Raw genomic sequence first — 60,948 nt, 5'->3', positions numbered from 1 at the left:
AATGGAGGAGGTGGCGAGCGAACGCATGGCGGCGGTGGCAATGACGGTGACGTGGGCATGGCGATGCCGCAGCGAAGGGAGATGCACGGCCTCCACGCCACCGCCGACGAAGAAGCTGACGACGGCGACGGCCGGGATGCCGAACCCCCACCCCCACCAGCGTGCCGATGTCGATGGCCGGGATGCTCAACGAGGCAGAGACGAGGTCGTCGAGGTGGAGGACCCGGCGGCGCTTGTAGATGAAGCGGCGGCGGCGGCATCCTCGAGGTCGGGCGGGTGGAGGACCCGACAGTGCTTGTAGACGAAGCCGTCGCAGTTGCAGATCTCCCGCTCCTCGTCGTTGTCGCTGCCGGTGGTGGAGGCATACTACGATCCGTGTGCTCTCTCTCCTCTCTCCTCTCTCTCTTTCTCGCTGAGATTGATTTCGCTTGCCGTGGTGGCTGGGCTCTGATCCGTCGATCCGTGCGCTTGCCGGAGGAGGAGGAGGAGGAGGATTTGGGGTGTGTGTGTCCACGGTGGTGGCGTGCGGCGGGATGATGCCGGCGTGGCACGGGTTCAGGAAAGGGAAGGCGACGGCGGTGGAGGAGGAGGAGGTGAACGGGTTCTTCGTGGAGGAGGAGGTGGGGGCGGTGTCGAACGCGTCGTCGATCGGGGTGGCATCGTCGGACAGCTCGACGGGAGAACTCGTCATCGGAGAAGGAGGGGCATTCTCGTCTCTTCAAGCCACTTTCCAGAGAAAATGATATCCAAAATGGTGAAAATGGAGAAAATGGCAAAGTAGCTGTGATGGCACGCTCCATATTGGTATTTTAGCGAAACATGTTTTCGGGATGGCATTCTAGCGAAACCATGTTTTCAAAGTGGCAAAATGTCCATTTTCTTCCTCCCCCAACCCTCCTCCTCTCCCTCCGCCCCCTCCGCCTCCCTCACCGGCGGCGCTTGCCCCCTCTACCTCTCCCTCTCGCCTTCCTCCCGCGGTGGATTTGGCGGCGGTGGTGACGGTGGCGGCTGCGGGCGGATCCGGCCGGATCCGGGCCGCGGCGGGTACCAGCAGCCGCAGCAAGCAGATGGTGGCGCACGGTAGGGAGAAGAAGAAGAGGAGGAGGAGGAGGAGGAGGAGGAGGAGAAGTGGTGGAGAGGATGAGGCGAAGGGGCGGCCGGCTGTGGTGGTGGCGGAGTAGATGTTGCTGCTCATGATTTGTGATTGTGTTCATGAGGCGATTGTGTTTATGATTTATGATTTTGATTTGTTTTTCATGATTGTGTTCATGGATGATATCTCATGGGTGAAGTGATGATTAATGTGTTCTTGGATGAATGGATGATGGTACGTGAATCTGTGATCTACAATGTATTTGTTTTTGAGAATTTGTGATGTATTTGATCTGCATATTAATATGTGATCTTATCTATGAATTTTTGATTTGAAGAAATCAATATGCAAGCAGTAAAAAATAAAACCTTTAGTCCCAGTTGGTAACTCCAACCAAGACTAAAGATGGTAGAGCTCTTTAGTCCCGATTATTTTAACCGAGACTAAAGATACCCATATTTAGTCCCGGATTCGGAGTCCCAGTTTGCAACCTAACACTAAAGAGGCTTTCCCCAGTAGTGAAATATTTTAAAGAAATACGCAGTAGGAAAACAAGAGGACTCTAATATATACTTCGGATAACTATTTAGAAAAGAACTAGGACTAAATTATGACTTTTTCATATAATTAGGACTAAATAACCACGTTAAGATTTTCTACACGCTAAAAATCTCTCCTATGGAGTCATAGTAACTGTGCTGTCTTTTCTAATACTTCCTTTGTCTTAAAATATATTAAGAGATTTGGATTGGATGGGACACATTCTAGTAGTACGAAACACACATAATACTAGGATGTGCCCTATCCAACCCAAACACTTATATTTTGAGACAAGGGAATATATTAATATAATAGGAATACATATAATGGCGGGAGGTGTAAAAGGAAAAAAACCTTTCTAATGAAAAAATGGTGGTGTATATATAGGGAGATCCGCGAAAGGAAGACATTAGGAGTTTTCATTTCCTACAATTACGATTAGAAAAGGGTCAATGTAGATGGAATTCCTCTAGAAGGGGTTAACATATCCACAAAAGAATAGTCGAATTAAGGATATCTATTAGCATTATTTTAAAGATTTATTGGCCGTAATAGTCTACCTCTAGAATCCCATTAGTCCAGCTCTCACGTGGTGCTAGCTGAATTAATTATTAATTACTCCCTGTTGTGTTTACATGGAGTTAATATATATCCACAACAAAAAGTCGAATTAATGACATCAATTGGTATTATGCTTAATATCAGTCTATGAATAATTGAGGATTATTAATTTGCCCAGAATAACGAAAGAAAACACATGGAAGATTAATATAATATAGTAGTATAATGTTGGTTGAACAGGACAACACGACTTCTTTCTTAAACATGTTTTGTTCTTTATTAATTGCTCTAATAAAGTACGTACATGCATCCGATAAACTACAAAAGTTGACTTCATTATCGTTATTTATTCAGCCCAAGTTCCACAGGAAATTAAGAGTAGGATTTACATAATTAAGAAGCGAGCAGACAAGCCATGCACATCAGCGAAAACTACCAACCACCAAACAGTGATACTGACCATACATGTATGTGTCTTGGGATTAATTAATTAAGCAATCTTCCATGTGCTAAAATATGATTGATTGTTTACGCACATTTTCTTTTCATCTACATATAATTGATTAAGGGTGCTATTTTTTTTTACCCAATATGACCTCTCTAAACTGTGAGAACAAATTAGTACTTTGGTTATTTTTATTACTTCTAATAATTAACTACTGTTTTACCTATAAAATTTAAATTGCTGGGCAAAGCCCTAGCAGTATTCCTGGTAAAAAAATTAATTAATGTTTTACACTCTTCACACGCTAAGAAGAGATCGATTAAGTAATTATTAATGTGTCAGCAATTGCAGTAGACTGCAATAGGAAAAAAAAAGAGAAAAGTCTAGTTAACTTCCTGATGAAATATGAAAACCACGTATATTACTTTCATTAATTAAGTATGAAAACAAGTTCAAACAAATGGTTGTGGAGGTGGTTTAATTTTCCACATTATGGCTTATTATCTTTGCTTCAAACCTTAATTACCGTACATCTTTCTTTGTATATTTAGTGGTATGCCTCTTGATTGACATTATAGTTAGTTTGTCTTTAAAATTTGTATAAGTTCATTGAATTTAACTTTTTTTTTTAGGAAATCAACAAGTTAGAATATTCTACGCCCAATCTTTATCCATCGTGATGGAAACAACACAAGACAACGATAGATAGATGCTGGGTCAAGATTCAAAGGCTCGAAAACTCTCCAAAGAGTGACGTAATTAATTTCATCCAAATAGCTAGCTGGAAGGCATTTTGGCTGCGGATTATAAGCTGAATTGAAGTCCGAAGGCACAGTACCGATGCATCGGAAAACAATTATATAGAAAAACTTACTCTTAGCAGTAAAAACTTCCTTAAATTAATTATAAAATCTAGTTGTAAAATACAAGATCCCAATAACCAACACTACATAACATAACTCTGCATCCAAATTCATCACACAAATGTGGCTTTCAACTTTAATTGCCCTTCTAATTAAGTAGCATAATTAGTACTACACAACAATAATGTAATTAACATCTCTCTCTTGTCCATCGATCTAGCTAAGAAAAAAAAAATATTCCAAGTGTGAAAGCAAAGGATATGATGGGGCAGGTGTATATATATTCAGCACGTGGTGTGGCAACACATGGAATTTCTTTTTCTCCTCCTCTTCACTTCAACCATACTCCATACACACACATAAATATATGCATATATTCTAGTCTCAGTTTTACCAAATCTTTATTTTTTTCTCTCTCTCTCTCTCTTTGATATATATATTTCCACAACGTTTAATTCCCCTCTATGCAACTGTGATAGGCACCTGCACTTGGGCTCATCCCTTCACCTAACCCCATTAGAGCAAAATCCCCACATGCTCTTTTATCATTCAACATGTCTGTCTGTCTGTTTGTTTGTCTACGCATATGCATTGCTAGTACTAGTAGTGGTCATATAACTAGAAACTGAACCCATGAACTTTCCAATTGATTGATGATGGAAATGGAGCTCACATCAGAGAGAGGCTGACTGCAATATTTCAGGCAGCAAAAAGCTAAGCATCAAATCCCACCTAACGGTGTGTGTAGTGGGGTGTGTGCGTTAAAAGGTGATGCCAACTTTGATTTTCAGTAAATCGGTGAACATCTCTATCCGTTCATGATTTAACCGTCCGGAATGTGTGTGAATTCCAGTTAATGTAGTATGTGTATGATGTGTTTTTCGTGATTAGTTTCAAGCAGGTGATAACAATGCATATGTATGCGAGTCGAGATGAGGCATTATAGTACAATTTGATAATAAGATGAATCGGGCGTAAAAATGCCGAAAGAGCCGCATAAAGGGGTTTATAAGTTGGCATAGGGGTAGAGCAGCACGACCGGTGTGGTGTCGCTAACATGGTTTCGGATCATAGTTACAGTGATCAACCAGACACTTATTTAACAAGCTACGGCATCTCGTCTGACAATTAATTGATGTGCGGCAAACCGTAGCCGCAAACAAACCAAACAGATCCTTAATTGAAAAAAAAAAGAAAAGAAAAAAAACGTGGCCGGATCGGCACAACAAACGAAGCTGCTTGTGCAGCAGGGAAGATACCTTGAAAAGCACCACCCAATGTTTACCTTGGATCTATCAAGGATCTCAATGAAACATGGTGTGTGTATCTCTTTAATTTCATATGATGGTCATATGATACAGAGTGTGTACAGTGCTTAGCTGTAAGCTGCAGTGTAAGCTTAGCACAGTTGTATAGTATATTAATTAATTAATTAATTAATTAATCCTTTGTTTTGTTGTACTTACACGTGGGTTAACTACTGGTCAATTCCCCTCCTGTGCCATTGGCCGCCGTCGACGTCGCCGGCGCCGGCGTTCTCCGCCGCACCGTCACGTTGAGGCCGCCGGCCATGTGAGCCGTCATGAGCGGCACGAACGCCGGCGTGCGGCCCTCGTCGACGGGGCGGAGCTCGAAGCGGCGGAGCACGGCGCTGGCGACGAACTTCATCTGGACGAACGCCATCTCCTTGCCGAGGCACGTCCTCGGCCCGCCCTGGAACACCGGGTACTTGAACGGCGACACGCCGGCGAACGCAGCGGCGGCTGGCGAGGCGGCGGCGGCGCCGTCGCCGCCGCCGCGCGGGAGGGAGAGCCACCTGTCGAGGCTGAAGTCGGCGGCGTCGGCGCCCCAGATGGCCTCCATCCTCCCCATCCCGTACTGGAAGTAGGTGACGCGGTCGCCGCGCCCCACCGCCGTGCCGTCGGGGAGCACGTCGTCCGCCGCCGCATGCTTCGAGTCCCACGCCACCGGCGGGTACAGCCGCATCGTCTCGCACAGCGCCGCGTGGAGGACGCGCATCCTCCGGTAGTCGTCGAGGTCGAGCCCCTCGCCCTCGCCGTCGTCTCCGCCTTCTTCCCCCGCGCCGCGGGCGCGGCGCGTCGCGGCGATCTCGTCGAGCACCTGGGCCTCGACGCCGCGGTGGCGCATGAGGAGCCAGAAGAACCAGGTGAGCGCCGACGAGGTGGTGTCGCGGCCGGCCATGATGAAGCTGATCACCATGTCGCGGATCGCCTCGTCGGGGTACCCGCATTCGATCATCCGCGACAGCAGGTCGCTCCTCGCGCCGCCGCCGCCGCCGACGCCATTGCCGTTGACCAGGAGGAGCGCGCGCTCCTTCCTCCGGCTCCGGATGAGCCCCATCACGGCCTCATGGATCACCCCGACCTCCTCCCTCAGCCGCCGCTCCGACCCGGCGTCGAGCGCGCGCTTCACCTTCCACACGGCGGCCACGGGCGCCGCGCCTCGCCGGGCGATGATCCCCGCCGCCGTGTCGAACGCCGCGGCCAGCCTCGGCGCCGGCAATGCCGGGTCGAGGCATCCCGGGTCAACGCCGAGCGAGACCCGGCAGATGACGTCGAACGCGAACCGCCGGAGCACGTCCTGCATGTCCACCACCCCGCCGCCGCGCGACGCCGCGGCGAGCGCCGGGACGAGGCGGTCCCGCGCCTCGGCCTCGAGCACGGTGACCTCGAGGTCCCGGAGCGCGCGCGCGGAGAACTCGTGGCTGACGAGCTTGCGCTGGGCGTGCCAGAGCTCGCCGTCGACGTTGAAGATGCCCATGCCGAGCAGGTCGCCGAGCACGTCGGTGAACGGCTTCCCCTTGGGGTAGTTGGCGAACCTCGCCCGGAGGATGTGCTCGACGTTCGCCGGGTTCGCCGTCACCACCGTGCGCCGCGCGCCCAGCCGGTCAACGACGATCGTCTGCGACGGCGACGCCGCCAGCATCTCCGTGTACCAGTCCAGCAGCCGCCGCCGGTTGCGGTAGAACGCCACCAGGCACCCGATCACCGGGTAGCTCCTCGGCCCCCACCCGCCATGGCCGCAAGAAGATCCACAGGACGATGAAGCTGACCTACTAAGCCTCATCGAGCTCACCATCACCACCACAAGGAGGCAGCTCCAAGCCGCGACGAACCACGCCATGAAGCAAATCATGCTTCTCCTCTCTCTCGATCCCTCTACTACTCTAATATACTATATTACTAATAATGAAATTAATTTTGGTGTTAGAATTTCGAAGATGAGGTAGACGAAGACGAAGGCGAAGGCGAAGCATGGGGGGAGATGGAGGTATGGACTGTTGGGATGCATATATGCTTGTGTGTTTGTGTGTATATATATATGTGAGTGTGTGCATATATGGGGAAGGTCGGCAGGGAGGGCGCCATTGGAGGCTCTCCATGCCTGCGGCTGCTCATCTTGGGAGGGTCATTGTTAATGCACGTTTTATTTGCTGATGAGGAGGGAGGGGGAAGGGGCCTAGTCAGTCATGGGCAAATTATAAGGCTCTGTGTTTGATGTGGTGTGGTTTCTCCATCGGGGCGTTTTGACAAACCGCTTTAATTTCCGCGCCTTTTGTGTTTTGATTTCGGGCCTGTTTGGTAGAGCTATAACTTCTAAATTTAATTTCAGGAGTTGAGTTTTGAAGTAGAGTTGTGGAGCAGCCTAAACCCAGCTCAACCTCTCTAATTCATTTTGTGATATTGCTCCACCTAGCTCTGTTTCCATTTTAGATAGAGCTGAGCTGAAACTGTTTGACTGAGCTCCAGGCCTAGGAGAAGTGGAGCTGGAGCTAGAGCTGTGCCGAATAGGCCCTTAGGTCCCGTTTGAATATGATGAATATGATTAAGTGATTCATAAACGTGTGATTAATTGAGTTTTAACTATTATATGCTCGAAATTTGATTTAACTGATATTTTAAAATAACCTTTTTATAGAAAGTTTTTGCATAATTTGAAAAGCGTGCTAACGGAAATTGAGAAAAAGTATGTATCTTAATCAAGTTAAAACAGGGCCTTAGGGGCGATGATCGGGGTTTTTGCGATGCAGTATAAACTTCTTTTTCTTTCATTTGCGTAGTACCATGGATTGAGAATTGGTCTTGTGGTGTTCCATTGTAAAATTTAACATGTGGGAGACAAGTGAGAAGCATGAGCCAAGAAAGACTTACATTTAGGCTCGTACGAGCACCTGGTATTTTCTGTTAACTGTTAATTACTTATGTTTTTATTTTGGTCCTCTAGGTTTCGCTTTGGAATCAATTTGGTCCCTGATGTTTCATTTTTATCTAAATTTGTTCTCCAAGTTCGTCTTGTGGTTCAAATATGGTCCTCCGGCCTACTTGAAACTAGGGTTGGGCAAGAAATTACCGAAAACCGGACACCGAACCGAACCGCACCGAAGTGGCGGTTATTGCGGTCTATGGTTTTTCCATCGGTTTTCGTAGTTCGGTGTTCAGTCATCGCGTCGGTTTCTTCAAAAGAATAAATCGGTCCACCGAGAAAACCGAGGAAGGGACAGTCCAAGGTAATACAAGGCCCAACTCACCCCTTCCATCTAGCCCAAGAGATAGCATAACTTTATCCAACCCTAGCGCCACCCAGTGAGCTCGTCCTAGGCTCCTCGACCCTCGCAGACGACCAGCCAGACGGCGCAGCCAACCATGGCAGTGGCAGTCAATTCCGAGATATCGATCAGTTCCTCCTTCATAGGCCAGCAGGTGCTAATCTTGGATTCCTGGTTAGTCTTCGATTCTCTAACATCTTGCTGCCATCTTGCTGTTGTTCTGGTTCAATGGCCTATGGTGATTAAGCCCATGTACACGAATACTCTTAATTTCCCCTAAGATGGATGATGGAACTTCTTTTTATAGAGTAAATTTCACAAAACTACATATACTTCGATCAAATTATCACAAAACTATAGATTTAACATGATGTATCACAAAACTATAGATTTAAAACTAATTTTATCACAAAACTACATATTTAAGGTAAAATATCATAAAATTATAAATTTAATAACAAAGTTATCACAAACTATAGGTTTAATATCAATTAATTATAAAACTTGGACATTTACAACTCAAAACATAACATTAGTGCAAAGGATTTAAACCCCAAAATATGTAGTTTTGTGATAGTTTTATTATTAAATATGTAGTTTTGTGATAATTAGTCTTAAACATGTAGTTTTGTGTTAAATTTGTTACTAAATCTGTAGTTCTGGGATATATGACCTTAAATCTGTAGTTTTGTGATAATTTAGTCAAAGTATGTGTAGTTTTATGAAATTTACTCTTTTTTATATGTTGTTGATTCCTGATTATTGTTGGTAGTGGGATGAACTGATGGAGTGGTCAAAATCAAGTTCGGTATAAACCGAACCCGAAAGAACCGCACCGAATTAATTCGGTTTAAAAAGGTTCGGTTTTAATTTTTCTGGGAGGAATTTTGGCTAGTAATTATGTGAAACCAATCTTCTACTAAACCGAACAAACCGAACCGATAAAACCGGAAAAACTGAACACCCACCCCTACTTGAAACACCATATAGTGGACTTGCTACCATAGTAAACTACTAGCCTTTACGACAAGATTCATGGGAAATTGTCTATATTTACTCTTATGTGTACAATAACACATGAAAATCAGATACATAGAGAAAAGGGCGTCTTATTACCTTAAAGTTGACCAAGTCCAGTAGACATGCCACTCATGAGGTTGTGTACCTTATTCTCATGTGTGCACAACATGGTTATACCGTTTCTAATTTATTCATACACTACTTGACTTACATAAATAAATACATATCGGTCACAACAAACTTCTATGTAAGGCACCCTTTTATATCATGAAATGTATATGGCCCAAGGAGGTCATAAGGTTCTGTTCAGTTATGTTGGTAAAAGTATAGTGACATCTTTCACAATTTTCATACCTCAGATGGGTATTAAGCTAGGCCATACAGTTTGAAAAAAAAATAGAAGAACCATACTGAAAAATATTGTTTTAAAATTGTCAAGTTTGTGGGTTTGTTTTTGTGTCATGAGCTTGATCCACCCTCATAATGTCTCTGTGACCAAGTCATAATGGATATTTCATTGTTTAAGATCTAAATTTTCTATACATATTGTGGATGCCTTATATATATCAGGTAACGGGATCGACAAACTTGGAAGAGACTGTTGAACAAAATAATAAAATCTTTCAGACATCAAATTGATCCATAAGTACTATGTATGATATCAAATTGACCATGGAGTGAAACTCTGGGGAACAAATTTTATAGAATTCAAAGCTAATACTACTCTCTCTGTCCCAAAAAACATAACCTAGACAAGGATGTGACATCTCCTAGTACAATGAATTTGGATAGCCCTTTATTCAGATTCGTTATACTAGAAAATGTCACATCCCCTTCTAGCTTTAATTTTTTTGGACGGAGGGAGTACTATATACAAGGAAGATTAGTGCCGTGCCAACCCATTTCAAGGAATAAACTCAAGTAAAGTTTGCAAACTTTCTCAAGTATATTTCATAAAAATGTATAGTTGTAGAGACGTTGATGAATGAATGATACTAATATAAAAGTCTACAAATAAATTCAAAATCTTCAAATATATTTGCAAGATGTATAAAACACAAAGAGATCAAGTTTGTTTTCCACATTTCATCAATCAAGTTTATATTAAGATTTCCATGGTCCTGAAACATCTTTTTCTACATTTAATATTAGTTGTTTTCAAATGTTCTCTAGAAAAAACTCTTGAAAGAACATCTGAGCATGTGGAGAGAAGGGGAGGAGTGCTCCATCCAAACCTTCGTTTTTTGGTGCTTGCCTATCAATGATAACTGGAGTAGGACATCTTTTACCATGCTTTAGATAGATGTGATGTTCTGGTAATTTATTTTAGTTATTAAATACATGTTGTTTTTTTGTTTTTATCGTGTCATTTTCCACGATATCTTCTGATGATTGCTTATTGATGTGGAGATCCTACAGAGCAAAATGCCATCACAAGGACTACTAAACAGGAAGTAAATTGCAACACCAGTGGGTAAATCTTTTGATATGACTTCATCTTTGTCCCATAACAAAGAATTAAACAATATCATTAAAAGTCACCTTCTAAGAAGCAGAGCCCCAACAATTTGTTTACCTTTTTTTGCTTGACCCAAAATTTAGGTGTGTTGTGCTCATGAATCAATGAATGAATGAATGAATAGTCTCCCTTCTGTTTTCTGATCATTAGGTAGCTGTCCTTCCTTGATCAGCAGCTACTACTACTCTCTCCGTTACACAAAACTTCATTTTTATTTTTTTCCCATTTTTATTTTTTTCCCAATGTTTGGCCATTCGTCTTATTTAAAAAATATATAATTTTATTTTAAAAATTAGTTATGCATAAAATCCTATTTATATTTTATCATCTAATAATAATAAAAATATTAAGAAAATTTTTAAATAAGACGAAGAGCCAAACGTTGTACTCCTATATTCAAAAACTGAAAAATAGAGTTTTGTGACACTGAGGGAGTACTACTACAGCTTTCTTCTTTTAATGCCATTCTTCAACTGTCCTTATGGGGGGAGGCTCTCATGCACAATGGTGATTGGGTTGGATTGGATTGGATTAATTTCAGTGCCAACGGTGACTGCATCATCAGATTCCAGCTGCAGGGAGGAGGTGCCTGTCAGGGCATCTTTCTGTTTTAAATTCATGGCTTGGGCAGCTCAACTTCATCTTCCACGCACGCATATGTACTTGTTTCTTTAAAATATATTCTGATCTCACCTCATGTCTAAAGATTTTTCTTCTGATCTCATCACCTCATGCGTGCCTAAAAATTATATATGAGTAAATATTATAATATTAGAGCTAGTAGTAAAATATTTGAGATCACATCACAGAGTGACTTGTATTGTGCTAATAATAATACTATGGTGCTACTCCATCCTAAAATAAATATATTAGTACAAATTTGTAGTACTATCTCCGTCCAAAAAGACTATAGTTTTGTACTGTTTATATCCAACATTTGGTCGTTTGTTTTATTTAAAAAATTTTAATGATTAGTATTTTTATTGTTTAGTGATAAACCATGAATAGTACTTTATATGTGACTATTTTTTTAAAAAAATTCTTCATATTTTTTTTAAATAAGATAGACGGTCAAACGTCGGATACAGAAGCCCACAACTGTATTTAAATTGGGTCGGAGGTAGTACTATATTATGTCTAATCGAGTATTAGTTTACTATATTGTGGGACGAAGAGAGAGTATGACTGTAGGTTAGTGATGAGGGTGTTCCTTGTTCGTGTATATCCCCACCTCAGATAGCACAATATATAAGTAAAAACTTGCACACATCGTAATGTAATCAAACTTAAGACAAAAAAATATTGCAACATATATACTGTAGTATGTTAGGAGAAACAGAAACAATGCAACTATGAATTCTACCTTTATCATTTTCCTTTTTTGATTTCTTTTTCAAAGGGTTTGTCATTTTTTTCTGAGTCTATGTAACAGATTTAGTTATTAGAGTTTATTGCAGGATTAATTACTTGATTTAGTATTGTCAAACTTTTTGCATTTCCATGTGTGTGTGCGCCAATCTATCTATACTTTCTATATAGTTGGTACCTACTAACAATTATTAGAAGCTAAAACTCAACATGCAAGCATGCCACATCATCACCCACTAGCCATTATTATTCTAACCCATTTAAAATCCCATGGAAGCATGCCACATCTTCACTCACTAGCAATTACTATTCTAGCCTGGTGTCAAAAAAAATATTATTCGAGCCTATTTTAAATCACATGCAAGTATGACACATCATTTACAACTAGGAAAATAGCCCGCGCATTTGCACGGGCATGCGCATTAGTTTATTTCTAAAATAGTTCTAACAAAACAAATTAAAATTAAAGTAATATATTTTCTATTTTGAATTAAGTGTCTTTATATCTCTCTTTCGTAAATAAATCTCAACAAACTTTCATTGGTTTTTTACCATCCTGCTAGCCCTCTCTTTAATTACTTCTCATATATGTGCAATTAGTTATGCATGTGAATCAATATAAATAGAAAAAATCTTTTAAAAAGTATTTATTATAATAGTTATAATTATTAGGTTCACCTATTTAAAGGAAAATCAATGGTTTATTTTTTTATCATAATTTTTAGGATTTTTAATTTATTTGAGAGCCATATGGCATCTTAGGAGTGTTTGTAGTACACCACGCATGTGACAGGTTCACTACAAGAAAAATATTTTATGGAGACATTTTTCTAGTACTGTAGACGCACTTTTCAAATGTCTTTACAATATGGTAGAAGGCATTTTAAAAAATATCTCATAAGTGTCTTATGGTGAGTTGTCTCTATAAACGAAGAGACATTTTATAAAATATCTATAAGATGGTAGAGGTATTTTTAAGAGACATTAAATTGTATCACAAACATATAAAACCAGTCAAAAAAGGAGAATAAAATAGTTTTATTGCTTTTATCAAGTCTTGAACTAATGATCTCTTGGACAAATCATTTTTATCTTCAATGCACTAACCAACTCAACTCCATGCCACTACTTGAACATTTATGCCTTTATTTACTTATATTTAGTCCTTTAGTACACATTATCATTCCAAAAAGTGTCTCTACATAGTTTAATGTCTCAAGAAAATGCCTATACCTATCAGGCGCATTTTACAGTACCGAAAGAATGCCTCTACAAGATAAACTATAATAAACTGAGCTAAAAATGTCTCTAGACTAAAAGTTTCCTAGGCAATTTTTAAAGTGCCTTTATAAAGTGTCTCTACACTATGAAACTTCTGATCTTATAAGCAATTTGTAAAACGCCTCTACAAAAGTGCCTCTAGATGAGATTTTTGTTGCAGTGATTGAGAGCATTTGTAGGAAGTTTATTTGATTTTTACGATATAATAGATAGTTAATATAGCATTTCTTATTGTTTATGTAGTGTGTTCGTTTGGAGATGAAAGGGAGTTTGTTTGATTCTTTTTCCACGCGCACGATTCCCAAACTACTAAACGGTACGATTTTTGCAAAAATTTTCTATAGTAAAGTTGCTTTAAAAAATCATATTAATCCATTTTTGAAGTTTAAAATAGTTAATACTCAATTAATTATGTGTTAATGGCTTATGCTAGCTAGAAAATTTGGATAAAAAAGTGAGGAGGTGAGATAATAGGAGATAAAATGATGGGTCCACCATATTAAGTGAAAATCAATTATATGATGTTTTCCTTTTTTTTCCCGGAATTTTTTTAGATTTCTCTAATTTATTAGAGCGCCACGTGATGGCTAAGTAGCATTTGTAGGAGTCACGTGGCGGCTTAAGAGCGTTTCTCGAAAGTTCAGTGGATTTTTATGTATAATCTAGTTTTTTCGGCTTTATCTTTTTAATTTCCGATCATACGATCGTACGTTACGTTACATGTAATTTTTTTTGTGTTTTTGGTAGTACATATGTACGTTCCTCTCCATCCATATGCATCGGATAGGAAAGATCTTTTTTGTTTTTTTTTCTGTTTACGAATACTACATCGTACCTTCCTCTTCATCATATGGATCAGATCCATATTAGAAGGAATGGTTTTAATAGATTTAATCTAATGGCTTGAAATATCGGGTCCACCAATTTAAGTAAAATCAAGGGCTAGATGTTTTGCTTTTTTCTTAGAATTTGTAGGATTTTATCTAATTTATTAGAGTGCCACGTGGCGGCTTGAGAGTGTTTTTAGGAAGCCACGTGGTTACTTGAGAGCGTTTGTAGGAAGATTAATAGACTTTTAGTATATAATAGATAAAGATAGATAGATAATAGATATTATATTATAGAGATTGATAAGTATGTGTCAAATCATCTTCCTCACATTATTTTCTCAACATTTCAACTTTTATTATTCGACAATATTTAACATATACTCATCCGTTAATCCCGCAGCAAAGCGCGGGGTGAGAAGATGCACTGAACCACACAGGTATGATCAATTGCAGAATCAGATATATATTTTCTATGGTAAATTTGTTAGCTAGTATAGCTTGGAAAGCCTTGGAGTGATCCATGATTATTTTACAACCATGTGATTTGTGACTATTTGTACTACTCCGTCCCAAAAATACAAACCCTAACTACGAATCTGGATACGGGTTTCTTTTGGGACGGAGGGGTACATATTTTAGACTTTTAGTATATAAGTAAATTTGCATTAATTTGTCTGTGAGTACAAACAAATATTTAATGCAACAATTTAAAAAGGTTACACAAAGGCAGGACAACCTACTGTTAGGACTGTGATAGCTACAGCCATATCCTAAATATAAATAATTAATAAATATAATCCTAGAAACAGAACCTATGAAGCCTATAGTACCATGAGTTGAGCTGTTGAGGACCTAGCTATAGTTTTTTCTTCTTTTTTTTTTTGGGTACTTTACTTGAGGCAGCAACTGTTGTCTTTTCCATCCAGCAACTATTGTCATTTCACTCCTCGTGCCCTACCTACGCCTCTCTCAGGCTCTATACGTTTGATAAAGCAGTAGAGCAGCTGAACACCAAATGTACTCTTTTTCATACTCTATGTTGCAGAATCTTTGATTCTCTTACACGCGTTACACATTTTGTGTGTACTCATCGATTAAAAAAAAGGGAAAAGTCCAAATTAGACATGAATTATTGGGTGAGTACGAATTACCCCCTTATATAAACCAAAAAAACAGAAATCTTTCATCCTCAACTATTATATCGGATGAAAACCCCCCAAGCAACTTTGCAAGTGGTTTTAATCCTATGTGGCAGCCCAGTCAACAATTATTTTTTAAAAAAAACTGATGGGCACCTGACATATCTCTCTCCTCCTTATCTCTTTCCCTCTCACACCCACTCTCTCGCGCGCACGTCAAATGTAGATGAGGAGCCCCGGCGGCAACAGTGGTGGTGGTGGTGGCGATTTTTTTTTTTTGGGGGGGGGGGGCAAGAGTTGTGCCTCAAGAGGGAGCAGCAGCAGTTCGTGTCGTCGTGGCTCACGACGCAGCATCACTATAGCTAGAGGCGATGGCCGGCTGGGGAATCCGGGAACGATGTATGGGTCGGCGATGTTCATCGGGAGCTCCACACTGGAGAGCGGCGGCGCGCAACAGCAGGCTGGCATGAGCTTCGGCGGTGAGCACACCCCACATGGCCGCCACTGCGGCGAGCACGCACAATAGCACCAGTGCTCCCGCTGTCCTCGGCTCCCCCTCCACTGCTCCGAGTTGCCTCCGTCATCCCCACCCGCCACCACCGCTCCGAGGCGCCTCCCTCGTCCCTGCCCGTTGCCATTGTCCTCGGCTCTCCCTTCGCCGCTTCGAGCTGCCTCCGCTGTCCCCGCGCCACCGCTGTTGTCCTCGGCTTCCTCTCGGCCGACTGCTCGGTGATAGAGAGAGAGTGGAGCCGAGAAGAGAAGAGAGAGAGAGGATTGGGAAAGAGAGAGATATATAGAGGTGAGGGGAAAGAGATAGAGAGGATGAGACTGATAGGTGGGACCCATCGATTTTAAAATAGAAGAATTATTGAGTGGATTGTCACGTAGGGCCAAAACTACTCCAGTTCAAGTCAGGGGGTAATTTGTCCGGCATTGATAGTTGAAAGTGAAAGATATATGGTTTTCAGGCTTAGGGAGATAATTCGTTCACCCAATAGTTATGGGGTGTAATTTGGATTTTTCCCTTAAAAAACAGCTGGTTACAAACCAAAAGGATTTGTATTTGTAAAGAATTCCTTAAGCCTGGCTAGTTTGGAACGCTAGGATTTTATTCTTCACGACAATCAGTTTAATTCCAATTGAAAAATCATGCATTCCAAAGGAGGGTTAACTGGTTTCGGATGCATGGGCGCACACCCTCGGCACCTAAGATGGATCAATCTTGAGATACATATTCATCTTGGTTAAATTGGCACATATTTCTTATATATAGTTATTGACCTTGTAATTTGTTATTATAGCTAGCTATAGTAAGTCAAACAGGGATCTTTTCAAGCCTTGTCAAGCTGAGCTAAAAACATCAGCTTCTTCAACTTCAAGGGAAAATGTGGGACATTCTCAATTATTTGAGGTTCATTTCAACATCTCCACGAGAGAACGTGCAAACATGTGTACTCTGAACCCAAAGATGATGAATTTTATAAAAACCCGAGTAGCATCTATACGAATCCGATTGTAAAACAGAGTAAAATTAATTAATTATAGTTCTCGAGAGAAACCGAGAGGTATCATTGTAATTTTTTTTTATGATGGAATTTAACATCCCAGCCTTTACTCAAAAAGAGCTACAGCCAATTATTACATTGTAACAATTCAGAAAAGAGCGTAGTTCAGCTAAATAGGACACACCAAACAAAAACAGAGAAAACCAAGCCAAAATAAGGAGAACATATTTATTGAAGTCTATTCGTGAACCTCCATCCATAATTAGCAAATAATTGCATAACTATCAACTCCAACTTGCGGCATGCAACCTTTAGGAACTCCCCATCATCCTCATACCTTTGTAGCTGTGCCCAAAACCGGAGCCAGTGCGTTGCCTTGAAAATTACCTGCATATATGAAATAGATGGTGATTTATTAAAAACCAAATCATTTTTACTCAACCATAGAGCCCAACAAATGGCAGAAACTCCAACCAGTATCAGTTTACTCTTTTTCTTGTCAACCCCCAAAAGCCACCCATCAAATATATGAGATATACTAGTTGGAAGATTAAAACCAAAAGAAAACTGAACTGCTCTCCATATGAATTTTGCATAATGACAATCTATGAAGAGATGTTTAATAGTTTCATTTTTCATACAAAAGCAACACCTTAAGCTACCATTCTAATTTCGTCTCGCCAAATTATCCTTGGACAACACAACCCCCTTAAGCAAGTACCACATAAAGATTTTAATCTTAAGCGGCATCTTAAGTTTCCACATATATTTGTTCCTCTCAACATAACTATTGTTAATTAAAGCTAGATACATTGACCTTACTAAGAACCTACCATTTTAATGATAATTCCATCTAAAACAATCAGAAAAAGGATTTAATTAAATATGTATAATAGAAGCACATAATTTATGCCAGTATATAAGATTCTGACCAACTTAGTACGTAAAATTTGTTACGTACTAAGTTTTATGCACGCTAGTCCTCAATCACACGGAAAAAAGAGTATCTCAATCGTACTTGACCATCTCGCGATCCCATTCTACACACATTTCCTCGCAAAGTTGCGGTCGCGGAACAGGAACGGCACTGGCTTTGCGCATAAGGGCAAGGGCACGAACCTCAGGAGGGGAAAGAGCAGAAACCACCTTCCAAAACCGGAGCCCCCAACTGGCCATATGGGCACATACCATGCATATTCACAATTGCACAAGACACGTTTGTGTGTGTCTATATATATATATATACATATGTATATATTATATAGTAAATTTGTTTGGTGCTCCATGGTGCCCGGGCACCATTGTTGAAATTGAGTATATACCCAATTCAAATGAGTATGAAACTTTTTCAATTACTTAGGTATTAACATTAACTACTTTACTAACTAGTTTAAAGCAAGTTTGAACTGAATTTGAACTTGTTTTTGTTAGATTTTGATTCTAGGTATATAGCATCCATACATATAATTAGTTAGGTATGTAATCATGGATTGTGAAATAAAGTTAAATTTGAGTTGTTTTGTTGATAAGTATAGGTATGAATCAAATTATTATAACTAGGTATATACTCACAATTTGAAAATTTTGAAAAATTTGAGTGATTTTGTGCATTAGATACCATGGTGCCCGGGCACCATGGTACCCCATATGAGTGTCCTATATATATATACATATATATATATATATATATATATATACATACATACATACATACATACATACATACATACATACATACATATATATATATATATATATATATATATATATATATATATATATATATATATATATATACATATATATATATATATATACATACATACATACATACATACATACATACATACATACATACATACATACATACATACATACATATATAGGACACTCATATGGGGCACCATGGTGCCCGGGCACCATGGTATATATTGCACAAAATCACTCAAAATTTTTAAATTATGAGTATATACCCAGTTATAATAATTCGATTCATACCTATACCTATCAACAAAACAACTCAAATTTAATTTTATTTCACAATCCATGATTACATACCTAACTAATTATATATATGGATGCTATATACCTAGAATCAAAATCTAACAAAAACAAGTTTAAATTCAGTTCAAACTTGCTTTGAACTAGTTAGTTAGTAAAGTGGTTAATGTTAATATCTAAGTAATTGAAAAAGATTCATACTCATTTGAATTGGGTATATACTCAATTTCAACGATGGTGCCCGGGCACCAAACAAATTTACTACATATATATATATATATGTATATATATATATATACATGTATGTATATATATATATATATACATGTATGTATATATACATACATACATGTATGTATATATACATACATACATACATACATATATATATACATACATACATACATACATATATATATACATACATACATACATACATATATATACATACATACATACATACATATATATACATACATACATACATACATACATACATATATATACATACATACATACATACATACATATATGTACATGTATACATACATACATATATGTATATGTATATATATACATATATGTATATGTATATATATACATATATATATATATATATACATATATATATATACATATATATATATATGAGATAGATCAGCAGGGCCAGTGGCCAAGCTGCCCTTTCACATGCCTCCCCATGGACGCAACCCTCGAAAGGGTAATTCACCATACGCGTACTGCATTCATGCACATTTGCTATCATGCAATGCAATGCAAATGCAAACAAACACCCTGAAAGCAACATGTACCAGCATGTCCCCCTGCCCCTCAGCACTGTCCAAGTTCAGATTTCAATGATCCCCCACCATGTTCTTAATTTTATCCCTTTGTATAATTATCAATGTTTTCTTTCTCTCTCTGATCCCCTACATGTGTACACATGTACACATCTCTATGTTTTTTTCTCTCTGTATATATGTGTGTCTCTCTCTGGTTGTGGTTTGGCCGGAGTTTCTGTATGTGCAAATGATGTTGTTTCGTGGGGGCGAAATCGGTGCGGTTTTGGGCCGTTTTGGGGTGATGAGAGCATTGGCATCGAGAGATAGAATATATAGCTAGGATAGGTATATTTTTTTTAGATAATGGAATATAATATTCCGGTCTTTGCTCAAAAAGAACTACAGCCAATTATTACAAAGATCCACTCAAGAAGAGAGTGTAGTTCAAGACAAGTTGAACACACCAAACAAGAGAAGAGAGGACCCAAACTGAGAAAAGTAAAATAAAATGTGGAGCTAGAAGGCCTCGTCCAGGCCTAGGACTGAAATTCGAAGCCAATGCATAGACCAATGACAATATCCTTGCACGAAGAGATTTCTCCAAAGCGGTGCCCCCAAGGAGGATGCGACGTGGATCGCCGCCACCGCTCGTTCGGAACCGAAGCAAGGTTTTCACCCGGAGAATATAGTAGGGAAAGGAAAGGGGTATGCTAAAACAACGCCTCCAAGGAGAGGAACGACGCCAAACGGCGTCGCCGTTGTCAGCCGGCCAAATGGCTTGGCAAGGCTTTCGCCCGCGATTCCCTGTCCAAACCCACACCACCAATCCGCACAAGAAGGATCGTCGTCGGTCAACAACATTATCCCTTCAGCGATTCGGTCAAGGCCACCGCCCACAATTGTTCCCGCCGTCGACGGCGCGCCCGCACCCGGACTCCTTCCCCGCCGCTAGACCCCTTCTCCGCCTCCACATACCGCCGTCGACGACGACGCACCGTCAGCCGGATGATGGCCTTCAACCATCGCTGCCATAGGTACCATCGTCGACAGCCGCCACCGCCACTGCCACAGCCACCACCGTCGCCAGCCGCCACCGTCAGCCACCATCACCACCGCCATCGCCACTGCCACGGACACCCCCAGTCCAGCCACCACCGTCCAGCCGCCACCGTCGCTAGCCAGCGCCGCCAGACGCCAGCCGTCCATATCTGACCGGGGTGGCGCGGATCGGAGGTGCAGTGCGAAGCGCGGGTCGTTGGCATCATGGAGGAAGGCGTCAAGGGCACGGCGTTCACAGCCGGAGCATTGACGAGGGTGTCGCGCCTCCCTCGTGGTGGCGAGGTTCTTGACGAGGGCCGGCGTCACGGCACGTGCCGCAGTGCGCTGCCGTCGTCGCCAACTTCGTCGCCTCCATATCCGCCACCATCGCCGCCGCTAGCCACCCCCCTGCCAGGTCCGCGGAGCGGCGCTGGCGTTGACCGAGCCCATCGCCGGTCACCCCGGCCAAGTGGGGAGTCCAGATCTGGCGACGCCGTTGCCCGTCGCTGGAGCCGCGGAGAGCCGACACCGAGCGCCCCACCGCCGCGCCGTCGCCACGCTGTCCCCGTCGCCACGACCTCGCCGTCCTGCCGCCATCGTCGCCACGCCCGCGCCGGGGCGAGGTGGAGCCGAGGAGGATGGCCCCGCTGCCGCCATCCCAACGCGTCGCCCGGCTTTGCCGGCGACGAGCTCCGGTGGCTTTGAAGCATGGAGGAGGGAGGAGGAGGGGCGGCGGCGGAGGCTAGGGTTCCGCCCCCTAGGGGCGGCCTGATCTAGGATAGGTATATATATATGTACACATGTGTCACATGCATATATGCAATGTTGCATTTAGGAGTAAAGGCAACGGGACGTGGTTCAACTGCTGCTGCAAGAAATGATATCATGAGCTAAATTAATATTGACATGACGCTGTACGTACCACTTCAGTCTTTTATTTTCCTCGAGAAACGAGGTTGATTCAGACTGTACTCCATCCATCTTAAAATATAACAACTTTTAGTCTTTAGGATTTATCCCAAAATATAACAGCTTTTTCATAAACATTCTCTTCCCAACCAATCCACTACTAGAAAAAGCATTTTTCCTGACGTGTGGGTCTTTTTTTCGCAGCAGACATGACTCTTACAGCAAATAACCGCATACAAAAATATAAATCGAGGTAAAGTTCACAGTTCGCCTGCGCTATTTTCGCAGACGCACCTTATGTGGTCCGCCTGCAAAAATGCTACCTATCCAAATAAATTCTAGTCATCCTTATCCTCTTCTCTCCACCGCTATACCCTTCTCTCTCTCCCCTTCCCATCCCCTTCCTTCCTCCCCTGCCTTCCTTCCTTCTCTCCTCCCTCCCCTCCCCTTCCTTCCTTCCTACTGCGGAGGGCCGGTGCGGGCGGAGGGGGCCGGCGGAGGAACGGGTGGAGGGTGCCGGCGGAGGGGTTCGGCGGCGGCGCGGGCGGAGGGGGCCGTCAGCGGCGCAGGGCGGAGGGCATCGGTGATGGAGCCTACGAGCGACGACGACGACAACTACTGCGCCACTACGACGACTACCGCCGGCCACGTCGCTGCCCCTCTCCGCGACCCCTCCTCTCCCAGATCCGGCGGCGGCTCGGCGGGGAGGGCCGGCGGTGGTGGCGGTTCGGCGGGGAGGTCCGGTGGCAGCTCGGCGAGGCTCGGTGACAAGGGTCGGCGCCGACAAGGAGGTCGATGGAGGCGGCTCGGCGAGGCAAGGAGGGCCGGAGGCAGCTGCTCGGCGACGAGGGACGGCGCCGACGATGAGGTCCAGCGGCATATCCCCTCCCTGGTGTGGTCGTCCCCTCCATCCCTCCCTCTTCCACTCAGATCGGCCCGGAGGAGGGATGGGTGGAGGCCGGTGGCGGTCGTGGCGTGGTCCTCCCCTCTGGAGCAGTAGAGGGCGGCAGGGAGGAGGCCGGCGGCGACGGAGCTGTGATTTTTTTGTGTTTCTTTATTTGTTTTTATTTTGATTGATGCTGCAATACAAGACGGTGATGTGGAATTAAATCCAATGTATTTGTGTTCATGTATAGATTGTGTTGATAAATGGATGCTTGTGATTGTATTTTGTTGAATCGATGAACAATTTTTTATTTTTGGGTGAAACGTGAGGGCGGGCTGGTTTGGTGGCGAAAAAGTTTTTTTGGCGCCGAAACTATTTTTGCAAGAGGTGCTGCTATCTCCTGGGAAATTTGACTTTTCGCCTGTGTAAATGATTTTCGCTGGCGGATGCTTGGTCCGTCTGAAAAAAATTAATGATTTTCACAGTCGTTTAGATACAGGCGGATGGTTTGGCCGCCTGCGAAAACGAGTTTTGGCTACACAAATAGTTTTTCTAGTAGTGATCACAACCCTCCACCATTCACTTCTATCTACTTTCTTAATAACCGTGTCCAACTCTAAAAACTTCTTATATTTTGGGACAGAGTAAGCAACGCATTTTTGGTTTCTTTTCCAATTCGACCATCCTTCTTATTATAAAATTTATAAAAAAATAAAAATTAGTTACAAATAAAATACTATTCATATTTTATCATCTAATAACAACAAAAGTAGTAATTATAATATTTTTTTCAATAAGATGAAAAGTCAAATGTTTTATAAAAACTGAAAAATGTACTTTTTTTTATATAACAGAGGGAGTATTAAATACAACAAACAATTACAACCTGGTTGTAAAAAAAACACATCGAAACCTTTCAATCGAGAACAAAGGTGCTCTCCATATTGGAATGTTGCAAGAGCTGTGAGATGAGGAGCATAGCTACAATGCTTACAAACTATGACACGTAAAGGCATATGAACGAGGATATCATCCTGGCAAAATTTATCAGAGGACATCTAAAGTTTATGATTTTAGCCGCAAAACACTCAAATAATGTGTATGTGCTAAAGGACACCGCAAAAACATGATAATTATCTGCTAAACACCAAACACATTTTTTTATTATAACTAATGCAAATAGAGGGAGAAATAGTGATGAAAGTACACATTTACCCTTGTGTTGGTAAGGCGCGTCTAGTTTGAAGCCATCATCAACAAACATATTGGCAAATCACACGACATACAAACCATTTTAGATATTTATCAAAAACCCCATGAATGCAGTACCCATCAACAAAGAGTAAGCTAGAAAAACTAAAATACTCTAGGCAATTGCATGTCCATGGACAATCTAGAAGACAAACCCTAATCCACCTAATAGATCTAAAATTTCTAAAACTGGGAAGAGTGAGTGGGGGTGTTGACGGAGAAGCACTCGCAAACAGCCGGGCATCACCCTGATAATCTAAACGTATAGTCTAGTGTTAGTCTTTCTTTCTAATTATTTGAAAAATGCACTCACACTTAATGAAATATGATATGCGGAGATTCTAGATTTTTCTTTTTTCTTTTTGAACTTTTTAAATTTTTAATTTCAAAAATAAAACATTTCAAAACATATTTCCAAAATCTTATCCGATCCTTTTGGCCACGCCAGTCCGTCTGGCGTAGCAAAACAACACTGATACACCATCTGCAGGGGGCGCAATCCATATTTATCCTGTCACACCGACGAGAGAGGCATGGCCGAATAACGTTGCCACGCCGCCGAGACCGACGTGGCCAAATAACGCTGTTACGCTAGCGGCGTGGCAGCATACATCAGTTCGAGCTGACGCCGCCAAAAGGTTAAGATCTTTGAAAATAAGTTTTAGAAATATTTATTTTTAAAATTAAAAATAAAAAGTGTTTTAAAAATTTGAGATTCTATAATTGTCCTCTTGTAGGACATTTTGGTATCTATCCATGCACCACATAGCTAGCGAGCTGTGTCTCTTGTCTGTCATATAGTATTTGAAGGGCTTATTGTCAGGGTTGCATGTTGTTGTCTTGCATAATTAAAGAGAGAAATTAAATACTTAGAAATGCATGACCGGTATGGGCTCGACCTACAGTACTGCAGATGAACTATAAGAGCCACAGGAGTTCTCCTCGCCCTACTACCGTACGTGCAGGCACGAGAGAAACCCCACTGCCCTTGTATTATGACAATACATGTAAAAGACAAAAATGGCTAAAATTTGTAGCACCTGTCAGTGTCTAAATATAGCAGATGTCTCTGCCAGATATTACAAAACATATGTGGGAATTAAAATTAATATTGGTGAGTATGCAAAATTTATATTTGAAAAATTGAACTAGCAAGTTTCACAGAACTATATATATATACTTGGGGAAAACAAAGAACTAAATAAAAATCTTTCATGTTATAAAAAATAAATTTTAATTTTAAATTGTACTGCATATTGACTTGAAAGTATTTTTTTTCAATTAGGTTATAAATTGACATAGTTACTAGCTCCTGGTGGAGAGGGGATCAAATGTATCTCATTATATTTTAAAAAACATTTAATGCTCAACTCAAATCAATAACTCCAATGTATTGTCTTATAAATTTTAATTGTTGTTATTTGAAAGTTTCTAAATTCAAGAATATAAACATCAGCTTTTATTTTTTCCCCCAAAAAACTGAAACCAAGATATGTGGGGTTTTGCAGTTGGAAATGTGATTTCCGACGATCAAAGTTTCTTGTGGTTTAGACTATTAAATTCATTATGTTATTAGTGTTTGTAGTTTTCAAATCACAAGTAGAAAAATCTAATTTTTTTTAAATCCTGATTTCAATAATAGAAGTTTTTACTATATTGTTTTGATGGATTAGCTAGATTTATGTTCCCATATTTTTCATTGTAAAACAGTCATTTTTCCAGGTAAAAAAAAGTCATTTTTTCAAACATATAATTTACGCCATAAGTTCTACTCAATCTGTCTCAAAAGCAGTGTAATTCTACCTTTTAAAATTTGTCCCCCCTCCCAAAAAAAACAATTCTAGCTTAAGGAGAGTACCAAGGTGGGAGGGAGAGAGTACTAAGTACCAGAAATACCAATACCTTTAAATAGAGACACCCAGTAATTTTATAGGAGTGAATTTTATATGGTCGTCGCTATAGAATTGTACTCCTCCTTCTAGGATGGAGGTTCTAGGATGGAGGGAGAAGTTGTACAAGAGTAGATGTTAATCCTGTAATAAGTTCTTTACATTGTAAAAGGAAAAAAAAATCAAATTTTACACTATAAATTTTAAGCCTTGCACTATATATAGATTTTAGTTGGAACCAAATAGAAAAGTAAGCAAAAGCGTTATCTCTACTATTATAAAAATTGAAGATGTTTCCACTGATACTTTGATATATCGTTTATATTTGCGTCGGTTTTTAAGTTTATTCACTTTTGAAAATATATAAGGAGTCGTATAAAAAATTATTTTAAAAAACTCGCATGTTAACTTAAGACGAGAGTCGGACTCCTAATTGCTTCAGAATTTTTGCCAAACCATAAGAAAACAACGCACAGGATATGGCCATTATCTCAATAAGATTTCCAAATTAGATATCAATACTATCAAAATAAAAATCGCATATACTTTTTAGATAAAAAAAACCTAACAAAAATATGATTAAAATAGTCTTTACCCATTGCAACGCACAGGTATTTTTTCTAGTAGAAAGAAAGAAAACTCAATCTTCAATTATTAGCCAACTTAATGCTATGGATTATACTCCTAACTGCATGAAGAACTTAACGGACGACTGTGATAAGATCCATTATGTTTACTTAGTTAGTTTGTACTGCGTGACCCTTTTGATAGGATCGAACAGCCGAAAAATCGACTGTAACCGGTCAAAAAATATGTGTCCACAGAATTGTAGCAGAACAGTTATTTTAATATCCATTTCTCATCATCTATCATAATAGCACTATCATTATAAACATTGATATAATAAACATTGATGCGTGGATCAATAGGTGGGTGAGACCCACATATAGAGAATCTTCACCCCTATTTCTCTATGCTTGCCAGTTGCAAGAATTGTTGCTAATCTCAGGTTTTGAGTTTGGATTATCCTCCAAGGATTATCCCAAACCGAACAAAACTCACAAAAAGCTTAATTAGGACATAGGAAAGGAACTTTTCACTATTATTAATTGAAATGCCTTTTTGAATTAGCAAGACAACGACTATTTTCACACTTAATATTTAATTAATTTAGCCGTTGGATAATTATGTTTTCCCACAATATTCTCTCAAGTGCTAAAGGTCGTCTCTAAAACCAAAATGTACACATTATTGTTCAAAGGAAAAAGTACTTTCTTCCATTTTGGAGACTAGAGTTGATCACGATGGGAATCAAACCAAGTAGAGAACCTGCAGGCCCCTTTACAATGACAGCCAAATTATGATGTCCTTACAACCACATATATTAAAAAGAAGAGAGAAGGCATCAATGTGATAATCAATCAATTAAATTAAAACCGAAATATGCTGCGTGTCTGAAAACCACACACAACTACGGCAGCATCCATCATAATTAATTATCATCAAAGGTCAAACCTGGCCCCCTATTGCTTAATTGGCCACATATGTATCCTTTTTGCCATCATCTCTTGCCTGAGCCTGACGATTAAATACGTGAGAAGGATGGTCTAACCAAGAAAAAAAAACAATTAATGTGTAGGCTCTCTGACCCTGATGGCCATGATTAATTATATATATATATATATATATATATATATATATATATATATATATTAAAGAAATTAAAAGTGGTTGTAACCTCCATTTTTGCTACAATAAACCCCAAGTTGATGATCACTGGCACGAGCTGGAATATATTTCCAGACAATAATTAAATATAATTAACTCCCAACACGTTTAATTAGTTGATGCTCTCGTGAAGTAGTACTGTTAATTAATTTCTTCAACATGATCACGTCGTATTAATTAGCTTCCCATGACTTTGATTAATCAGCATGTGTAGTGATCGGTGACGACCTAGCTATATATACTTAGAGCACCCGCAATGGTAAAGTAAGGTGTTCTCTATAAAATATGTACATCTCAGCAATAGACTCGATTAATAGTAAACCACCTTAATAGTATGTCTACATTGGTATCTATAGCTCTCTCATGCATTGCCTCGTTTTTCTCTATAGACTATCTCTAAGTTAGTAGATAGCTTTGCTCTCTCTATTTATTTAATACCTTTAAAGTAGGAAAATATGCTGACATGGATCTCTTGTAGAGAGTCTATAGATAACCATTGTGGGTGCCCTTAGCTTAATTAGCTATAGCTCGTGGTTGCAATTCACACTAATTAATTAGCAGTTAATAACATAATCAAAGGTGGCGTAGGGTGGAGGATGCGTCTCTGTCAGGGGAGATTTTTACTGGAAATAATAACAATAATAATAATAAATCAACATGCCTATCTCTCACAGAGAGAGATGAGAGAGAGAGAGAATCTGTCTTGGAGTAAAACCACACATGCTCAATGTGGCCTATTTATGAAATCTCCATGAAATCGCAGCAGAAGGCAATTGGAGGAAGGCAGCCGAAGCCAGCTAGGCTTGGCCCACTGTGAGAGGGATGTATGGATCCTAATTAAAGACCCTCCAATCGACGACTCGTCTCCGCGATAATTAGCTCCGTTTTCTTTCCATGTTAAGATACAGATTTCACATTGATTTCACATTGGTTTCTGGTAGTGTATTTTTGAGCTACTAAACATTACATTTATATTTCAGAAAACCTAGACAACGGAGACAGTACCTGATACCTGATACATGTTGTGGTACCAGTTGCATGGTACCCGATACCTAAGATACATGTTACCCGGTAACTGTAATATCTAGAACCTAATCCCTGTGATACTCGTGAAAGAGAATAGCTAATATGTCTATCCCGTTGCAATGGGATCCTGTTTTGTAGTAACCCTCTTATATTTAGTGTAAAAATATTTTATGCAGAAGTTATTTAAAATTATCAAATATTTTTTTAAAGTTTAAAATAATTAAAACTCAACTAGTCGTATGCTAATGGCATTCTTATTTTGCGTGTTGTGTACTCAATCTTTATCGTGCAAACTCAAATGGAGCCTAATTAAGTCTATACACGCGCTTGATTATAATCCAAGATGATTTTCTTTAATTTTGGAGCTTGTTTTTAAGAATAATTTTTTTTCCTTATGCTCATAGCATCTTATAAAATTAAGTAGAGCTAGCAATAAATTAAAGTGGCAGAAAACCCTAAAGCCGATCCGAAATTTAAATAGTATAAAAAGCAAAATTAACTCAAATTTATACTCCTCTTTTTCAAAATAAGTACAGCTGTGTTACTTAAATTTGAAAAACACACCCACACTCTTATTTTGAGACGGAGAAAATAATGTAATTTAAATGCTAACCAAGCAGGTTGAAGACGATGTGAAGCCACAAAGGAAGGAACACATGGGCACTTGCAAGACCGTCTGATCGGGGCACACATATATACACACGTGTTTGGAAAAGGAGTGTGCTCGATCATCACGGAAGAATAGAATACTCTCTCTCTCTCTTTTGTTAATCGGTATATGTCCAAATCCATCGTATAGGACATGAAAGCAGCCTGCTTTGACAAGGACAGCGTGGGCCGGCCCGGTCGGGGGGGCCTTGGGCCAAGTGTCCATCAAGTTCATCGTATCAACAGGTATTTTCCTTTGATTCCTTCCAAATATATAAGTCGTTTTTAGACTTTTTCTCGCAAGAGTAAAGAAAAGTGCTCACATGACTTTATTGACTTCTATTTATATTATACTACCTCTATTTTCTAATATATGTCGCTATTAATTTTTTTTTGATAAAAGTTTGACCATTTATCTTATTCAAAATTTTGAGCAAATAAAAAAAATTAAGTTATGTTTAAAGGACATTTCATGATAAATTAAGCCACAATAAAAAAAATAATTACATAAAATTTTTGAATAAAACGAATGGTCAAACATATCTAAAAAAGCTTACAGCGTCATATATTAAAAAATCATATATTAAAAAATGAAGAGAGTATTACAATAAGAAGATGACTTACTTATTTGTTCAAGGGGTAGTGTTTGTTTTGACGAGCGTGAGAATAAAGAAAAAGTGCTCAAATAACTTTGTTGTCTTTTGTTTATATTATATTATAGAAGATGGGTTATTTATTTGTGCGAGGGGTAGTGTTTATTTTGGTGAGAGCACAAAAGAGGGAAATGATGAAAAAGTGCTACGTCGAAAGTTCCAAAACAACTTATATTTATTGAAAGCGGTAGGGTATGTCTAAAACGACATATATTTTGGAATCGGAGGGAGCAGTCATTTTTATGTCTTTATCTTGGGGACCGTATGACTGATTAGGCATGTTTTGTTTCGTTTTGGGACCATTTGATTGCCTAGGCTATTTTTATCCACTGATGTTTGATACTGAAATAAAGATATTTTTATTTGTTGATGTTTGATATATACTGAATAGGAAACTAACAAACACACTCGATCGGTTAAATGACTTACTGTCACCACTATGCAAACACTAATAAGTAATAATCTAAATCCTTATATCACTACAGATTCTCTTTTCAAACCGACAGTATTAAGGGCTTTAATTTACACTGAAAATTTTAAATTCTAGAAATTAATCATTGTAGTTCACATAAACTTAAATTAATAATTGTAGGTCACCTCATCTTTAGAAATTCTATACTTTTTCATACAAATTCAGACGAAGATGAATGTTACTAACATCAACTAAACTAAGTTAAGTGATACCTCGTACTTTGCTATGGAATACATAAATGGATATAAGTTAAATATTATAAAAATGATGAATATTGACATGTTTTGACAAAATGAGGTGAGTAAAATAAGGATATGTCATATTTGCATGAGATGATATCCTAGAATAGTAATGACTAGCGGGTGATAATGTGATATGCTTACATATTGAGTTTTAACTTCTAATAATTATTAGTGGGTATCAACAATATAAAGGGTATAGATGCGAGGAGTTGACATATATTTAAGCCCCTGTTTGTTTCAGCTTAGGATTATTATAATCTAGATTATTAGGAGTAAGCTTAAACAAACAGATAGTTTATTATGATAGATTATTACAATCTATAAGCTAGATTACTATAATCTAGTTATCCACTCTAAAGGTACTTCTTTTAGATTATTGGTTTGCTAACACCTAACAACCAGCTAATAATTCAGAAAAACAAACAGCTAACAACTTATTCTACGTCGGCTTATTATAATCCAGCTTATAGTAATCTGTCTCAATAATCTAGATTACAATAATCTTAAGCTGAAACAAATAGGGTCTAAGTCTTTGCCACTATTATAAGTGGTAATTAAGAATTTACTATTGGACCCACATATCATAGACACATGAGGGTTAACATGCCATACACTGTGAGTGCCATTCAAAGTGACAAATAGTGGTAAATATTAAAATATCTCGGTCAAGAAGTTTGAAGTTAGCAGAAGTGGGAACTCGGATGACTGGCTGGATATATAGCCAGCACTTTTCCTTTTAAGAGATAGGGCTAGCTGTTAGCGAACTTCATATGACAGTTAGCTTTGACGAGTTCTAGAACTTTACAGTTAGCTATATTTTCATTATAGATCTTGGAAATAAGTTTTAAGAGGGTTTATTTTTTAAATTTTAAATTAAAAGAGTTCTCAAAAAATAAAATAAAAAATTCGTCTGTTCTTGGGTGGCTAAAGTCACAGAAAACACAGTACTAATAATTTTAACTGCATTTGTTTGGCAAGTGGCAACTGATTTTGGCCAACTTTATTTATGTTAGATGCAGAAAAAAAATCATGTTATTTTATTCGATATAATCATGAGTCAAACTACTCACATCTCTCGATCGAAACGAATAATCTAATTAGCGTACGTACGACTGTACAATGATTTCGAAAGATCCAATCTTAAGCATATATAGGTACAGTCCAAAGAACGACTGTACTCAAAATTCTCGTAGTCGCAGAAAACACACAAAGCGAACCTGATATCTTTTTGACTGACCTGTCGTTTAATACATTCAATCCACACACGCGCGAGAAAATATAATTCAGATCACACGAGAAAATTCAGATCGATCGACCTAGCGTTCTGTATGTACGATTATTATACGTATAAAAAGCAGCAAAAGCTCACATCGACAAGTGTCGACGATCGATCGATGTGTCGTGTGTACGAACATGATAATCGACGACTTTTACGAACACACCTTTTTTATGCACCCCGAAAAAAAATATATCTTTCCTATTATAAAAATCGAAGATATTTTTGCTGGTTATTTGGTACGTTATCCGTGTATGAGTCGGTTTTTAAATTCGTTCGCTTTTGGAAGTAAAGATTCGTATTTGAGTCGGGTTTTAAGTGTGTTCGCTTTTGAAAATGTTTTTGCCGGTATTTTGGTACGTCATCCGTGTTTGAGTCGGTTTTTAAGTTCGTTCGCTTTTACAAATTCAGACATGTGTTTGAGTAGGATTTTAAGCTCATTTGTTTTTGGAAATACAAAAGGAGTTTTATAAAAAATCTCTTTAAAAAAAACTCACATGCCAACTTGAGATGAAATACAGACTCCTAATTATAGCTTATGATATTCTAAAGAAAATATCCAAGTGAATTCCCACAGTAAATTTTTACCATAGCTAAACCTTATGACAACAATAAATTAAAATAGCATTTACCCGTTGTAATGCACGGACGTTTTTTCTACTATATATAAAGATTTAAAAAGTACCCAGCATAGACCCGGCCGTATGTGAAAAATTCATTTTTTACATGTGGATTTCTTAAGATGCACACCTACGAATTTTTACACATAGTCAAATCCATCTCCTTTTCTTCCACCCGTTAAGTTTTTTCCTCTCCTCCACATCTCTTCGGTCCTCTCCTTCGCCGTCTTTTCTCCTCTCCTCCATCGGCTCTCCTTGACGGCTGGCAATAGGAGCAGTCAGTGAGCAGCAATGGGAGGGGCGGTTCGCCGCTAGAGGCCTGCAGAAGGTGCACGCGGCAGATGGGCACCCAATGGGAGCTGGTGCCACCATGAGCGTGGATCTGGCACTGACAGCAAAGGGGTGGAGAGGGGTAGTGTTGGATGCGCCGAATCTACACGTGGCCGGAGGGGTGATGGAGACTAGGGCTACCATGATGACGGAGGCTAGGGCCGCGACGACGGCAACCTCAATGGTGGCGAATCCAGTGCCGCTGGCCTCAGGAGGGGCAGCCTCTGAAGCAGTAAGCCATGTGGTGGCGGATCTGGTGTTGTCTGGCCTCAGGAAGGGCGGATGCACCGCCCCCGGCTCCGGGAGGGTCGGATCCGCCGGTGACAGCCTCAGGAATGGTGGGGCCTTTGACGACGGTGGCAGCAAACTTCGGCGGCGATGGCGAACTACGGTGGCGATAACAATGACGATGGCAACGACGATTGTGGCGACAACAACGATGGCGGCTGGGGTGGATGGGAGTGAGTGTTTCGATTTTTGGAATTTTTATTTATTAGGCGGCTAGCTTAACTTGACCTCCCGTGAACATTGATTTTCACACACGGTTGTGTCCCCCACTTGAGAAAATACCAATTTTTGCAGATACCTCGAGACAAGCAGGCCGTCCAACCATTTGCGAAAATGTGTTTTGGCCATTTGCATGTAACGTGGCTACTGCATGTAATGGGTTAACTAAACAAGAGTTTATTGATTATAACCAAACAAGTGTTACCATATAAGAAAAACATATATTAATTATTTTTAATATATGATAATGTTGACTTATGGGTGAAATCATTGTAGATTTGTAGTGCTAGCTATACTCGTGTTTACTATAGCTATTTGCATGTAACACCCCCTAAACCGCCCACCAACTAACGTACCGATATTTTTGCCTCCGCTTCGTCGATACCCACAAGTTAGGGAGAAACAGTGTTGCACCATTTCTTTTTCCTGATATATTTCCATGTCTATTTTTTGCTGGATAATGTCTTTCCTCATGAGAGCCTCCTACATCCCCATGATAAAAAGAGAGAAAAGAGTGAAGTCTAGCTAACATGTTTGATACATATTGATGGGCATTTCTTAACTACCTCCTACATCACCGGTGATGCATTTCTATACTATTGATGGGCCGAAAAATTAGAATCCCAAACATATCACTAAACTAACCATGATGTGAGTTGGAGGTAATCATGCAGATACATATTTGAATACAAAGCTAGCATCATGCTTCCTCCATTCCAAAATATGGCAATCTAGTACTATATTAGATGTGACCTAGTACTGCGAATTTAGATAAACTAGCTTCTGTTCAGATTCATAGTATTAGGTTATGTTTAATCCAGTGCTAGTTTACTATATTTTAGGTCGGAGGGAGTACTTTTTTGCAGTTTGCCCACTCAAACTCCTTCGGCCATTGTAATGCCTCTCTCTACCACCACAATGTTTGTGATATATCTTAGAGACAATTATGGAGTGTTTAAATGCAACATATGCATCATGCCTTTTTTTGGTTTGCCCCCCTCCTTTTCATGTTGCAAGGTACTCCTTTGCCCCCTCCCCCCCCCACCCCACACACATTGCCATCCAGTTGCCTTCTACTATGTTGCCGACACCCTCGGCAGAGATAAGACCCCTAACTTATCCATTACCAAGGGTAATGATCCTCACTCTCTCGGTTTGTCTCGTGTCATCGCCCTACAGTGCTATGGAAATCTTGCTAGATGCCCTCATTGGTGCCCCTCAGGCCAGATTTTGTCCAAGAGGAGGTGGTACCAATAGCAAGAGATACTTATGGTGCATGTCTCTCAATCTTGCGTGTTGCGAGAATACTTTCTTCTTGACCCTATTGGAGAGGTATTTAGTGCAAGAGAGACCATGCACGTTATTGCGGTTCTTATTTCTCATTTGCCTTCTTTCAATCGACTATGATTTGTTTAATGGATGTTGGTTGCAATTTGTTCATCGTAACATGTGGATAAATTAGCCGCATTCCTATCATCATTGTGAGTAACTTCTTGGATGGTAGCGAAAATAGTTCTTGTAGCTTTCATTGCTGTGTTGGATGCTATTGTATTGGTCAAGGGATAGTCATCAGCAGAACTGCAAGTGAGACAAGGGGACAATGTGCAGGTTTCTCAAAGGCAGGATGATTGGATAGATGATAGCGACATTCTTACTCATTATTACTTTAAAGTAGAACAAAGCATCCAATTGCAAGTATCCAAGTAGTTACTCCCTAAGTTTCATATTATAAGTCATTGGACTTTTTTTCTATCAAATTATGTTATATTTGACCCAGTTTATTGAAAATAATTAGTAACATTTACATCACCAAATTAGTTCCATTAAATTTAGTATTGAATATATTTTGATAATATGTTTGTTTTGTATTGAAAATGTTAGTATATTTTTTTTATAAACTTAATAAGTTTAACTTAAAAAAAAGTCAAACGTGTTAGACAATATGAAATAGACATAATGTTAGTATCACAATGGTTAAAGAAAAACAAACAAATAAACTAGCAGGGCAAGCTTTCGTTTATGGGCTAGTTAGAGCTAAATGTTATGATTGAGTTTCGCGAAGGGAACAATATGTTACTTATAAGCATTTTTAGCATAGTGACAAGTTAATATTTTTAACTTTGACTATTAATAGAAAAAAAAATAAAAAATATCAATCAATTAAATTGATGTTATTAGATTTATCATTAAATAAACTATCATAATATGCAACCTTTTTATATAAAACATTTTACTTTTACTAGAAAACATGCTCGTGCGTTGCAACGGGTAAAGACGTTTTTTAGTGATATATTAAGAAATATTGGGATCACTATATACATTATAATTGAAAAAGTTAATAAAAATCCTAACATTGGGATCGCTATAGATTATAATTAAAAAAGTTAATGAAAAACTTTCCAGGGTTTTCGGCAGAAGGCCTTCCTTGCTTTTCAGCCCTAGACTACATCAAATCCGGCCGAATCTTTCTCGATCAGCCAGAATTGATTGAGGGTTTTTGATCCACTCAATCTACTCTTTCCGTTTTCCCCCAAAATCAGAGCGTAAAACTCAGGATAAAAATGACCAGAGAAGATCGCCGTCATCATTGGAAAGTGTTAAACGGAGATTAAATCTAGCAAATTAAAGCCGAAGGAAAATCATGGAGGAAATGATGAGAGATGAATGAGGAATCGATTTTTCAATCAAATTGGAGAAAACGCACGATCAATATGGCGGCGACGTGGCGCTAGGTTAAAGTGGGAAGGCATGCGGCGAACAGATCAGATTAAAAAACCGGATGAGAAAAACAAAAGGCGCATAGGAGAAAAAAAACCGGCGAAAAAAATTGACAAAAAAAAACCAAAGGCGCCCGGGATGCGCGCGGTGAACAGATCGGATTAAAAAGGCCAGGAAAAAAAACCAAAAGCCTTAGCGTGCAAAAAAATCAGAAAAAAAAACCTAGTGCCAAAAAAACCAAGCGGACTTTTTTTACTGGGATATTTTTTTTTCCTTAAAAAACCAAGCGGACTTTTTTTTACTGGGAGACTTTTTTTTTTCCTTTTTCATGGGAGTCGGACAATTGTTCTTTTACGATGAGATGTTTTTTTTTCTTTTTTTATACTTACAACAGAAGCTTTTTTATTTATCGCTTGTTGAGTCGGACTTTTTTTTTACCTTTTTAGTCAGACCTTTTTCTTTCTTTTCTACAACGACAGAAATTTCTTTTTTTAAGTAGAGATATAGATTAAAATGGAAGCATAAAATTAAAACCGATTCAAACATGAATGACGTACCAAAATACCGGTAAAAACATCTTTAATTTTTATAATAGTAGAGATAGAAATGTATGGTTGGTCAAATTAGTATTTCGTAGACTATATCATAGATCAAAAATACGGAGGGAGTACCTCGCCCTCGCAGGGTGCCGCCTCCCGTGGGCACTGCTCGAGCCTCTGTCCCGTTGTTCCTATTGGATCGGATCTGATAGCCCATTTTGTACTAGCCTATGTCCTGATCTTATTGGATCATAGGCTTAATTAGCCCGGAAAAAAAAACACGCATAGAACTGATGGGAACATTTAGTCTTGAAAGAAAACAGATAAAGATCAGGCCAAGACAACAGAAAACAAAATGATTAGGGCATCCACAACGTTATAGAAAAGATAGCATTAGGCCTTTAATATCAGAATAGTACAAAAATCTTACCATTCTGGAGTTACAGAACAAGCTTCATGCTAAAAAATATTTTTGGATCGGCTATACATTTTACTCTTAGGTTTTAGACCAGCCCAGCCCCTTCCTTTTCAGTCTCCGCCCAGCCCACTACCTCTCTCCCTCTACTTGGTTGTCTCTCTTTGACCCAACTCACAAGTGGAGCTGGATAGCCGGCCCTCTTCAACCGCCGAAAGACTGTCTCATGTCCATATGATGCCAAAACCGATCCTCCTCATCAAATCCGATCGAATCTTTCTCGATATTCTAAAATTGGTTGAGGGATTTTTTATACACTCGATCTCATCTTTCTGTTTTTAATTGGTTTAGAGTTTTGATACACTCGATCTCCAAAATCTGTTTTTATTAAAATCGGAGTGAATCCTAAAATTCACGATAAAAAATGACTTTCAAATGGAGATTAAATTCAGTGAATTAAAGCGGAATTGAAAGGGAAAATCATGAGGAAAATGACGAGGGAGTAGTGCAACATCAATTTTTGCAGTTAATCAGGCATGGGGAGGCAGATCGATGTGACGGCGGCGCTAGGGTTTGGCCCGACGACGAAATAAATATGGCAGATAAAAAAATAAATCCTACCAAAAAAAAAGCGGATGGAAAAAACTAAAAAAAGGTAACAAAAAGCGGACGGAAAAAGGCGGAGAAAAAGATGGACGAAAAAAATAGCGAAAAAATAGACGGATGGAGAGAAACAGTAAAAAAGGACAAAAAAAAAAAAGAGAAAAAACAGGGAGAAAATGGACGGACGGAGAAAACGGACAGAAAGAAAGGAAAAACCGAAAAAAAAGATGGACGATTTTTTTTTCCGGAAGCCTCGCGTATTTTTTAATTAGGTATAGATAGATACTGATTTATTTTTCATTCAAAGGACTAGGTATCCATTTTTTAGACTTAGTGAGATCCAACAGGACTCACTTTTAAACTCCTCCCACACACATATTAACCATTGTAGAGAGAGCCATAGATATTACTATATACACATGGGCCCACTCTTATTATCCATTGAGACATACTCCCACTATCTAAAATAAGTTTATTTTTCACCCATCCCACACATACCAATACAACAACAAAAAGACTAAAATACCCTTTATCAAATCTCAATATAATTATTTTATACTTTATCTACTCCTAGCACATTTATTCCTTACTTTCACAAACTCCAATACAATGGTTACGTAAAAAGAACCTTATGATAAATAGGAGAGACACAAATAAACTTATTATGGAACGGAGAGTATACATTAGCCTTGTCCTTAGCCCATATCACAACTTCATATCCTAGATTACCGTAGATTACAAAACATTCAAATCACAATAGCGATATACTCCCTCCGTCCTATAATAAAAGGGATTTTGGGTATCATATTATGGGAAGGAGGGAGTATGAAACATCTCTAAAGCCTTCTTCGCCTCCTAAAACAATGCTCAAGGTGGCTAATCAATGACTCTGACCTATTTGTCGATCTCTTATAAATGACCTGAATACACTACTATACGCAAAATATATTTATTTGACATATTTTAGGAAAATTCTAAAAAATAAATTCGCACAGAACACATCGTTTACGAAAATCGAGATAAAATAATAGGGTGTAGCTATATTTATGGCGAAAAAAGAAATAAACACCAACTAAAGCTATCCACAAATACTCCCCGATGGGCCTCATAGGGTGTGGATCCAAAATCTAAAACAAATGGGCCTTTCCGGTACTCGCATCCCGGCCCATCCGCCTCGTCAGCGGCGGCGCACCACCATCCCCACCCCCACCCTCCTCGCCGGCGGCTCACCGGCGCGCCGCCTCCACGGCGGCCACCTCGTCGGCGTCCGGTTGCTCCACCCGCCCACCAAACTCGCCGCCCACCACCCCCACCACCGCGTAACCGCAAATGCCGCGCCCCTCCACCTCCGCCTCCGCCACCGCCTCCCGCTTCGCCGCCTTCTGGGCCGCCGACGCGCTCGCCGGCGACGACGCCCTCGACTTCGCCGTCACCAAGGGTAGATCCACCCCCCCCCCCTCCTCTCTCGCGCGCGCTCTCGTTTGCGTCCGTTTCTTCTTCTTCTTCTTCTTCCTTGTCTCACACTCTCACCTAGGGTTTGCCTTGCCCGCCTTGCCCCCGCAGCGATGGTGGGCGTCTCCCCGGATTCCGTCAGGGCCGCCCCTGAGGCGGTGCGGGAGCGCGTGGCGCTGCGGTGCCTCCAGGAGGTCGTCTCCCTCGCCTCCTCCGATGGCGAGCGCGGCGCCACGGCCTCGGCCATAGCGGCGCCGGGGGAGGGGATGCTTGGGGTGGAGGACGCATCCCGCACCTGCGAGGATTTGCTGCTTCAACTCATCCGGGAGGTGAGGTATTCGGCGCAACGCATTGACATATTTGCCTCATTCGATCAAGTATTAAGTATTCGTTTACTGGAAAACTCTGCAATTCGTTTCAAACTATTCGTGAAGACAAGGTGATCCCCATTCGCATGGTTGGGTACATTTCTTGAATAATAGGGTTATTGGTAGCTTGGTTCAGACACCCTTTCTATGTTTTGAGCTCATCCATTCCAGTGATATGAAACGGCATTTTCACCCTTTGACTTGTAATCTGCTCAGCACCTTTTGAAGAATATGTGCTTAGATGAACCTTCAGATCTCTAACCAATGAGTTGTTCACTGATGCATGTTTATTATGTGCAACATTGCTAGGCAAGACCCAGATGTTTTCTGAGCTCAAGCATTCTGGTGATATGAACATGATATTACCTCTAGCATTTTTTGTCTTACGTATTCCCAATTGATTTTGGTACCTTTGCTCTAGTTATATATAGCATATGCTTATGAAGTCTCAAAAGATCATTGTTGCTGGGAAAGGGGGTATACTGTGGTAAATGTTATTTTTCACATGATTATTGGTGGCCTGAGTGCTCCATGAATGCTTTAATTTGTGCAGGGAAAAGGGGAGGCTGTGCTAATTTTTTTTTAAGAAAAGAACTGTGGGATTGATATAAATATATTGCTAGCTGTGTTAAATATTGTTCCTCACATGATTATGCATGTATCTACTGTCACCCTTTTAATTTTTTTGTTGTTTGCTTGTGATTAAACCTGTTTTTTCTCTGTGAAACAATATTATGCATATGGTTTATTCAAGTTTCGAAGCTAGTGTGCTGCAATTTGTCTGTAATACCTTCCTGGTGTCCAGATAATTTTGAGGTTTACTTTACATAATGTAAAATTTTCAGGTTGGTAGCTCAGGGAGCTTGGAGAAGGATATGCTTCCGCCCTTTAGACAAGATATCCAGAAGTTTATATGCATAAAGAGACCTACATTACCAGAAACTTCTTTTGAGTTGGTATGTTAAAATGCTGTCTTTCACATCTGAAGAAAGGACTTCTGTTAAAATTAGTGTGCTGCTTGTTTTATGTTCAGCTCAGAAAAGTTTACCCAGAGATTACACCTGTGGTTCCACCATCCCCAGTGGAGCAGAATGGAAATGACCAACACGACAATATCAGCCATGATCTTGTGAATACAGAGAAGACCGGATTCACTACAGATGGTGCTCAACTTCAGCAGGATGATCTAGCAAATTTAGTCGATGAAAGAAACACAGAAAATCTTCAGAAGGATGCAATGGCAACTTCTGATTTTCAACAACCATGTACATCAGACAATAGGTGTTTTGATCAGCGACAAGAAGATTCTATTAATACTGTTGGTGTCAACATCAGGTCTCCAGAAGACAGTCCAACTAATGTAAATAGACACATGTCAGTTGCAGCTGAGCCTTCTTTAGCTAGTTCTGCAGATTTGCTGGGAAGTAATACAGGAAGAATGTCTGAGCAGGACACGATAGATCATACAACCATAGTTCAATCACAATCTTGTGGGGTCAGATATCCTAATAAACATCACAGTAATAATGGAGACATGCCACTTGTTGCCAGCATTCAGTCACCAAAGGATTCCATCCATGAAGGATCAACCATGCAGACAACTGTTTCTCCAGCTGTTGACAGAAGCAATGATGCTTTACCGGCATCCAACATGACCCACTTGCCTGAGTTTATTGCTGTAGAGGATAAAATAATGACTTCAGAACCACACTTCAGCAAAACTCATCCAAATTCAGGGCAACATGATACTGGTGATAAAGCAAATCAAGATGTGGGTTGTGGCAGTACTGGTATTCAGACAGCTGCTGCTTTACCATCTGAAGGCTTTAATGGGGATGTTCAAGGAGACAAATCTGAAATTAAAGATCCAGCAGGGAATACTACACAGCATACTGAAACTTTTGAACAAGAAAATAGTGACAAGGCTCATTTGGAAGTTGGTTGTTCCGACAAAGTTAATCAAGCTCTATATGATGATGGCAACATCATAAAAAATAATATGGTCTTTGGTGGGCTGAATAAGCAAACTGCTCTAGAGTCTCATGGCTGCAGCATGACCTTGCATAACAGAAATTCAGAGGCCAACCATTTCTCTGAGCAGAATATTGGAAGGAACAGAACTGAAGTTCAGAATGATTGCTGCAGTATTCCAACCTCTCCTAATGATGTTAATGACAAGCGAGCAAAGCAAGCTTCAAACAAGGAAACCATGGCGAATACTGTGGCAGAAACATTGCATGTGCATTCTTCAGATGGTAGTTTCAGTGGCTTCGCAGCTGGTGGTCTTCTGTCAATGGCTGAAAAACTACCGTTCTGTACTCAGGATCAATATGCTAATGGTACTGTTGAGGGCTTGTCAGAACAAGAGTTGTGCATAAAATGTGGCAAAGATGGTCAGTTGCTGAAATGCAGTGGCTGTTTTTTAGCCGTTCATGATACATGTTTTGGCTCATCAGTGACATTTGATGATTCTGGTCAGTTCTACTGTCCTGTATGCTTCTATACTAAAGCAACTGAAGCATATCAAAAGGCAAAGAAAACATATTCTGAAGCAAGGAAGAACCTATCAGCTTTCCTTGGTAGAAAGCAATTGGCTGAGCAATATCAACAAGCTGCAGTGCGGCAAAGAGCTGCCAACAGTGAGGATCATTTCAATGGGTGTAACAACGCAATCAAAAGGCAAGGTAATCATCAATCTGAAGGAAATAACCTTTCTCATAGGGATGAAGAGCCTGCCCGACAGAGGAAGAAGCAGAAGACAAATGCTAGGGATGCTTGCACTCAGGAAGTAGTCACTAAAAAGGCACCCACTGTTCATAACTCTGATGTTGTATCCATGAAAAAGAATTCTGTACTCCAGAATAACAGAAAACAAGCTCAGGTTGCAGAGCAGGAGCAGCCAGAGGAAAATGCAGAAGCTAGTGGAGAGTCTGGTAATACAAATTCATCGCACAAAACAGCACATTCATCTCAGAACAAGTGCAGTCCTGCTGCAAGTCAGAATATTGATGCTGACAAAGAAGATGTCCTTGCAAGTTCTCAACAGTCAGAAGATTCTGATGAAATCGAAGCTACATCTTCTAGTGACCCTAGCAAGCAACCATCGCCTCATTGGCGCAAGTTGAGACACCGCAAAGCAAGATATCAGGATAATAATACAGCAATTCCAATTAATTCTAAGAAAACACTGGGGCACCATGATCAACATATGGCTTCACCATCAAGGAAAAGGAACTATGCATATCCACCCAAGCGTTAGTAAGTGATATCAATAACTAATAAGCTTCATAAGCACTTCTTTCTCCTTTTTTTTTTTTGAGGAAACTTCTTTCTCCTGTTGTACTCCCATTTACTGCCAGTTTGCATATAGCCAAAAGAAATGGTAGTTGAACACTCTGATTTAGACATGTCTATGAATTGTGGTTCAATGGACCAAATGAAATTGAACACTCTGATTTAGACATGTGACAAATAAAACTGTACTGTGAGAGTTGGTGGGATAGAACATTGAGTATCAGCGCTCTTGCAAGTTGCAACCAAGTTTCCATGAATATTCATGGTTCAATGTCATAGACTGATAGACAGCATCATGCAATAGCTTCCATATGGTTTAAGAGGACATTAGCTTTATCATGTAATAGTATTGTAAGATGGAAAGCAAATTCTTAGGAACCATTGATCCAAGAAATCATATTTAGGATATTGAAATTAGACTCTACTTGTGGTCCTGACATAGATAATGGTTTTTTCTTATTATTCTCTGATGCGTGAAAACACAAGTATATACAACAAAAAGGGAATCATCAATGGAAATTTTGACTCATTTTCCTTACAGGACTTCAGTGTTTGCTTAGCACAGATACCAATTCGGATGCTTCATTTGTTGTATTTTTTTTTCACTTGAAAGTGTGACACTTTGGTAGTAGTATCAAGAATTTAAGCATGCCTTTTTCTTTCAGCTCTAACCCTGTCGGACCAGCTGGAAGGCGCACAAAGCTCTGCTGGACAGAACAAGAGGAGGCAACTTTGAGGGTAAGCACACTTGGTCTGTATAATCCCTTTTACCTTCACCGATATCCTGCGCCATCTTCTGTGGCCCAGCTAGTAAGTAATGCGCATACATGTGTCTCTTGTATGCTTACACAATTCGCGGGGTTTTCATTCAGGAAGCAATGGCAAAATTCACCCCAAGTGACAACGGGCCAATTCCGTGGGTCCAGATACTGGATTACGGCAGGGATGTGTTCCACAGGACACGCCTCGCATCCGACCTGAGGGTGAAATGGAGGAACATGAAGAAGAAAGCAGGCTCATGACCGCCAAAGCAATCTTAGCTTACCTATCAGTGCAGGCTGTGCAGCAATTCTTTTTTTAGATAATGGATTAAATAACCTGGCCATTGTGCCATGCGCATTCTAATATCTTAGTTTTAGAGCACATTGTGTGTCACCATCTTGTAAGATTGTAGATTTTCCTTGGTGTGTAGAACACTTTAAGTTTTATCGTTCTTTCTTGGTACGGAGAACGTGGCTGATGTGTAGGCTATTTTCGATGTTACAGAGGAAGGTGTAAATTTGTGATTGAATCGAAATATCAAACTTCATTTTCTCTTCTGCGTCACAATGTTGCTGCTGACTTCTCCCTGTTTATAATTTGTCCTGACCATTTTCCATATGAACACAAATTTTCCTTCACCACTTCTGCATTGCACCAACTCGCCTTCATTAACATTTAATAGTAGAGTCATCAGCAAAAAGAAAAGAATTGGAACATCAAAATTTGTTTTGTTGTGTTTCTTTAGCAAATAGCAACTCGTGTACGGTCTCCACTTCACATCAAACATTTCATTCCGCCCCTGCCACCCCCAGCAGGCAGCAGCCCATCCGAGGTGAAGGGCTCTCGGCCTGCGCCGCCGCCAGGCGGGCGAGGCAGTATGGAAGGGGATTGAGATCCTCTACCCTTATACCCATGGTTCCCAACTTCGCTTTCTCGTTTTTCGCACGCATATTTTTTAAACTGCTAAACGGTGCGTCTTTTGTAAAAAATTTCTATATGAAAGTTGCTCAAAAAAAATCATTTAATCCATTTTTTAAAAAAAATTAGCAAATACTAAATTAATCACGTGCTAAGCGCTGCTCCGTTTTCCATGCCAGAGAGTGAGGTTCCCAACCCTCACTCCCGAACAAAGCCTAAGTCACATAACTTTAAGTCACTGATATGTAGACCCTCTTTTCTATGTACCCACATTTCAGTGACTGTAAATTTACTTGATTTAAGGCAGAGAATCTCAATCTGTATGGAAGAGGGGAGGGTAGTGCCGTAGCAAGTTGCTATAATTTCTAAGAAAGTGGTACCTCAAAAAAAATTTCTAAGAAAGTGGATGACTAGCGTTGTATTTTACCTCACGGTGAGCTGGCCTAACCCGTTCCACCTCTCTAGTGCAATTTTTTTTAGAGCGCTTCACCTTGTTTCGTTTTAGTTTTTGTTTATTTTGGACAATTTGGTTACCAAACAAGTAAATCGGATTTGAGAGACAGCTCTGCCAAATATGTCCTTACTCTCACATTTGGATATGGTTGTTTACTTGCCCAAATGTCGACTACAAAGGCTTCATGATTGGTAGACTCCCACAAAAGAGCCTGACATTATAAAAAGCCCTCCAAAACATGGCCAATGGGATCTTGGCCCATTAAGGCCCTCTTTATTTAGGCTTATAAGCCGAAAAGTATAAGGCTAAACAAACAAGCAGCTTATTCGTTTGGTTTTTTTTTTTTTGAAGCCGTAAGCCACTCTAACACTATTAAGCCAAAAATTATGTTGGAGAAGCTTTTTTGGCTTATGTGAAGTAGATGTATGACTCCACTACTAAACTTAGGACATTAAATCCACCGGCTTATAAATCATATAAGCCAATAAGTTAACTTAAAAGTCTAAGACAATAAGTCTAAACCTAAACAAAGAGGGCCTAAGTTGCAATCATTCATTCAAGTATGGAATAACTTCACTTTAGGTAGACTTATTCCTTCAAGCATCAATCCCTTCAGCCCATAAAAAGACTTACCAGTTATTGCCAAATTGATGTTTTGTTGAGCTTGTTCTTGATTTCTTTTTTTAATATAGTTTGGACCTTTTAATTTGTTTATTTTAAAAATATACTCTCGACAAACTTAGGCTAGTTTGACTGGTGTGGTGAAACAACGCAGCCACGCATTCCGTATTCACTGAGTAGATGGTGTGGTCAAAAGATTAATATTTGAAAATAAGTTTTTACAGAATTCGTTTTTAAAGTTAAAAGGTTCAAAACATAGTAGAAATTCCTTGTTCTTTGAGTTTGGATATTCAAATACCAGCAATAGCGTACAAGTGCATGCAACCATCTTCAGAAACCAGTTCTATGAACAAACTGCACAAAGTCTCCTCACTAATGTATATATTTCGAGTAACACTATGCTTTTTATTAAACAACTCTATCATTTATACAGCATCTATATTTTTGTATGCTACACTGATCTCCTAGTATAAGATCAAAGAATGGGGGTTACTGCCATATTGCATTGTGAGTTTAAACAATAAAATCTTAGATCTGATCCTAAGAAGCTAGCATTTTAGCATTTACAGCAGATTCACAAGTATTCACTGTCCTATAATGCTAACCTTGTGTACAGATCATTTGGGGACACTGCCTGAGTTTATAAATTTCGATTTCATACAAAGATCTACAAAAATCACAAAGGGTGATCAGTTCATCAAAAGAATTCTGTGCAACCTGTAACTTGTAACCCTGCTTCCACTACAAAACTGTTGAGTTCCTAGAGTAGCATGTGGGGGGTAAGATTTCCATCCTTCTCACAATAGAGCACCAAAATCTCCACAGGAGCACCGGCCATCCTTGAACTTGTGAAGCCGTTTGCTGTCCCGGACAATGATTTCTCTGTTTTCAAGTAGCGAAAATAGCTTAATGGAGCTGTGGCAGTCCCTGCACATGGTGATGTTCTTCGTGACGCGAACCGTGGCACCTGGAGGTGTTTGCAGCAGCCCTAGCGCGACAGCTAACCTCTCACTGTGGTGCTTTAGTGATCCAGCGGCAGGTTTCTCATCATCCTCGCTATCAGATAACTCTGCATTCTGATATGGTTCATACCCAATGGCTTTAGCTTTCTCCAACAGATTCTCCAATAGTTGATACAACTCAGTTGCTTGAGGATGAGTTCTATCATTAGCTCTGAAGAAATACACCTTGTCTTTTATCGTAATCCAGCTGCGGTCCCTAAGAATCCCAACATCTTCCTGTTTCATCAGCTTTCGTACTCTCGCCACATCCTGCCATCTCTCTGTGGAAATGTACATGTTCAACAGCAGGATATAGGTTTCAATCCCTTTTGGCTTGAGCTCAAGCAGCTTATCGGCAGCGTAGAAGGCAAGTTCCATGTTTCCATGGCTCCGGCATCCAGCAACCAAACTTGACCAGATGGCCTCATTCGGCTCAAAACCTGTCCTTTTGATAAAGGAAAATGCATCCTCTACCCGCCCCAACCGCACAAACATGTCGATCATGCACCCATAGTGATCCACAACAGGTTCAATACAATACTCTTTCTTCATCATGTCGAAGTAATGCTCAGCTTCCTCAACCAAACCCGCATAGCTGCAAGCTGAGAGCAAACTTACAAATGTGATTTCATTTGGCCTCACCCCAGCTAATCTCATTTCCTCGAAGAGTTGTATCGCCTCCTGAGGTTGGCCATGCTGCGAGTAGCCTGAGATCATAGAAGTCCATGTGACAAAAGTTCGTGTTGGCATCTCAAGAAAGGCTTTGTTTGCATCTTGAATACACCCACATTTATTGTACATATTCACCAGTGCGCTGTTCACCACAACATCTGACAAGAAGCCACTCTTTATCGTCTGCGCATGGATTTGCTCACCCTGCTCCAAAGCCATCATGGCACTGCAAACAGATAGGATGCTTGAGAAAGTGAAAAGATCCGGCTTCATCACAGACCTCTTGAGGTCGCGGAAAATTGTGAGCGCCTGGAACCCTCTTGATCGAGCCTGGAGATCATCCTTTGCTGAGTCCATGATCTGGGCATAGCCTGAGATCATTGCATTCCATGTGATGATGCTGGCATCCTCCATCTGTTCGAACAACCGCATCGCCTCATCAGTTTCACCCTTTCTCAGATAGAGGTACATTGTCGAGTTCTTCACTGGAAGATTTGTTTCACAACCAATTTTGAAGGAGAAGGCCTGAACTTGCTTTCCCAGGTTAAGATCCAGCCTTGTACCACACAAGCTCATGACACTTGTCAATGTGAACTCATTCGGCATCACCCCATCCATAAGCATATCGATAAACAAGCTCATTCCAAGCTCCACGCATTCCTCATCCTCGGCACACGCAGATATCATCGTCGTCCACGTGATCACATTCTTCTCAGGGATCCTCCAGAACGCCCTCAACGCAGAATCCAAGCTCCCCAACTTGGCATACAGACTGCAAAGCGAGTTCCCCATGCTCGTGATCGACTCGGCCCCGTACTTAATCGCATACCCATGAACCTGCTTCCCCAAATCGACATCGCACGATGCCAGGCACGCGTTCAGCGTCGCGCCGAGCGTGTAATGCGACGGGTACCTCCCCATCTCCAGCATCTCGACGAACACCTCCAGGCCCAGCGCCGGCTGAGAGTTGAGGGTGTACCCCGTTACGAGCGCCGTCCACGTGACCACGTTCCTCTCGGGCATTCCGTCGAACAGCCTGCGGGCGTCCCGAGCCGCGCTGCACCGCATGTAGGCGTTCACCAGCGACGTCGCCACGAACATGTCGGCGCTGGCGCCCGTCTTCGCCATGTGCCCGTGCACCGCCCTGGCGGCGCCGAGGCTCCCCGTCTCGACGCACCGGTGCAGCAGCGGCACGTACATCGCTGACTGCACCGCCTTGCCCTCCGTCAGCATGGTCATCGCTTCCTGGACATCCAGAGGTCGAAGGGGAGCCTCCATGCCGCCGCCGCCGCCATTGTCAGCCGCCTGCAAGCTCCTGCCATATGAACTATTCTGCAAAACAAAACAGGAAAAAAAAAACAATACAATTTTCATATAGCGCAAATTAATCCTAGCTTCTTCTTCTTTTCTTTTTCGCATTATTCACATTGCTAAGCTAATTGGTGGCAAGAATGCGATCGATAATTAGCGAAGTAATCTTCGAACTTAAGACCTAGAAACGCTCAACATTATTCACATTCAGAAAAAGAAAAAAAAACAACAACACAATTTTGACATAGCGCAAATTAATCCTAGCTGCTTCTTCTTTTCTTTTCGCATTATTCACATTGCTAAGCTAATTAGTGGCAAGAATGCGATCTATAATTAGCGAACAATCTTCGAACTTAGGGCCTAGAAAATGGGAAGTCCCAACAAGATTCGAGCTCTTTCTTTTTTTTAGAATGCAAGCTAGGCCACAGGAAGAAAAAGAAAAAGACCTTGTCGACGATGGCGACGGAGGGCGGCGGCGGCCTGCGGGGGTCAGCGGCCGACGGGAAGACGGCGGCGGCGGCGGAGACGGAGAGGGAGGGGGTGGAAGCCATCGGTCAGAGGGGAGTGGAGGAGGAGGAGGGAAGCATCGGCGGAGGAAGCCAAGGATTCCTGTGGTGGGAGGAGAGTAGGGGATAAGTTGTCTGGCTGGAGATAGACGACGGATGCTGATGAGAGGTTGCTGCTTGCTTGGCTTCCGGGTTTAACTGGATTTTTCATAGTTTTCTCTAAATTTATTTCGGATTTGCTATACTACTGTCGACAGTTAACAGGGTGAAAACTTTCAAATTTTAAACCATTTGATATGCTTTGAGATTTTTGTGCTGGTGGAGGAAAACAGAGAAAAAAAATCAGATGCATGCACCAAGGATCGAACCCAACACCTCCAACAACTTGCAGGTTTGTTCAACTAACCAGTCTTTTCTGAGTTACACCCGATTTACATATCAATTAGTTACAAAGTATTTACAATGTAATTACATAATAGTTATAATGTAATTACATAGTAGTTATATTTAAAAGTTTTTCATCCAAAAAACCGTCGACAGTTCTACAGCTACTCCCATTTATTTTCGTTACTATTCAGATCCATAATAGTACTATATGTATCCAATCTGACTATAGGTTACTCTATTTTGGAACGGGGGAAATATGAACTAGACGTTTATATACACATGCGCGCACTCGTTTCTACGAGCATGATGCAACGTCTTGATATCGATGAATATGTTGTCACGCACACTTATCTTTGTGAATGCATACACTCGGCTTGTTTATGGGCACATCGTCTATCGCTGAAAGAAAATTAGTTGTAAATCAGTCAAAAAAAATTGAACTCGTACCCAAGTTTAAGATTTGAATTTGGATGGACACTGGACATGTTCCACCCCGATGAACGAGCTGCATACACTCAGTTCACTTAACAGTACTCCCTTAAATTTATACTCCCTTCGTCCCATTATAAGTGCAGCCATGGTTTTCCGCGCCAAAGTTTAACCGTCCATCTTATCTAAAAATTTTGAAAAAATTTAAAAACATAAGTCACAAGTAAAGTATTATTCATGCTTTATCATCTCATAACAACAAAAATATTAATTATAAATTTTTTTTAAATAAGACGAACGATCCAAGTTAGGCATGGAAACTTATGGTTGCACGGGATGGAGGGAGTAATAAGAATACTATTCACTTTCAAACTTTGACTACCCTTATTGTTTATGAACACTAGAAATAATGGCATGTTATGAAAGTTGGGTATATGCCCTAAACGTAAGCACAAAACTCACCTTGTGTAATGATTTAAGAGCAACTAATGATCAAACTTTAAATAAGAAAATTAAAATTGTCAGTTATTAAGAAATGGAGAAAGTAATAGTTATAATAAGTGGGAAATTTAATTATTTACTAGGCTTAGCAATTATCCAAATGTTCTTCCTAGATTTTTTTTTCACTGTTAAGAGGTGGTTTCTTTATTATTTACCACTTTTACCCATGCGGCAATCTAGTGGTAAAAGTCGGTGTGAGACCCGCTAGTCACTCTCACAATTGTCCCCTTCCACTCTCCCTCTGGTCCGGCGTGTAGCGCTCTCAACCGCTCCAGCCTATCCTCCTCCCCTTGATCGATCTACACTATCGACTATTGTCTAGCCTGTCATTTGGTCATATCTGTTGCCCGCACCACTCAAGAGACCTCCCGAGCTCAGGATAGGGGCCGCGGCTACCAAGGACGACATGAAGCAGCAGCGGCATAGGAGGCGGCGCTAGAACGGGACGGAGTGGACGGGGAGGAGCGGCATAATCGCCGGAGTCACTAAAGCGGCATCATTTGGCAGTCGATGGCAGGACCACAACACGATGGCCCGGATGCCTGGCAACGGCGAACGAGCTCCAACTGTGCGTAAGCCGCCGTCACCATGGGCATCGAGCTTGCAACGCTTTTCCGGGCTAATCCCCAGGCAATGGTGACCCATTCGCCATCTCCGGCATGCCATGGCCCATGAACACCGTTCGGCTCCACTTGCACAGCCAAACATTGACCAGCCCCCCGTGCTCCTCCACGGTTATGGTGAGGCTTAATCCGCCGCAGCCATCGGCGGTGTTGCCCCGAGTGCTCCTACAACTGCTGGCTCTAGACTGGGACAACCACCTTCGTGTCGTTGCCTTTATGTGGCTCTCATAGTCGTCAATGGCGATGACAATGATTACCGGGCACTGGTGCCACTGCGTGCTCAGCGCTGCACGCCGAACCAGAGGGAGAGAGGAAGGGTGAGACTGACTAGTAGGCCCCACACTGTTTTTACCCTTGGTTGCCACATTGACGTGCCACATGGGCAAAAATATTAAAAGTCGTTTACGTATAAAATTGATCAAACCTAAAGAATTTTGACTAAAAAAAAGTCAAATGGCATATAATATGAAACGGAGGGAGTATATAGTTAAGATACCATCTCTTAACGGTGGAAAAAAAAAATCTAAATGAATATTTGGATAATTGCCAAATTTATGTGTAACAAAATTTTAAAATTTCCACAATAAGCATGCAGTAACTTTGTTTTTTTCTTATTTTACGGAAAAAAATACACGCATAATTCGTAACAAATATGCACCACATATATACAGTTGCCGTTGCATTTGAATTTATATTTATATTACAATTTAATAATCTTGTGCAGGAATCTCTTGTAATTTTAATGGGAACTTAGCAGGTAGGTACCACTCCGTTTGACAGTAAGTAGTTGTGCATTGTCTCGAAATATCAGTTTTAAATATTTGTTCATCAATAAGATTAAGAAGTAACCATTGTATTTTTAACTCTTTGCCTCTAATTAAGTACTTCTATATAGATAACCACTTTTTGTTCGTATGTTTCTTCAGGGTTAGGGATAACGTTTGCCAATAAAAGTTGTCAAACTTATTTGAATTTCCATATTTAAAATCTTTACCGCACCTTAACAAACCTAAGCGAATCTTATCGCACTTTTCTAAGTTATTAATTCTAAGTTATTAATGTGTGCGGTTTATTGGAAAGGAATTTACAGTGGCTACTAGTCTACAACCGCTTAGCTGTCTAAGTTGGTCAAACTTATCCAATCTTAGACGTAGCAAATTATGGTAAGTTATGGCTCACAATTAAACAGGTCTTAATTTCAGTTTGAATACCACTTTTTACCAAACCTTAAACTCTTTTAGCCCACATTTCCACTTTACCTCAAGGGGATCCTAAATGAAAAATAAATAAAGGGTAAACAAGGATTGAAAGAGAGAATATGAGCGTCCAATATGTAACTTTGATCAGAAGAGTGCGTTCAGACTTCAAACTGAAAGTCTCTGTTTTCTTTTTTAAAAGATTTTGTGCTTGTTTACTCAATGTGGATGGGCAAAAAATAAAATTTCTGAGATGGAGAGAATAGATGGGAGGACTTAGCTGCTCAAGTATATATATTGGCAATTCTCATCAGGATTTAAAGTCAACTGATTATTTTTTCCCGGATGAGTACATATTCACCGCTGGATTTGCTCCGAGATTCGGGCACTGATGTCGACGTTGATTAATATGTTCGTGGGGCTAAAACAAAATTAAGCAACCATAACCCGAAACGCATGGCCACAGGTCAAACGAAAGAACAAGTCCCCCATGATTGAGACGAGAATTTCGCAGCGATGAAATTCTCTAATTACACAATTATAAAGCAGCCATGGAGTTGACGCGACTTTGGTCATGTATAATATTGGCATGTACCATGTGCCATCTTGACAAATTGTGCTATGTTTTTGAAGAATTCAAGCACACTGATTGCATTAGTTAAGCGATGTAGCGTCACAGCAACAGCATCTTATTGCTTTATTTTTTGTCAGCAAGCATAACAAAAGCCTCAGGTACAGTTTCCCAATCAACTAATCAATATTTGTTCATATCAACCTGAACAAAAAATATAATTAATGGAACCGATAACTTTTCAATAGCAAAACGCAGAATTTCTATACCAATTCAAGTAACATTTTAAAGCTTCTAAAGCCTTTTTGAGATTCCATAACAAACATTTTCAAATCACAAAGAATTAGACAATTGGTGCCAGTGTGAATTAAGTAACAACATTCAGACTTTGACACGAGTAATTAAGAAAAGCACGAGGCATGAACAAGTCTTCAGAAAACCAGTTCAACGGTTTTTGGTGTCCTCCCCTCTGTCCTATATCTCTTTCTGCTCTTCTGCTTCTTCTCTTCAGCCTCAAGATTTGTTCATTCACCTGTGCCTGCTTCCCCAATCTGCACAAGCACATAATTCTTTCTTCATCTCCATTTAATCTTTCTTCTAGGCATAAAGAGTTTTTGCTATTGGATCATGGCGGTACGTTTAATTTCTCCAATCACTTTTGTTTCCCTTTGATTTTCATGTGCTAGATGGAGAACTGATAGTGGTATGACTGAATTTGATGCTTCAGAAGGCATGCCTTTATTGGATTTATGGATCAAAGCCAACTTCGTATAGTTCAGATTTCTAGCTTTTCTGCATGAAAATTATATTTGCAGCAGCTCATTTCTACTACCAATATATACCACCGTAAAATTTGCGTTTTGTGAAAGTGTGTTCTTGCATAATTGTAAGGGGAAATGGGGTGCGTTAGATTAGAACTAGCTATTTTGCATCAACTTAGTGAATCTAATGGAAGGAGATATTCAGAGTATCAAGAATAAAACTGTTGAATAGAACATGGAGAGAGGGAACACCCCTTTTGATTAGCTGATTATTAATCCTATGAATTTCCTAGCTTAGCTGATCCCATGATATTTATCCCCTTTCTTTTTTCGTCACAAGGATGTTATGTTGGACAGGAGGAGCTAGCTGTTTTACAGTCTTACAAATATTGTAGATTTGCATTACGAAAGTTATATTCTGCACCTGTTTTTTTAAATACTTTTATATCAAAATCTTGGATATGGCAATGACACAATTGCCATCTGCAGTTTTATACATGTCTGTATCAGAAGTTAAGATCTCAAAGTATTAATTTTTTTTCTAGGCATATGCTCCATGTTTCTTCTGAATTAGATGCCAAATTCTCACCATTCATGCCAAAATACTCAAATTTAAACTTATCATGTGACAGGGCAAAGGAGGAGGGCACATCCCAAGGTTTGGAGATTGGAAGAGCAGTGATGGTGGCACCCCTTACACCGTCTTCTTTGACGATGCCCGCAAGAGGAAGAATGCAGGTGGTGTGGTGCCTCCTCCTTCTCTGGCTCGTGGCGACTCCGCACCTCCTCCTTCAGGCCATAGAACACCTCCTCACGGAGCTGGTTCTTCCACTCCCCAAAGAAACAAGGATCCCGCATCTCGTCCTCGCAGCCAAAGCGCGGTGAGTGAGTAATAACACGATTACACGACACAAAGAGGTTTCTTTTACGGTTCTTGAGGAGTTACCGTGAGATATATGACAGGGCAGTATCTTTCTAATATAGAAATGATGATACGTGCCTCGTGTTTTTTTTTTTTTTTGACGCGATACCTCACGGTTTTTTATTTAAATTCAATTAATTGATCAACGGGTGTGGTTTTTGATTGTATTTGATCAAATTGGATAGGTCGGGCATGGTGGTGGGTCTGTGCCTGCTTGGGGCCAATGGAATGAGGGCAATGCTGGTGGTGGTGGGGCCCAGCAGTACACGCTTATGTTCGACCAGATTAGGGATGAGAGGAGAGGCAGTGCTCCTTCAACGCCTACCGTCGAGCAACTCCAGCGTGCCACTCCAACTCGGTACAATCAGCACAATCAGCATGCAAATATGCGCAAGGTTTACTTACTTTCTATGTGCATTTGGGTGTGAATTTCAGTTGATCAAACCCTCCATGTTGTGCATTAGAGTATATCTAATCTAATCTTCTTGTACGTTAAATAAGACATTTTGTTTCTCAATGCAGAGATTCACATGTTTCGGACTGTGCTTGAAGTAGAGGAATCATCATGGATGGATCAAGGAAATTGTGTATTAATGTCAATGGATACTGCTTTTGTTGTGCATGTATGGAGTTATTGCTATGAGTTTTCCATCAATAGTCAAGATTGTACGTATAAAGGATTTTGATCACGTAAAATGATGATGAAGATACCATTTCTCTCACAATTGCTATAAGAACAAAATTAGCTGCATCTTGCCATAATAGTGAAAGAGGCACAATGCTAAATCCTGGCGCAACGTATGCATGAGTATAGTGAAATCCTAAAAAAACAGTTTTTTTTTAAAAAAAAAGAAGTTAGTTTGTCTGATGGTCCCATATATACCGATATAAACATACATCTTGTGTATGATTTCCCAAGAATTTTGATGGTTTTTATCCCAAAGACCAATATGATTCTCTTACAGAAGTGCCACTTGCCAAAAGGGAGTTCCGGCACTAGTCACCATGCCTTTTTACTCGATGAATGAATAAAATGCAACTTAGGGTGGAAGTTCTCATCTTGGCAGCAAAACTAAGCCAAGGAACAAGTGAGAAATGTACAACTTAATTGTTGCAGAGCAAACAACCATTAGACAATCTTGACGTTTTTCGTACATAAACTTGAGAACTGTATACTTCACTCAACTATTAGCTAGGTATAGTTTTATTCCTAAACCACTTATATTCCTTTGAACATAATACACCCTTCTCCCTTCACAAGAGATTTCAATAAGGATGCACGGTGAGAAACAAAAAAAAGAGGCATCACATCCAACAACTCATCTGTTTACAAGATATACCACCCTCTCCCCCAAAAAAACTATGCTGTAAACATTGCAGGCCTCAATTCCTGCAAATCTATTCTCCAGGAAAATGATGTCTAACCCCAACTCAACCAGTGATCTGGAGTTGCCCTATGCTTCTTCGCAGTATCCTTGTGCCGAAACTGATCTCTTCTTAGTTTGTAATCCATCCACTAACCAAAAACAGTGCGACAAGCATATGGCATGTCACGTCATCTTGCTCTGGATTTGCCTGTGCACATGCACAAGGAACTCCACATAGGAAAGGCCACCAGGTGCCTTGTCCTCTGTCAAAAATGAGCGGAAGAAATCACCTGCAGATGAATCAAATGTTTGTATTGTTAACAATAAAATTCCATGGTAAACAGCAATTGGGAACATCACAAGTGTTGTCAGAAGACTAACCAGATGGTTCACCCCTTCTGCATAGACGCAACCTGCAAATCAATCTAGAAGCATCAGCATCTGACAAAGGAACCCCTTCAAAAGACCAGAAAGGCACAAAGCATACCTTAAATAAGAACATCTCTGGCGTCTTATTTCATTAATTACTTCATTTACCTTCCGTGACAGTTCATTGTCAAATTGCTCCAACACAGCCTGTAAGTCAAATTGTTTGTTAGATCTAGTATGAAAGAAATAATTTAACATAGGAAGCACGCATTGAAGTTAAGCACATTAATAATTATCAGTAATACAGTTGAATTTGCTCCAGACATTTCAGCAGAAGAAAGATACGGTTAACATACTGACCTGACTTGGTAATGCAGCCAAAGAAGACACACCAAATATTTGTTCGAGGATGGTCGGCTCTACCACATTTCCTACATAAATTAGACCATCCTCACCATTTTCCAATAAATAGACTCCATCTTCACGTATATTTTCACTATTGAGCATAAGGGGACTAGGAATAAGTGATTCATCGTCTCCCTGAAAAAAGTTGTTTACAAATTAATAAGCCATCCCTCTCATATATAAAAGATATAAAATGGTTTCATGATGTGGCTTCTATTCTAACAAAGATCAAAATTCAATATTGACTGTACCCTTGATGTGAGATCATGAATCGGAATCAATCTAGGGAACACCAATGGAACAGCTAATAGAACAGAAACTGAGGAGACGAGGGATATCCAATATGAACGATCATCCAACCGCCCCTCATTTCGCAAGCCTATGCTTTTGATAAGCGCTGAAATTGGTAGCAAAATAATTAGTGGAGTCAATAACAATAAATGAAACAAAACGATAGCAAACTTCGTTGAAAACACCATACCTAAAGTGTACAAGGGCAGGAGTTTGAGTGCCTCTGGAAGGATCAACTGCCCAGATGAGCTTACAGATGCACAATATTTACGGTAGGACTGGAGAATATTTATACATGTATTTGTTACTTCCTCCCGAAGATGGAGTAGCGTAGATGTTGGAATGCCATTAGCAGCTGTATAATTCAACAAGGTTATTAGAGAATTTAACAAAATTGTTTCATTAAATGTTATCTTTTAATTCTTGTTTATAGGTTTTCCCAATTAAGATGAATAACTACAAAGACATGAAATTGAACATAAAAAAATTATAAATGAAATGGGTAGCAAGCAACTGTTTTACCTTGTTTCAGGAAGCATGTAAACTGTGTTTCCAAATCAGCATATCGGAAGAGATTACTGAGCATGTTTGTGCATGGGAGTGAGAGGTTCATAACTCGAATCCTTCTTTGTCCATATACAGTAGTGTAGAGAAGAGCGCACTGAAAAGAAGCCAATAATGAATGTCAGCAACATTTTCTAATGATATGAAATGATTGATGATTGGAGCAAGTGGTCCAATAACAATTTATAGCTCATCCTAGATGGTCAATGTATCCTTATCATACACACTAGTAGTACGTGGGAAAGTGATAAGACAAGTGAAAAGTGCTCAGTTTGACCAGGCATGCAAATAGAATTTCATCTCATGAAAGAAATAGTATGGCTGGAACTTTGAGAAATAGGTTTGTATTTTTGAAGTTTTGAAAATGAGCGGATAGTTATTTTAAATTTCATTACAGAAATCATAATCCTATATAGATATTTGAACATACATTTTAAAGCAATGTTCAAAAAGCATGAATGCAACTAATACTCAATCCGAATCTTTAATCTATGATCATTCTAAGTTTTTCCGAAAGCAAAAAATCAGGGTAGGCATGATATAACTTTTGAATGTATGTACCCTTATTTTTCCTAGTTGACAAAGATGTGAAGTCAATGATATATCGCTATCAGGTCCAGAAATTTCCCATGGTGACCAACCTGGTTCTCTTAAATAAGCTAGTAAACTGGCTGGGAGCCTGGGACCAATAGTAGCAACTCTCCACCAGTAGATATCTAACTATCTATTCAAAGAGCATTTACCAAAAAAGCCTAGCAATCGATGGAGCTTTATTTTCGAATGACAAGACGTGCAGGTGTTTATACTCATGTTATGTTGCTCAAGAATTGCATGGCAAAGCCTGCAATTTAGGTGTTAATCTGAACATTTCCTAATGGAGAGTTCTCGAATATTTACGATCTATTAGTACTTTAGTATAAATAATTTATACTAGAAAAAAAATATTTGGAATAGTCAAAGAATGTATCTAACTCATCATTACCTGGAAACCACATTCTGAATTTTCCTGTAACTTGTCATCGTGCTTAAAGGTGACCATTATAGTTTTGTCAGAATCAATCTGCAATATAAATTATTTTTTTTTCAGAATAGGCAAACATATAGCTTGTATCTACGCCTCAGGCAATGAAAAAACGAATCAAATATTCCAAATATAAATCAGAAACTGCATCTATGGTTGCTGGATAAAACAAATAGTCAGGATTCATTAAATTTAAATTCATCAAAGAGTCCAGATATCGGTGCCAGATAATAAAAACTTGACTAAATTATAGCCATCAACAAAGCCCTCTTTCTACAGTATACTATCAACAAAGTACAAATCATCGGATTACTTGATTTTTTTTTTCATTTTACTCCTTCATCCGGAGTAAAATGACTTATATTCCCTTGCTTAGCTCAAATCTTAGATTTATCTCAATTCCAGTAGCCCAATATAGGAAATAACTTTTGAAAGTCACTACACACGAATAATGAGGCTTTGTTGATGGTATACTACATAGATAAGGGGCTTCATCAATGGCATATAATGGATTTCTTAAAAGTATATATATATCAACCCAATGTGTTAGTAAGTGAATGAAAATTTTATGTTGTATAAAACTTAAATCTGTAAGCATTAACTGCAAGTCATTTTCATGTGTAGGTGTGAACTTTAAAACTAGTGCAGGAAACAATGGAATTCAGAGAATTGGATTTAAACAGTAACGTAAAGGGATAGGCATTGTAATAATGTCAATCTTAGTACAAGTGTTAATGTGTATTCCTATTGCTTATAATCTAAAGAAATAATGTGTCAACAAACATTTCTTTAGGAAAAGCTTCAACTAACAATTACTGAAAAAATTTCCAAAACCAATTTTACTCAGCACCACTTTTAGTTACTAACCGATGGAAGATCAATGTCAGTAGGAACACGCTTGCAGAAATTGCCAAAATAGTCCTGAACTTGGAGCCCCTGATCACATGTGGAGAAAGAATTATGTTATGACCAAACTGTAACGTAAAGCACTGAAGAAAAAAGGTCTGCCATTAATCCCACCTGGCTGCATCTGACACGCATAACAGCCTCGAAACCCTGAGGTCTACTGATATTCCATCTAAGGTCGTTGAATAGCTTGGCCGGATCCGAACGAGCGGAAAACGGATAGTAGTAGTAAACCTGTGGATTTGCATGTCAAAAAATGAAACGATATGCACCAATGTGGCTTAAATGTAACTTGTTGATTTGAGATATTTAGGGTACAACTAAATATGAGAGTCGATAGATATGAAATGAAAAATCTGTAGAGCAACAGATTTTTCATTTTATATCTATCGACTCTCATATTTAGTTGTACCCTAAATTTCTCTAAAACCTTTAACAACTACTCCTTCTGTTCATTTTTATAAGGATTATTTTGATTTTAGAAAGTTAACCTTTGAAGCTTTTGACCAATGACTAGTTAACTCACAGGTACGTTTAGTGTATAGAACTTATACCACTAGATTAATACTTGAAGGTGTTTTCACGCAATATTGATTTTATAGCTATTATGAATATATTTTATGGGAAATTGATAATGAAATCAAGGTGATGATAGTTCTGAGAAAAAAGTATGGTCTTCACAAAATCATAGGGTGAAAACATACCCGGCCTCCTGTAGTATTGGGAACAACAGATATCGAAGCAATATCAACATATGATTGTGTAGTAAGGAACACATCCACGCAGACCTGAAAAGGGGAGAATACAACAATGATGTGTCACCACCAAAATACATGTACATCAAGCACCTTAAGAGCTAAAGAATACCTGATATTCAGCAAATTCTAGTGCCATCGTCTTGAGAGTTTTGTCAACTGGCTGCAAAAGCTTGTGGGGTTCCTGGGAATCACAAAATTATTAGTGTATCATTTGACACATTTCCAATGAAGTGATGTTGAACAGAAAGATGCATTAAATTATAACATGTTTTCATAACTACCGAAATAATGCAAATTGTGTATAGTTCCACTTATACCTTGTCACCAGTGGAAACATTTGCTCTACCTTCAGCTTCCCTAGCAGATAAAGAACCAACACCAAGTGATGGAAGCACTGTCAACAGAACAATATTGTTAACCAAAAGGAATACACTTAAATTTTCTGACATAAACAAACTATATACAAAATTAAGAAAAGCTTTTTAGCTACCACCCACAGAAGTGAATATCTGACACATAAGCATGAAAAGGCGTGGAGATATTACTATATGCACATATTTCAAATTTCAGGATAAATACTACCAAATAATCTACCTCTACTCACCGAGTTGAATTTGCAAAATGGACAGCAAAAAGGAAATAGAAAAATTCCTATGGCACTCAGGATACCTTCATGACTATTGTATTTGTGGTGTTACAGACAACAGCAGAACAGCTATTTCAAGGCAGTGTCTAAGGTGGTTTTTCCACAGTTCAGATGGCATGACTGGTGTTGTGGCTCATACCAGTGCAGGGTCAGGAGAAGAATAAGAGGGAGTGTTTGTGGTGAAGGGGGAGAGAGAAGGAGAACAGAGGTCTACATCATGTCCTCTCCTGTCATCCCCATCATGAAGCTCAACTTTAGCATATGTTGTACTCATCACCATGTATCTTGGGGGTAATAGTTCAACTTTTTAGGCCATGGGTCATATGGGCCTTTTCTCAACACAAGTTTTTATGCTTTACTAGTGCATCCTAAGTCCTTTGCAGTTGTTCGGCCTATCTGGTAGTAATAGCAGCTATGTACTTCTAGATCAAGAATGTAGAAACATTCGATAATTCCTAAACTAGAGTGTGTATGTTCAAAATGCAATAGCTATAAAATCAGAATCCAAGCAAATCAAATTGAAGCTCACCAACTAATCAACATGTGGATCAACTAAAAGAGCAGATAAGGTTCATCTTGGAATTGTCTGACTAATTTACTAGGTGTAC

At 39.9% G+C, this 60,948-nt stretch overlaps 5 protein-coding genes across 10 annotated transcripts in view; 2 read left to right on the top strand and 3 right to left on the bottom strand.

Annotated features, from left to right (window-relative positions):
* Positions 1-4,600: 4,600 nt before the first annotated feature.
* Positions 4,601-7,122, bottom strand: LOC4350521 (cytochrome P450 94B3). The gene has a single exon (XM_015759723.3). It carries the CDS (start codon positions 6,656-6,658, stop codon positions 4,976-4,978), a length of 1,683 nt encoding a protein of 560 aa, XP_015615209.1. The 5' UTR covers positions 6,659-7,122; the 3' UTR covers positions 4,601-4,975.
* Positions 7,123-38,380: 31,258 nt separating this feature from the next.
* LOC9272616 (uncharacterized) lies at positions 38,381-43,697 on the top strand. Of its 4 annotated transcripts, none has more exons than XM_015762443.2 (6): positions 38,381-38,702; positions 38,828-39,045; positions 39,930-40,040; positions 40,118-42,342; positions 43,044-43,116; positions 43,251-43,697. In XM_015762443.2, the coding sequence occupies exons 1-6, from the start codon at positions 38,594-38,596 to the stop codon at positions 43,398-43,400; spliced, it is 2,886 nt and encodes a 961-aa protein (XP_015617929.1). In that variant the 5' UTR covers positions 38,381-38,593; the 3' UTR covers positions 43,401-43,697. The 4 variants fall into 4 exon arrangements, with proteins under 4 accessions (XP_015617929.1, XP_025877269.1, XP_066161734.1 ...); XM_026021484.2 differs by having other exon boundaries at positions 38,828-39,050; XM_066305637.1 differs by having other exon boundaries at positions 38,799-39,045.
* A 1,820-nt stretch (positions 43,698-45,517) lies between these two features.
* On the bottom strand, positions 45,518-48,787 carry LOC4350519 (pentatricopeptide repeat-containing protein At5g04780, mitochondrial). The gene is made up of 2 exons (XM_015759991.3): positions 48,564-48,787; positions 45,518-48,138 (listed from the first exon to the last, which is right to left on the bottom strand). The coding sequence occupies exons 1-2, from the start codon at positions 48,666-48,668 to the stop codon at positions 45,931-45,933; spliced, it is 2,313 nt and encodes a 770-aa protein (XP_015615477.1). The 5' UTR covers positions 48,669-48,787; the 3' UTR covers positions 45,518-45,930.
* LOC4350518 (RPM1-interacting protein 4) lies at positions 48,554-54,738 on the top strand. Of its 2 annotated transcripts, none has more exons than XM_066305612.1 (4): positions 48,554-49,014; positions 53,724-53,972; positions 54,199-54,408; positions 54,536-54,738. In XM_066305612.1, exons 1-4 carry the CDS (start codon positions 48,970-48,972, stop codon positions 54,566-54,568), a joined length of 537 nt encoding a protein of 178 aa, XP_066161709.1. In that variant the 5' UTR covers positions 48,554-48,969; the 3' UTR covers positions 54,569-54,738. The 2 variants fall into 2 exon arrangements, with proteins under 2 accessions (XP_066161709.1, XP_015617489.1); XM_015762003.3 differs by lacking the exon at positions 48,554-49,014 and adding an exon at positions 52,744-52,963.
* Positions 54,739-55,109: 371 nt separating this feature from the next.
* LOC4350517 (protein transport protein SEC24 B) overlaps positions 55,110-60,948 on the bottom strand; it is an 11,998-nt gene continuing 6,159 nt past the window's right edge. For both annotated transcript variants that reach the window (XM_066305656.1, XM_066305657.1), the window contains 13 exons: positions 60,012-60,088; positions 59,804-59,875; positions 59,641-59,724; positions 59,051-59,170; positions 58,898-58,966; positions 57,992-58,069; positions 56,968-57,106; positions 56,636-56,800; positions 56,406-56,551; positions 56,110-56,289; positions 55,868-55,956; positions 55,762-55,793; positions 55,110-55,670 (listed from right to left, as the gene is read on the bottom strand). In XM_066305656.1, coding sequence (XP_066161753.1) covers positions 55,564-55,670; positions 55,762-55,793; positions 55,868-55,956; positions 56,110-56,289; positions 56,406-56,551; positions 56,636-56,800; positions 56,968-57,106; positions 57,992-58,069; positions 58,898-58,966; positions 59,051-59,170; positions 59,641-59,724; positions 59,804-59,875; positions 60,012-60,088 — 1,358 coding nt within the window. In that variant the 3' untranslated portion in view covers positions 55,110-55,563. The remainder of the gene's footprint in view (positions 55,671-55,761; positions 55,794-55,867; positions 55,957-56,109; positions 56,290-56,405; positions 56,552-56,635; positions 56,801-56,967; positions 57,107-57,991; positions 58,070-58,897; positions 58,967-59,050; positions 59,171-59,640; positions 59,725-59,803; positions 59,876-60,011; positions 60,089-60,948) is intronic.

Source organism: Oryza sativa, chromosome 11 (genome assembly GCF_034140825.1).
Source record: "Oryza sativa Japonica Group chromosome 11, ASM3414082v1".
In the NCBI taxonomy this organism is placed as follows: domain Eukaryota; kingdom Viridiplantae; phylum Streptophyta; class Magnoliopsida; order Poales; family Poaceae; genus Oryza; species Oryza sativa.
The sequence above is the reverse complement of the archived record's forward strand: the minus strand, read 5'-3'. Positions and strand labels throughout refer to the sequence as shown.

Bases quoted from the DNA above. Each gene is read 5' to 3' on its own strand.
- LOC4350521 (XM_015759723.3), bottom strand. From the start codon at position 6,658: ATGATTTGCTTCATGGCGTGGTTCGTCGCGGCTTGGAGCTGCCTCCTT.
- LOC9272616 (XM_066305637.1), top strand. From the start codon at position 38,401: ATGGGCCTTTCCGGTACTCGCATCCCGGCCCATCCGCCTCGTCAGCGG. The intron at 38,703-38,798 runs GTAGATCCACCC...ACTCTCACCTAG, and splicing joins CGACTTCGCCGTCACCAAGG to GGTTTGCCTTGCCCGCCTTG. The intron at 43,117-43,250 runs GTAAGCACACTT...GTTTTCATTCAG, and splicing joins AAGAGGAGGCAACTTTGAGG to GAAGCAATGGCAAAATTCAC.
- LOC4350519 (XM_015759991.3), bottom strand. From the start codon at position 48,668: ATGGCTTCCACCCCCTCCCTCTCCGTCTCCGCCGCCGCCGCCGTCTTC. The intron at 48,139-48,563 runs GTCTTTTTCTTT...TTTGTTTTGCAG, and splicing joins CCGTCGCCATCGTCGACAAG to AATAGTTCATATGGCAGGAG.
- LOC4350518 (XM_066305612.1), top strand. From the start codon at position 48,970: ATGCATGCACCAAGGATCGAACCCAACACCTCCAACAACTTGCAG. The intron at 49,015-53,723 runs GTTTGTTCAACT...ATCATGTGACAG, and splicing joins ACACCTCCAACAACTTGCAG to GGCAAAGGAGGAGGGCACAT. The intron at 54,409-54,535 runs GTTTACTTACTT...TTCTCAATGCAG, and splicing joins AGCATGCAAATATGCGCAAG to AGATTCACATGTTTCGGACT.